Here is a 71,873-nt window from a genome sequence, read left to right on the forward strand (position 1 = left end):
CAGCACGGGGAACTGGGTCCGCCCACTTTACCCATCGTCCCTCATGCTTTTGAATGACAGCAACGAGCCTAGGGACATTGGGCCAGATGTACTGCGCATTTTAATGGTCGCAAACGCCACAATTCGGCTTTTGCGACTGTTAAAGCGCTTTTATTTATTTACTAATCCTTTTTATGAGTCGAAAACAGATTCTAAGCTCTAAAACGTAATTGTTAATGGCTACCAATTCATTATCGGAAAGGGTTTTTTGTAGGGGTCCCTTGTAAATACAGAATTGGTATTTAATGTATCAATGTTTCGTGACCGAAATATAGTCACAAAAATTGACATTTTATCAGCACCTCAGTGATGGTGTAAATGCACTCTTAAAAGATACGGAATTTCCTGGGAACTGCTTCCAAAAAAAAAAAATGTTTGTTGAAGAGTAGGCAGTTGTTCACGGGACCACTGCCAACTGTTATATAAACGAAAAAAAGCAATCTTTTCTTTTTAAACACTGTCTTATTTCCTTTAAGGAAAACGGGCTGCATTAAAAAAATAAAAGTTTACTTTCTTGAAAGGCAATAGCGGACATGATAGTCTACTGGCCACAGCAGGCCACCAACCCACTGTTCTCCCCAATCTGTAGTGAGTCACATTTTACTACCTACTTCATTAATAGTCATGAGGTATGTCAGATTGTGACCCACTACAATTTGGATTTTTCAATTAATACATAGGCTGATTATGAAAAATCTTTACTGGTTGCAAAAATACTGGTCGCAATTTGCAGCCTGTAGTTTGTGACCAGTTATTTGCTCATGTGGCCCATTGTACACTTCTACCTAAAAGTAGTTCCATTCTCTTCAGTGACAAAGGGGGCTGGTTCAAAGTAAACTTTTTCATTATGCTTATTTTTTATATACACTTAATGTACTGGGTATTGATTTTGTCTGCTTTTCGGGTGCCCAGTTGAATGATTAGTAATTTTCTGTCCATGTTTTAAAGTACAGTTATCAAGTGTTTAAGTGACATTGTAACATAGTAGCTGACTGTAGTTTGAGAGCGTAGATAAGTGGTGTTTTTTTCCTTATTACTAATAATAATGCATGGCACAACAGAAAAGATCATTATTTTTAAAAAATATGGCCACATCAGTGAATGTTTTTTACTTTTAAAACTAAATATTGCAAGGATATGGCAGCCACGTTTAGGTGGCAACATGTTTTATTTTCCTATTTTAATTTAATTTTTGAGGCATGTATTGCTTTAATGTTTTTTAAACATCATCACACCAGCTTGCAATTGACTGACCTAATGGCTTAGCCAGTGCTTGTTTCTAAGAAATGTGGCCTCCCTCTCTACAGCGCCTAAACATAATTTGGTTATGCAGTGCACGCTATTCACATAATATGAATAAGGCATTGTTGAAACTGACACTTTCCAGTTGGCTGAAGGGATGCCCCCAGCCAGGCAGAACCTACCGCTCACGTCAAAGACGGGTGATTACACTCGCTATATAACCTGTGCTCACCCATGGGTAGATTGGCTCTGAGCAATCAGGCTTAACTTAGAGGCAATGTGTAAAGCAAAGGCACAGCAGTCGCCCACGATAAATACACTGAGTGTCACAAAAGACACTTCACACAGGATTATGTCAATAACGTTTGTACTTTTGGGCATAACACACAAATGGAACTTGCAGTACTAGGCAATGTCAATAACGTTTGTACTTTTGGGCATAACACACATTTGGAACTTGCAGTACTAGGCCCACTCGTATTGTTATGAATTCCTAATGTATCCCGTCCCAGAGAGAGCACCCTTATGCGGTGCAACACATTGTACACCCCAGGCCCACACTAGCAATCCTGATAATACAATCCTACACAGTTATAGGGTACATCCCAGATCACAGCCGTGGGCCGGAGCTACGCGGGTAAACCCAATGTCAAATGTATTGTGCTTTTGGCATGAAATCAACGTAAAAAGCGGCACCGCTGGCCAGTGTCGTGAATAAAAGGTGGTCTGCAGACTATCACTCCCACTCACTCCACACCGCTACACGGTGCAACAAGTATCAGCCCGGTCTGTACGGAACGCTCTTGCACACATACGGATTCAGCATCCTAATCTGGTGCCACTGGTACCCAGCAGGCCAATGGATAACACCCTGCAGACTCCGTGGCCCCAACCTCCCTCCACCATCAAGTACACTCGGATGGTCCTATACACCCGGATGGAAGACAACCAGCGCCTTCTCCCGGATATTAGGCATCACGCGGCCAAAGTCACACTTAGTCTGGGTCCTCAGGAAGCAGGTGGGGATATGTAGGAAGTTTTATTTAGAAGGTAGACGTAAACAAATGGAGTTTAGCAGCCACACTGACAGTTCACGCACAGGTCCCAAAACACAACGGAGTCATGCAGTCTCTTGACCGGCTTCAGAACTGTCTCGAAAGCGTTCCTTCAACCCAGTCAATCTCTCTCGCTACTACCCAGTCCCAAGATGTCTTCTGGAGGGGCCAGGTGTGGAGGGGGCTGTTTGTTCACCACGATGAGGGTCAAAAGAGAACAACCAACGAATGGTGGAATAACACAAAGGAGCCTCTCAGTAGGAGGAGGCACTCTGAGCAATACACATTGATCAGGGTCGAGCCCATGCAATCCAGGCACATCGTCTGGTACGCATCGCATCTGACACTTCAGGCCTCAAACACGAAGGGGCTTATTTATGAAGCGCTGTATCACATTAACGCCATCGTTGTCACTTTTTGGACGCTACGGCGGCATAAATAATGCGCCACGTTGCGCCATATTTACGAAGTAAAGCATCTAGGCAGATGTGTCCCTTTGTAACTCCCTGCGCTACATTATACCTCCGTCACGTATAATGTATGCAGGATGGGTGTTCCCCTGCATCAAAGCCTCATAGAAGTGGTGCATTGAAATCTATAGGATTTCAGTGTGCCACTTCTAGGATGCCATTGCGTCAAAACCTTACGCAGGCCTAATGGCAGGAGTAAGGGTGACACAGGCTCTTTCACATGGGGCTTTCTCCATGTGAAAGGACACATTCCTGGAGTTGTGTCTGTTTTCGGACACACCCCAGCAATGCGTCACTTTTGTGCCTACTGATATGCCAGTAATACTGACTTATCTGTGACTCCTTGCAACATGATACGGCGTACTGCAAATAAGGCGCATCCATGGTGTCGCAAGGAGAGCGCACTGAGAAGTGTTGCATCGCTGCTTTGTCGCATCGATGCAACACCTCTCGTTAATAATGCCCGAAGAGTTGCAAATTCCAGACCTCCCTGTAAATGAGTCACAATGACTGGTGCACCTCGATATGCGTTGCACCAGGCAATTCCGGTCACAAACACCGTAGAGTCACAAATTCTGTACTTTCCTGGAAATGAGGCACAACGTCCGGTGCACGATGATACAGGTTGCACACACAGGCACAAGTTCAGCAGAGCCACACCCCCACCTCCAAGGGTTGCACCCTGTGAATCAGACACTGCAGGCAACGAGCATGCCGTCGGCGGGGCCCACAAGAGAGATGTGGCATGATCGATGAAACACGCCATGCGGGGTACCGCAACTGGTGAATCCACTCATCACCAACAAGACGCTTATGAATGTCAGGGTCCCTGAAGTAAAGGAACCACACGCCTTACATGCAGGCAAGATTTCTGGGGTTCCACATTAGACAATCTCTGTCCAGGCACAAGTCTTATTCCATGCTCACACCGCGCTACCCGATGGGGTTCAGTAGCCGATGACGGCACTTGAGAGGACACCGCTCTCCAGATGTCCCAGGTAAATGGTGTAGGTGACTCGTGTTGTTAAGAGAGACAGTATGAGATAGGTGCGAGGAACAGAGAAACTGATGGGACACCTTAGAGAGAAGGAGACGGGTGAGAGAGCGAGAGCTGATAAAGAGATAGCCGCTTAGAAACAAATTGCTGAGAGAGGTAGGAAGGATGGAAATGTGACATGTAGATGATAGACAGCTGCAAGAGAGGAGAGAGCAGAAATGGAAGAAGCTGAGAGAGAGCTGAGGGCAAGATGTGGGCGCTTTGATAAAAAGGCAGATGGATGAGAAAGAAACAGCTGGATGGGGGAGAAGGAGGTAAAAGGGAGATTATAAAGGCAGTACCTACCCTCTTTATCAGCCTTACACTCATTGCATGAGGTGGGTGGAAATTGCGTAATCGCGTTACGCAAATCTCTGCGAAACGGTAAAAAATCTCCGCAAACACGCAGAAATTCCGTGAACACGCGGAATTGCTTGTTCGCAATGCTTTTTTACTGTTCGCAATCGCTCTGTGCGTGCTCGGGGGGAAATATCTCGCAAACACGCATTTAAGAACGCGAACAAGCAAATAATTCCGCGAAGTTGCGGAACGCAGAATTTTGGGCAATCTCGCGTTTTTCTGCGGAACACGAAATTACCGCGAATGGAACGAAATTTCCCGACCAGGCCTAATGATTTGTAACTGCAGTAACGTCCCGTCATATGATGTCATCAGAGTAATATGTCATGTGACCTCACTTCCTATGATGATATTAGGTGAACGTTTGCAAGATGCCTCTTCCGGTGATGTAACTGGGGTGGTCAAAGGGCAAGTCTTATCACATCCGCTCCCCCTGGGATTTTGGTGAATTGAGGTCCATGGGTGCTGTTCCATTTTTAAACTGCAGTGGTTCTGGTGAAAAATACAGACACTGCCCTAACCCTGTACAGTGCACATCCTGTCCTATTCCAGGTACGCTAGCCTAGTGAGAAAACACTAAACTTCTCCATTGGGTATGAGTGTAACTCTGCTTCTACACTCTCAATGGTGGGCAGACGCAATCTGCTTCATTGTAGACATACAGCTAGATTCATGAACAAAAAATCGCCTCGCAAAGGGCCAGATTCTCAGAATCTGGCCCTTTGCGAGCGCAATTTTTGCATTTGGGATTCATCATCCCAAATGCAAAAATCGCATATTTGCGAGGAATTGCATTTAAAGAATCTCTATTTGAGATTCCTTAAATGCAATTCATTAACCAATTTTAATTTGCGAATTCGCAATATTTGGCCGCTATTTACCACGAAGTCTGACTTCGTGGTAAACAGCGAAAAAATAGAAAAAAGCGTTTAAGTGCATTTTTCTCAGTTGCATGTAGGCCCATAGGAATGAATGGGAAGTTATTCCTTTTTTGCGATTAGCAATTTGCTAATCGCAAATAAGGAAGATGTAGGAATCGCAATATTTTTTGCAATTCCTACATGAATCCCGTTTTGCAAGTCCTTAATAGCGATTCCTTATGAATCGCTATTACAGACTCGCAAAACGGGACTTTGATGAATCTAGGTGATAGACTTCATATTTTTTTAAGAAAACAGTAATTTTGTTAAAATAAAAATGTCAACTCTAAGGATTCTCAGGACCTCTCAAGTTAACAAGAAGTGCCAGTAAGCCAACTGGAAGTCCCAGTAAGCCAACAAGAAGTGCCAGTAAGCCAACAGGAAGTGCCAGTAAGCCAACTGGAAGTCCCAGTAAGCCAACAGGAAGTGCCAGTAAGCCAACAGGAAGTGCTAGAAAGCCAACAGGAAGCGCCAGTAAGCCAACAGGAAGTGCCAGTAAGCCAACTGGAAGTCCCAGTAAGCCAACAAGAAGTGCCAGTAAGCCAACAGCAAGTGCCAGTAAGCCAACAGGAAGTGCCAGTAAGCCAACAGGAGGTCCCAGCAAGCCAACAGGAAGTCCCAGTAAGCCAGTAAGCCAACAGGAAGTCCCAGTAAACTAACAGATAGTCCCAGTAAGCCATCAGGAAGTGCCAGTAAGCCAACTGGAAGTCCCAATAAGCCAGGTGTGGCTTTTTGATTTTTCCAGCAGATTTTACTAGTAACTTTTTAGAGGTCTTCTTATTTTCATTTCAAAATTGCTTTTTTCAAACAGGGCCGGGCTGGGAACCAAAAGCGGCCCTGGCAAAGTGCTCGGCCGGCCCCCCAGGGGGAGGTTGGGGGTGCGACCGAGCTCTCTGCCGGGGCCGGTTTTCGGCCGATTTTGGTACAGGGCCGATTTTGCAGCTATGCTGCAAAAACGGCCCTGTAACAAAACCGGCCCCCACCCTTGCGGCGCACCGGGGGATTTCCCGGTACCCGCAACGGCCAGTCCGGCCCTGTTTTCAAATTATGCAATGGTATACTGGCGAATCATTTTGTGTGTTTTTTTTATGCATAGACACATACATTGGTATGATATGTTGTGCATGGTTTAAATTATATAAACAATAAAGACTTTGCCCCAGGCCTGGCAGTACCTGCCACTTCAGAGATCACTTGGCCTTGAGGCTTCAAGCATAAATTCTATGGACCTAGTCCAAAAATGAATGTTTGAACTGGAAATACTAAGATCCACAGACCTGAAATGGCACACCAATAGACCTCCAAGAGGCCATTGAAATAGACTCAAGAGTGAGGCTGTGCTCTAGGGTATGAGGCTCAGACCCAGCAGTGCCCAAAGTAGGTCCAGGAGAGACATAAAGTTAATGTAATGATTTACTTTACAGAGTTTGTCCCACGACACCAGTGTTGGCCATTGTGGCTCACACCTGATGATGATGTCTCGATCCAAGGTCTAAGGTTTGCCCCCTTTCAGTGGGGCTGTATTCAGACGTGTGAGACTAGAACCCAGTGTAGGAGACGGTGCCCTAAAGTAGCAAGCGTGTGAGATTGTGCCTAAAAGTGTGAGACTAGAGGCTAAGGAGACTCACTCATCAATCAATCAATACATTTGTAGAGCGCGCTATGAAGGCGCTGAAGGGAGGGGGGGGGTGTCACTACTGCTCGAATAGCCAGGTCTTGAGTTGTTTCCTGAAGGTGAGATGGTCCTGGGTCAGTCGTAGGTGTGCGGGGAGGGAGTTCCATGTCTTGGCCGCCAGGTAGGAGAACGATCTTCCTCAGGTGGTGGTTCTGCGAATCCGTGGGACGGTGGCGAGGGCGAGGCTGGTGGATCGGAGCTGGCGGGTGGGAGTGTAGAACGACAGGCGGTTGTTGAGGTATTCGGGGCCCGAGTCGTGGAGCGCTTTGTGTGCGTGGGTGAGCAGCCTGAAAATGATCCTCTTGCTGACGGGGAGCCAGTGCAGGTTTCTCAGGTGGGCGGATATGTGGTTGCGGCGGGGGATGTCGAGGATGAGTCGTGCGGAGGCGTTCTGTATGCGCTGAAGCCGTTTCTGAAGTTTGGCTGTGGTTCCTGTGTAGAGGGCATTCCCGTAGTCCAGTCGGCTTGTGACGAGGGCCTGGGTGACGTCTTTCTGGTTTCGGTGGGGCATCCACTGGAAGATCTTACGGAGCATGCGCAAGGTGTTGAAGCATGAGGACGAGACTGCGTTGACTTGCTTGGTCATTGGGAGGGAGGAGTCCAGGATGAATCCCAGGTTGCGAACGTGGTTCGTGGGCATCGGTGCGGTGCCTAGCGTCGTGGCCCACCAGGAGTCGTCCCAGGCGGATGGGGATTGTCTGAGGATGAGGACCTCCGTCTTGTCCGAGTTGAGCTTCAGACGGCTGTGCTTCATCCATTCTGCGACATCTTTCATTCCATCCTGGAAGTTGGCTTTGGCGGTGAGGAGGTCTTTGGTGAGGGAGAGTATCAGTTGGGTGTCGTAGGCGTAGGAGATGATGTTGATGCTGTGTTTGCGTGCGATGGTGGCGAGGGGGCTCATGTAGATGTTGAAGAGGGTGGGGCTGAGTGAGGAGCCCTGGGGTACGCCGCAGATGATATTGGTGGCCTCAGAGCGGAAGGGAGGGAGGCGGACTCTCTGGGTTCTGTCGGAGAGGAACGATGTGATCCAGTCCAGGGCCTTTCCTTGGATCCCAGAGTTGTGGAGGCGGGTTATTAGGGTGCGGTGGCAGACGGTATCAAAGGCTGCAGAGAGGTCCAGGAGGATGAGGGTGGCTGTCTCTCCGTTGTCCATCAAGGTCCTGATGTCATCGGTGGCTGCGATGAGGGTGGTCTCAGTGCTGTGGTTGGCTCGGAATCCGGACTGGGATGGGTCGAGCGAGTTGTTTTCTTCGAGGAATGTAGTCAGCTGTTTATTGACGGTCTTCTCGATGACTTTAGCCGGGAAGGGAAGAAGAGAGATGGAGCGGAAGTTCTTGAGGTCTTTGGGGTCCACTGTTGGGTTCTTCAGAAGGGCGTTGATTTCTGCGTGTTTCCAGCTTCCAGGGAAGGTGGCTGACGTGAAGGAGCTGTTAATGATGTTCCGGAGGTGGGGTGGGATGGTGGTGTTGGCTTTGTTGAAGATATAATGAGGGCATGGGTCGGAGGGGGAGCCGGAGTAGATGGTGTTCATGAAGAGGGTGGTGTCTCCAGTGCTGATGGGCGTCCATGCGCTGAGGCTGGTGGTGGGGGTCGTTGGTTTGGTGGCTGGAGGCGGAGTCTGGGGTCCGAAGCTCTCGTGTATATCAGCGATCTTGCGGTGGAAGAATGCGGCGAGGGAATCGCAGAGGTCTTGCGAAGGTGTGATGTCGTTGTTGCTGGCGCTGGGGTTGGAGAGTTCTTTGACGATGCTGAAGAGTTCCTTGCTGTTGTGGGAGTTGTGGTCCAGACGCTCTTTGAATGATGTCCTTTTGGTGGTGCGGATCATCTGGTGGTATTCGCGGGTGGCGCTCTTGAGGGCTGTCATGTTTTCTGAAGTCCGCTCGTGGCGTCAAGCTTTTTCGAGGGTTTGGCAAGCTTTCTTAGCGATTTTGCGGGCGTCTGTGAACCATGAGGTTTTTCTGTTGCTAGTCTTGCCTGGGGGTTTCTTCAGTGGAGCGAGGTCGTCGCCGCAGTTGGTGATCCACTGTGCGAGATTGTCTGCTGTGACGTTGGTGTCAGGGGTGTCGGCAGGTGGGTTCTGGCTCAGCGATGTGGTCAGCTGGTCTGTGGGGACTTTGCTCCAGCATCTGCGGGGGATCTGTAGCGTGTGGTGGTGGGATGTGGTCTTCTTGAAGGTGAAATGGATGCAGCTGTGGTCGGTCCAGTGTAGTCCGGTGGAGTGGCTGAAGGCAATGTGGCTGCTGGCAGAGAAGATGGGGTCGAGCGTGTGGCCGGCATAGTGGGTGGGGGTGTTCACCAGTTGCTTGAGTCCGAGGTTGTCGAGGTTGTCGAGCAGGGTGGTGGAGTTGTTGTCGTTGTTTTTCTCCAGGTGGAAGTTCAGGTCCCCTAGGAGGATGTACTCTGGTGAGGCTAGGGCATGCGGGATGATGAAGTCGGCGATGGTTTCGCTGAATTGTGTCCGTGGGCCCGGGGGTCTGTAGATGAGCGTTCCTCTGAGGGTGGTCTGGGGGTCGGTGTGGATTTGGAAGTGTAGGTGTTTGGCGGCGGTGAGTGTGTCTTCGGCGTTGGTCGTGATGCTGATGGTGTTCCTGTAGATGATGGCGATTCCTCCTCCAGTTTTGTTGACGCGGTCCTTCCAGGTGATTTTGTAGCCGTCCGGGATGGCTATGGCGGTGTCGGGGGCAGAGGAGGCATTCATCCAGGTTTCTGTGAGGAAGGAGACGTCTGGTGCTGTTGTATCAAGGAGTTCCCAGAGTTCGACGGCGTGTTTGTGGACGGAGTGGGTGTTGAGCAGGATGCACTTGAGGTGGTTGTTGTTGTCGTTGCTGTGTTCGGTGGGCGGGGTGCAGGTTCGGAGGCAGGAGAATTTGCATGCTTGGCAGGTGAAGGGTCCGTGGGTGCGTTTCGGGGTGGCTTGGTGGCAGGGGCAGGTCATCCTGTGTTGAGTACGGTGAGGGTGGCGGTGTCGTACCTCAGTCGGGTGCCCTGGCAATGGCTGGGGCAGGTGTTCTGGCGCTGGGCGCGGTCCAGGCACGGACGGGCGCAGACGGGCCTGCTGTGCGCGTCCGCTGCGCTTCCGCGTGGCGCCCTCCATAAGAGGTGAAGTGGGAGGGAGGAGCAGCTGGGAGGCGGGAGCGGGGTGGCCACTGGGCGACTGGCACGGGGCACAGAAGGCAAAAGGGGGCGGGCCGCAGGGGAGCAGCAGCGGGAAGTGGGGAGCGGGGGGGGCACAGAGGGCGAGGGCGCAGAATGGGCGGCAAACAGAGAGGCAACCAACAAGTAAAACAGGGCAACAATCAGCAATAAAAAGAAACAAGCAGCAGAGACAGGTACCAGGGCACACCAGCGGCGAACCCTTGGCAGCAGCAGCAGGGGCAGACACGGGCAGTCACGGGCAACCAGGGGGAGCCGTGCGGCGTGGGGAGTGTCCAGAAGCACAGTAAAAGACTGTGAGACATATAGAGTGGGACTGTACTTACACCTAATTAGTAACACTGTTGTCTTCTGAGATGCAAGACACACATTCTTGAGTGAGTGTGGGAAGAAGCAAGGGTGACAATATGTGATTCTCACACTTAATGAGTGAGACTTATTTGCATGTATAGCCAATAAGGTACCTTATGCTCCAGCCTTTAGTCACATTAAGAACCCAAGGAACCAGAGGCCATATTATGCATTTAGGCGCACATTCTCTCTTTGTGCCTGCCGCACCTTAAAGCAGCTGTGCCAGGCGCAAACAGGGAACGTGCACCCTATTACATAGAATGTGCTGCCCCAGGGGAGCCGCCAACCCGCGCTACCCTGGGGCAGCGCATCGAAGAGAAGTACGGAGCGACTTTGAAGTTTCACTGGGCATGTGGCAATCCCCACTTTGATGGGGGAATAGGGATCCCTTCGCAGGCGGGTGCAATCAGTGACTGCTCCTGTCTGCAAGGGGATGTCTGGGGGATCCATAGGACCCTCTTTCCCCCCTGCAGAGGGCTGCTCGCGGGGGCGCACTGTCCGTGCGCCTCCTGACAGCTTATTTGCCTCTGTGATCTCGTCTGTAATATGGTGCGGGCGCAGAGGCAAAAGGACCCCTCACTTGCATGGGGCACGCCCACATGCAAATGAGGGAACGCCCCCTGCAGACGGCACTGGCAGTTTAAGTGCGCCGGCGCTATCAGTATCACGGACGGGCCCGCACAATCATCTGCTGCCCCTTCTGTAATACCAAAGTGTCCTGGGGGCGCGCAGAGCGGGCGCAAACGCCTGTTGCGCCCCCGGGGCACGCTCTGTTACACTGCCCCAGATGTAAAAAGATACTGGTTCACGATGTGGTTGCCGTCAGCGGCCAAACATATGTGATCAAAATCTACTCCTGCCAACCACCCTATGTCACAATGACCCGCCTACTTAATATTCATAAGGCAGGTTGCAAATTGCAGCTCCTTCCGACTGTGCACTTTCACGTGGACAGGGCTCAACGGGGACCGCAGACCAACATTCATGAGGGTGTTTCTTAAAATTGTTCTGTAATGGAAACTGGGCTGCTTTAAAATGACATTCTTTGTGTTTTGAAATACTTCAGTGAGAGTTAGGGAATTCTGCCATAGAGTTACCGCCCCAACTTGGGAGTGGGTCATTTTTCAATGGTTTGCAACCAGAATTATCTTTGAAAACCGTTGATACATAGGGTTTTGGAGCCAGATGTACTAATATCTGGTTGCAAAAATCCAGGCGCAATTTGCACCCGGCAAAAATGTATACGAATTGACATATATATATATATATATATATATATATATATATATATATATATATATATATATATATATATATATATATATATATATACTACATATGGTCAGTTTGTAAAATTCTGGATTGAGACAGGTCGTAATACGACCTACCTCAGGAATATCAATGAGGTAGGTGGTGAATTGTGACTCATTCTGATTGGTGGCCTTCACAGGAATGGGGGCCTGCTAGCGTCAGCAGACCACCGTGCCTGCAGCAGCCGGTAAAGGCAGGTCACTTTTCTTAAAGGGAAAGAGCTGCGTTAAAAAAAAAGTTGTTTACTTTTTAGTGATAGTTTGTTTGAGATCCACTGCTTACTCGGCAACAAACTTTTCAAAAAAAAGTTCACAAAGGGAAAAGGGTTTCTTTAAGTGCTTCCCTTGGGAGTCTGTAATTTTAAAATAATTACAGTTTAAATTGCAAAACATTGATACACTGCATACCTAATCAGTATTTGGAAGGGACGCCTATAAGAGACCTCCTTTAAATACTATGGTAATATTTACAAGCCACTTGCACCACTTTTGCGTCACTTTTAACATAGGAAAAGTGACTCAAAAGTGGCGCAAGGGGCATGTAAACCTGCCTCTCACTTGGTAAGGGGTCGGAATTTCATTTTAGGAGTCAGTAAAAGTTTGCCAACAGCTACATCTGTGACTGGGGCCTGGGCGAGTGTTTGAAATTTTTCAACACCCCATCCATCATTTTGTTTTGTGACGGACTATAGCTTACTCTTGATGGCCCAGTTCTAGGGGTACGTTATTGGACCCGGCGAGCCCTTGATGGATAATCTGATCTGGGGGTACAAGGGGTGGGCGTTTTTGGATCACGGCGGGAGACTATAGGTTATCCTTGATGGCCCAGTTCTGGGGGTACATATCATTGGAGGCTTGGGACCAGTGGAGGTGCCTTTGATGGCCCAGTTTTCGGGGTGCATGGAGTTGAGACTTTGGGGCTAGGGCGGCAGTTCGGGGGGGGGGTCCCTGGGAGCGGGGAGGGGGTTAATTGGTTCCTAATGGAGGCTCTGTGCGGAGGGCGCCGGGGCCGCTGTGGACGGGGGGCCGGGCCTGCGCCTTTGTGCGCCCTGGGAGCGCCGCGGGCCTGGCCGGGCCCCGCCGTCGCCCTGGAGACCGCTGCGGGCGGACCTTGAATGGCAGCCGGGCCCGGGGAGGGAGCCATGGGGACCGGAGGGGGCCGGGGGTTCAGATGTCACCCCCATCTGCAGGACAAAGGGGCGGCCCCGCGCGGGCCGGGCGCATGGACCACCGGGCCTTTGTGCGCCGAGGCCGGGCTGTGCCGGGGCCCAGGGCGGGCTGCAGGCGGGCGGGGCCCGGGGAGGGCTGCAGGCGGGTGGGGGGGGGGCTGCAGGCGGGCGGGGCCCCCATTCACCCCACCGGCCCGGCTGGGGGCCTCCGCAGCTCTCCGCTCATTAAACGCGCTCCATCCAGGGCTTAACTTCCTCCCGCTTCGCCCCTCTGCCCCCCGCAGCGCCCCTTTCTCCACTTCATCGCCCCCTTTATCTTCCCTCCTCCTCCTCGCTGCCTTCACTCGCCTCACTCTGCCTCTCCCAGGAGTTCATTCATCAGCCTCCAGCTCCTGCTCGACTGCATCTCCCGCCTTACTCCCTCATTCCTCCATCTCCCACTTTACACCTTCATTCCTCCAGCTCCCACTTTACCCCTTCATTCCCCCAGCTCCCACTTTACTCCTTCATTCCTCCAGCTCCCGCGTTACTCCTTCATTCCTCCAGCTCCCGCTTTACTCCTTCATTCCTCCAGCTCCCGCGTTACTCCTTCATTCCTCCAGCTCCCGCTTTACTCCTTCATTCCTCCAGCTCCCGCGTTACTCCTTCATTCCTCCAGCTCCCGCGTTCCTCCTTCATTCCTCCAGCTCCCGCATTACTCCTTCATTCCTCCAGCTCCCACTTTACTCCTTCATTCCTCCAGCTCCCGCTTTACTCCTTCATTCCTCCAGCTCCCACTTTACACCTTCATTCCTCCAGCTCCCACTTTACCCCTTCATTCCTCCAGCTCCCACTTTACACCTTCATTCCTCCAGCTCCCACTTTACCCCTTCATTCCTCCAGCTCCCACTTTACCCCGTCATTCGTCCACCTCCCACTTTACACCGTCATTCCTCCAGCTCCCACTTTACACCGTCATTCCTCCAGCTCCCACTTTACACCTTCAATTCCTCCAGCTCCCACTTTACACCGTCATTCCTCCAGCTCCCACTTTACACCTTCATTCCTCCAGCTCCCACTTTACACCGTCATTCCTCCAGCTCCCACTTTACACCTTCATTCCTCCAGCTCCCACTTTACCCTTCATTCCTCCAGCTCCCACTTTACTCCTTCATTCCTCCAGCTCCCACTTTACACCTTCACTCCTCCAGCTCCCACTTTACACCTTCATTCCTCCAGCTCCCACTTTACACCTTCATTCCTCCAGCTCCCGCGTTCCTCCTTCATTCCTCCAGCTCCCACTTTACACCGTCATTCCTCCAGCTCCCACTTTACACCTTCATTCCTCCAGCTCCCACTTTACACCTTCATTCCTCCAGCTCCCGCATTACTCCTTCATTCCTCCAGCTCCCGCCTTACTCCTTCATTCCTCCAGCTCCCACTTTACACCGTCATTCCTCCAGCTCCCACTTTACACCTTCATTCCTCCAGCTCCCACTTTACACCTTCATTCCTCCAGCTCCCGCGTTCCTCCTTCATTCCTCCAGCTCCCGCATTACTCCTTCATTCCTCCAGCTCCCACTTTACACCTTCATTCCTCCAGCTCCCACTTTACCCCTTCATTCCTCCAGCTCCCACTTTACTCCTTCATTCCTCCAGCTCCCACTTTACACCTTCATTCCTCCAGCTCCCACTTTACACCTTCATTCCTCCAGCTCCCACTTTACTCCTTCATTCCTCCAGCTCCCGCGTTACTCCTTCATTCCTCCAGCTCCCACTTTACACCTTCACCTTCATTCCTCCAGCTCCCACTTTACCCCTTCATTCCTCCAGCTCCCACTTTACACCTTCATTCCTCCAGCTCCCACTTTACACCGTCATTCCTCCAGCTCCCACTTTACTCCTTCATTCCTCCAGCTCCCGCGTTACTCCTTCATTCCTCCAGCTCCCACTTTACACCTTCATTCCTCCAGCTCCCACTTTACCCCTTCATTCCTCCAGCTCCCACTTTACTCCTTCATTCCTCCAGCTCCCGCGTTACTCCTTCATTCCTCCAGCTCCCACTTTACACCTTCACCTTCATTCCTCCAGCTCCCACTTTACCCCTTCATTCCTCCAGCTCCCACTTTACACCTTCATTCCTCCAGCTCCCACTTTACACCTTCATTCCTCCACCTCCCACTTTACACCGTCATTCCTCCAGCTCCCACTTTACACCGTCATTCCTCCAGCTCCCACTTTACCCCTTGATTCCTCCAGCTCCCACTTTACACCGTCATTCCTCCAGCTCCCACTTTACTCCTTCATTCCGCCAGCTCCCACTTTACCCCTTCATTCCTCCAGCTCCCACTTTACTCCTTCATTCCTCCAGCTCCCACTTTACCCTTTGATTCCTCCAGCTCCCACTTTACCCCTTGATTCCTCCAGCTTCCTCCAGCTCCCACTTTACCCCTTGATTCCTCCAGCTCCCACTTTACTCCTTCATTCCTCCAGCTCCCACTTTACACCGTCATTCCTCCAGCTCCCACTTTACACCGTCATTCCTCCAGCTCCCACTTTACACCTTCATTCGTCCACCTCCCACTTTACACTGTCATTCCTCCAGCTCCCACTTTACACCTTCACTCCTCCAGCTCCCACTTTACACTGTCATTCCTCCAGCTCCCACTTTACACCTTCACTCCTCCAGCTCCCACTTTACACCGTCATTCGTCCATCTCCCACTTTACACCGTCATTCCTCCAGCTCCCACTTTACACCTTCATTCCTCCAGCTCCCACTTTACCCTTTGATTCCTCCAGCTCCCACTTTACACCGTCATTCCTCCAGCTCCCACTTTACACCTTCATTCCTCCATCTCCCACTTTACACCGTCATTCGTCCACCTCCCACTTTACACCGTCATTCCTCCAGCTCCCACTTTACACCGTCATTCCTCCAGCTCCCACTTTACACCTTCATTCCTCCAGCTCCCACTTTACACCTTCATTCCTCCAGCTCCCACTTTACACCGTCATTCCTCCAGCTCCCACTTTACACCTTCATTCCTCCAGCTCCCACTTTACCCCTTCATTCCTCCAGCTCCCACTTTACTCCTTCATTCCTCCAGCTCCCACTTTACCCCTTCATTCCTCCATCTCCCACTTTACACCGTCATTCGTCCACCTCCCACTTTACACCGTCATTCCTCCAGCTCCCACTTTACACCGTCATTCCTCCAGCTCCCACTTTACACCTTCACCTTCATTCCTCCAGCTCCCACTTTACCCCTTCATTCCTCCAGCTCCCACTTTACACCTTCATTCCTCCAGCTCCCACTTTACACCTTCATTCCTCCAGCTCCCACTTTACACCGTCATTCCTCCAGCTCCCACTTTACACCTTCATTCCTCCATCTCCCACTTTACACCGTCATTCGTCCACCTCCCACTTTACACCGTCATTCCTCCAGCTCCCACTTTACACCTTCATTCCTCCAGCTCCCACTTTACACCTTCAATTCCTCCAGCTCCCACTTTACACCTTCATTCCTCCAGCTCCCACTTTACACCTTCAATTCCTCCAGCTCCCACTTTACACCGTCATTCCTCCAGCTCCCACTTTACACCTTCATTCCTCCAGCTCCCACTTTACACCGTCATTCGTCCAGCTCCCACTTTACACCTTCATTCCTCCATCTCCCACTTTACACCGTCATTCGTCCACCTCCCACTTTACACCGTCATTCCTCCAGCTCCCACTTTACACCTTCATTCCTCCAGCTCCCACTTTACACCTTCATTCCTCCAGCTCCCACTTTACACCGTCATTCCTCCAGCTCCCACTTTACACCTTCATTCCTCCATCTCCCACTTTACACCGTCATTCGTCCACCTTCCACTTTACACCGTCATTCCTCCAGCTCCCACTTTACACCGTCATTCCTCCAGCTCCCACTTTACACCGTCATTCCTCCAGCTCCCACTTTACACCGTCATTCGTCCACCTCCCACTTTACACCGTCATTCCTCCAGCTCCCACTTTACACCGTCATTCGTCCACCTCCCACTTTACACCGTCATTCCTCCAGCTCCCACTTTACACCGTCATTCGTCCACCTCCCACTTTACACCGTCATTCCTCCAGCTCCCACTTTACACCGTCATTCGTCCACCTCCCACTTTACACCGTCATTCCTCCAGCTCCCACTTTACACCGTCATTCGTCCACCTCCCACTTTACACCGTCATTCCTCCAGCTCCCACTTTACACCGTCATTCGTCCACCTCCCACTTTACACCGTCATTCCTCCTGCTCCCTTTGTACCCCTTCATGCGTCCATCACGCACTTGACTCCTGTATTCGCCTGCCTACCACTTTACTCCTTCATTCGTCCTTTACCCACGTTACTCCTGTATTCGTCCACCTTCCATTTTACCCCTTCCTTCCCGCCTACTCCAGTTTCGCTTCACTCTTAGCTCCCGGTTTACCTTTCAACCCCCCCCCCCCTTGTGTTTTACAAGCAGCTGTGTGTTCCAGACGTCCGAAATTGACGTACAGGTTATGACGTACTACTACGTGTGCCTTCGCGCCCATGTGTCTATATCGCTTTGTTTTGCAGACGCGGCTCCTTTTCCTCGCTCTGTCACAGGCGAAAAGCGCCTCCTAACGCTGGAGTTCCAAGCGCTGCAGCAGCTGTGACTCGTGCACCCTCACATCTGTCTGCTTTACATCACCTCGTTGAGCTGGCGCTGCGACCCCTGTAGTAAGTGGGTAATCGAGGGGAACCCACAAGTGCCAGGGCTCTCGCCAGGAGGCATCTTACACCAGCCCCTTTCAATTGTTCGTGCTGCCTAAAACAGAATCAACGATTAACCATAAAAGTGGGTAGAGGATGTAGCGTAAAGGCCAGAGCTGCCGAGCTGGGGAACCAGGTTCGGGTCTTGGCTTCGGCTCAACATCCTGTGATTCTGGGCAAATCACTTTATCTTCCCGCGCCTCCCACAAATGAATGTTTCCTCAACTGGTGCTCATGAAAAGCGCAGGAGTTGATTAAGTGCCCGGCTCAAATTAAGGGCTACCTGTAGGTACACTTCCAGTGGTAATGTAACTCCATGGCTATAGTCCCCCTCCCTCAGGGCTGGGCCCACGCCGTTTCCATGGTGCGAGTCTCTCCTTAAACGAGCTTCCGGGACTCCCCTGGGACTAACAGTCTCACGTTCTCGCGGAAGTCTCCCTCTCTCAGGGCTGGTGGGGGGGGGGGGGGGGGGGGGGTCTCTCGCTCGGGGCTGCGTTCACCATCTCCAGATGGGGGTCTCACAATCCCTAGGTGGCCAGTTTTGTTCTAGTGCTTGCTTTTCACCCTCCCATTGCTAAGGTCGCAGCCTTGCTTGGCAAGGGTCTCACACTCTCTCGGGGACGTGGGTGTCACTTGTTCGGGCTGCGACCACGCTCTCAGGATGGGGATTCAGAAAAGGGGGTGGTGATGAACAGAGTGTCTGAATTAAGCAGACCACTCTTACCCAGTCCAAAGATCAGGGCTTGATCCATCACCGTTATTTATCTCACTGCCCCATCCCAGCTCAGAACCTGGCTATATGCAAATTAGTCTGTCCCTGGCCCAGTGCATCATGGGAACAGGGCAGACCAAACTACCAAGCCAATTCTTCACCAGAAAGGAGACAAGCTACCGGGGACCGGTTTCTGGCATTTCAGCCTCTTCGGCCCGGCTTGCTTGAATCCTGATGGAGCAGTGAGAAAGGGACTCATGTCTGAGTATACCCTGCCACACCTATAGTGGCCAAAAACGATTCAGAAAAGGGGGTGGTGATGAACAGAGTGTCTGAATTAAGCAGACCACTCTTACCCAGTCCAAAGATCAGGGCTTGATCCATCACCGTTATTTATCTCACTGCCCCATCCCAGCTCAGAACCTGGCTATATGCAAATTAGTCTGTCCCTGGCCCAGTGCATCATGGGAACAGGGCAGACCAAACTACCAAGCCAATTCTTCACCAGAAAGGAGACAAGCTACCGGGGACCGGTTTCTGGCATTTCAGCCTCTTCGGCCCGGCTTGCTTGAATCCTGATGGAGCAGTGAGAAAGGGACTCATGTCTGAGTATACCCTGCCACACCTATAGTGGCCAAAAACGATTCAGAAAAGGGGGTGGTGATGAACAGAGTGTCTGAATTAAGCAGACCACTCTTACCCAGTCCAAAGATCAGGGCTTGATCCATCACCGTTATTTATCTCACTGCCCCATCCCAGCTCAGAACCTGGCTATATGCAAATTAGTCTGTCCCTGGCCCAGTGCATCATGGGAACAGGGCAGACCAAACTACCAAGCCAATTCTTCACCAGAAAGGAGACAAGCTACCGGGGACCGGTTTCTGGCATTTCAGCCTCTTCGGCCCGGCTTGCTTGAATCCTGATGGAGCAGTGAGAAAGGGACTCATGTCTGAGTATACCCTGCCACACCTATAGTGGCCAAAAACGATTCAGAAAAGGGGGTGGTGATGAACAGAGTGTCTGAATTAAGCAGACCACTCTTACCCAGTCCAAAGATCAGGGCTTGATCCATCACCGTTATTTATCTCACTGCCCCATCCCAGCTCAGAACCTGGCTATATGCAAATTAGTCTGTCCCTGGCCCAGTGCATCATGGGAACAGGGCAGACCAAACTACCAAGCCAATTCTTCACCAGAAAGGAGACAAGCTACCGGGGACCGGTTTCTGGCATTTCAGCCTCTTCGGCCCGGCTTGCTTGAATCCTGATGGAGCAGTGAGAAAGGGACTCATGTCTGAGTATACCCTGCCACACCTATAGTGGCCAAAAACGATTCAGAAAAGGGGGTGGTGATGAACAGAGTGTCTGAATTAAGCAGACCACTCTTACCCAGTCCAAAGATCAGGGCTTGATCCATCACCGTTATTTATCTCACTGCCCCATCCCAGCTCAGAACCTGGCTTTATGCAAATTAGTCTGTCCCTGGCCCAGTGCATCATGGGAACAGGGCAGACCAAACTACCAAGCCAATTCTTCACCAGAAAGGAGACAAGCTACCGGGGACCGGTTTCTGGCATTTCAGCCTCTTCGGCCCGGCTTGCTTGAATCCTGATGGAGCAGTGAGAAAGGGACTCATGTCTGAGTATACCCTGCCACACCTATAGTGGCCAAAAACGATTCAGAAAAGGGGGTGGTGATGAACAGAGTGTCTGAATTAAGCAGACCACTCTTACCCAGTCCAAAGATCAGGGCTTGATCCATCACCGTTATTTATCTCACTGCCCCATCCCAGCTCAGAACCTGGCTATATGCAAATTAGTCTGTCCCTGGCCCAGTGCATCATGGGAACAGGGCAGACCAAACTACCAAGCCAATTCTTCACCAGAAAGGAGACAAGCTACCGGGGACCGGTTTCTGGCATTTCAGCCTCTTCGGCCCGGCTTGCTTGAATCCTGATGGAGCAGTGAGAAAGGGACTCATGTCTGAGTATACCCTGCCACACCTATAGTGGCCAAAAACGATTCAGAAAAGGGGGTGGTGATGAACAGAGTGTCTGAATTAAGCAGACCACTCTTACCCAGTCCAAAGATCAGGGCTTGATCCATCACCGTTATTTATCTCACTGCCCCATCCCAGCTCAGAACCTGGCTATATGCAAATTAGTCTGTCCCTGGCCCAGTGCATCATGGGAACAGGGCAGACCAAACTACCAAGCCAATTCTTCACCAGAAAGGAGACAAGCTACCGGGGACCGGTTTCTGGCATTTCAGCCTCTTCGGCCCGGCTTGCTTGAATCCTGATGGAGCAGTGAGAAAGGGACTCATGTCTGAGTATACCCTGCCACACCTATAGTGGCCAAAAACGATTCAGAAAAGGGGGTGGTGATGAACAGAGTGTCTGAATTAAGCAGACCACTCTTACCCAGTCCAAAGATCAGGGCTTGATCCATCACCGTTATTTATCTCACTGCCCCATCCCAGCTCAGAACCTGGCTATATGCAAATTAGTCTGTCCCTGGCCCAGTGCATCATGGGAACAGGGCAGACCAAACTACCAAGCCAATTCTTCACCAGAAAGGAGACAAGCTACCGGGGACCGGTTTCTGGCATTTCAGCCTCTTCGGCCCGGCTTGCTTGAATCCTGATGGAGCAGTGAGAAAGGGACTCATGTCTGAGTATACCCTGCCACACCTATAGTGGCCAAAAACGATTCAGAAAAGGGGGTGGTGATGAACAGAGTGTCTGAATTAAGCAGACCACTCTTACCCAGTCCAAAGATCAGGGCTTGATCCATCACCGTTATTTATCTCACTGCCCCATCCCAGCTCAGAACCTGGCTATATGCAAATTAGTCTGTCCCTGGCCCAGTGCATCATGGGAACAGGGCAGACCAAACTACCAAGCCAATTCTTCACCAGAAAGGAGACAAGCTACCGGGGACCGGTTTCTGGCATTTCAGCCTCTTCGGCCCGGCTTGCTTGAATCCTGATGGAGCAGTGAGAAAGGGACTCATGTCTGAGTATACCCTGCCACACCTATAGTGGCCAAAAACGATTCAGAAAAGGGGGTGGTCACTTGTTCGGGCTGCGACCACGCTCTCAGGATGGGGGTCTCACTCTCTCTAGGTGGCCAGTTCTGTTCTAGCGCTCGCATCTCACCCTCCCAGTGCTAAGGTCGCAGTCTTGCTTGGCAAGGGTCTCACATTCTCTCTGGGACGTGGGTGTCACTTGTTCGGGCTGCGACCACGCTCTCAGGATGGGGGTCTCACTCTCTCTAGGTGGCCAGTTCTGTTCTAGCGCTCGCATCTCACCCTTCCAGTGCTAAGGTCGCAGCCTTGCTTGGCAAGGGTCTCACACTCTCTCGGGGACGTGGGTGTCACTTGTTCGGGCTGCGACCACGCTCTCAGGATGGGGGTCTCACTCTCTCTAGGTGGCCAGTTCTGTTCTAGCGCTCGCATCTCACCCTCCCAGTGCTAAGGTCGCAGCCTTGCTTGGCAAGGGTCTCACACTCTCTCGGGGACGTGGGTGTCACTTGTTCGGGCTGCGACCACGCTCTCAGGATGGGGGTCTCACTCTCTCTAGGTGGCCAGTTCTGTTCTAGCGCTCGCATCTCACCCTCCCAGTGCTAAGGTCGCAGCTTTGCTTGACTAGGGTCTCACACTGTCTCGGGACGTGGGTGACACTTGTTTGGGGGCTCAGTCCACACTTTCCCAGAGATGTCGTCTCACGCTCCCTGAGCTGTTTGGACGCTTTTCTAGAGCAGGGTCGGGGGTTTCACTCTCCGAAGCCTTTTACCACAACAGGTGTGAACTGTTCATTCGCACTGCATTCTGGTAATTGTAGTGCCGCGTGTATAACGTACAGAGACATAGAGGAAATACCTGGGCAGGGCGAGTCATTCACACCTGCTCCGACAATTCGCGTCCTCCAATGCGTAAATACAACATTATTATTAAGCGCCTCGGCCGGGCCGGCCCCTCCCACAGCCAGGGCTGGTGGTGCGGGAGGGCTGGACAGGGCGGGGTGACCCAGGCCTCCTGGGCTGGGCTAGAGCCCCAGGAGGCGGTCGGACCCTCCCCGCGGGGCCCTCTGATTGGAGCAGGACGGAAGGAAGACTTTAAAACTTGGCTGGCGGCGTGGCGCGCCACCTGTTTGGAAGCTTTCCTGGGGAGAGGTGTTTCGGCGAGCATCTGAGTGAGGCCTCACGGGAGTGAAAGAGGGGTATTGGTGCTCGTGGCGTGACCCCATCCATCGGCCACCGACTTTGAGGGTGGCCTACTGTGGTGAAGATTGCCAAGTTGGCTACAGAAGGTGGCGCAGTGCGCTGAAGGCTGCCCCTGTGGCTAAAGAGTGTGGACCAGCTGCCTGAACCGGGTGGCACAGTGCGCTGAAGCTTGCCAAGTTGACTAAAGCAGGTGGCCGATTTGACTAAAGCAGGTGGCCGATTTGGCTAAAGAAGGTGGCCCGTTTGGCTGAAGAAGGTGGCCCGTTTGGCTGAAGAAGGTGGCCCGTTTGGCTGAAGAAGGTGGCCCGTTTGGCTAAAGAAGGTGGCCCGCCTGACCGAAGGAGGCCCCTTTGCTGGTTGGCTGACGCGCGCCATCTTCCAGGGTACCTGCGCTCCCGGCCACCGCCGGCATGTACATGATGGAGCAGCCGCTGAAGGGCCACATGGCTGGCCAGCTGCAGCAGGGGCTGGCCCCCGAGAAGCCGCGGCCCGCCGAGCCGGCCCCTGACCCCATGGACAAGGTCAAGCGTCCCATGAACGCCTTCATGGTGTGGTCGAGCAGCCAGCGGCGCAAGATGGCCCAGGAGAACCCCAAGATGCACAACTCTGAGATCAGCAAGCGCCTGGGCGCCGAGTGGAAGCTTCTAAGCGACGCGGAGAAGCGGCCCTTCATCGACGAGGCCAAGCGCCTGCGGGCCACGCACATGAAGGACTATCCGGACTACAAGTACAAGCCCCGGCGCAAGAGCAAGGCCGCGCTCAAGAAGGACTCGGCCAAGTACGCGCTGCCCCCCGGGGCCATGATGGGCCACGGGCCCGGGGGCAGCCCGCGCGTGGAGCCCTACGGCTGGGCGCACAGTGCCGCCTACGCCCCCATGCAGGGCGACCCGCTGGCCTACCAGCAGCAGTACCACCGCTACGAGCTGGCCAGCCTGCAGTACCCGCCGGGCATGGGTCCGGGGCAGAACTACATGAACGGAGGCGGAGCCTACAGGTGAGTGCGCCTGGGGGTCTGGGCACGGGGTGGACGTATGATGGAGAGCGATGTGTACAAGTGAGTGCGCCTTGCAGCCGGGGAGAAGGGGTGGCTACAGGTGAGTGCGCCTTGAAGCCTGGGCTCAGGTATGGCTTTGGAGGGACCTTACAGTGAGTTGCACCTTGCATCCGAGGTGAAGGGGTAGCTACAAGTGAGTGCGCCTTGAGGTTTGGGGTGGAAGTATGATGGAGACAGAGCGATGTTTACAAGTGAGTGCACCGGGGTGAAGGGGTGGCTTCACTGAGGTGCGGAGCCTACAGGTGAGTGCGCCTTGAAGCCTGGACGCGGGGTGCAGGTATGGCGTTGGAGGTGCTTTCAAGTGCGTGTACCATGCACCCGGGTAAAGGGGTGGCTACAGGTGAGTGCGCCTAGAAGCCTGGGCTTGAGGTGGAGGGATGACGTCCATGGAGGAGCCCTGCCTGCAGTTAAATGCTCCTCGAAGCCGGGGCGTAGGGTATGGAGGGGGGCTGTCCCAGGACGCCTCTTTGCTGTTCACCTTCATGACTCCCCCCTTAATCTATCCTTGACCACCCTGGCAACTCAGACGCAGTACCGGACGCACGTGCCATGGCTGACTAAATGGGCGAGCAGCTGTATTTCTTTTGCGCACCCTGCCCTGACCAGGCCTGAAGTACTATATGTGGGCTTCCAAGCGCTGTCTTTAGTTTTGGGGCCAGTGGTCCATGGATAGCGCTCGGCGCCAATCTCCCTGGGGGGCGCATCTGCCTCCACGCCTGAACCCCCGCCCCTCCCAAAACAGATCACATAAAACGGAAAGATGTATGCGGAAGTTCCCTTTTTGGAAATTAGTCCGACTATAATTTCGCCACGTGCCTAGAAGTTAACATATATAGCGCACTTTACTGGGGAACTTCCGGGCGTAAACTTGATTAGTTTTTGCTCTCCTCTCGCTTAAATAGTATATTAGATGTATAATTCTCTCAAGGGGGGGGGTGCCCCCTGCACGTCCTGGCAGCTTTGTGAGGTATCCGGAGTTTCCCAGGATATAGTGATGCGTTGGAGGCAGTGGCATGCCCACGGGGGCGATCTCTACGCACCAACGTGAGTAACTTGAGTTCAGAGTAGTGCTTCGAAGCTGTATAAACTTCACTTTAACACTTTGCTATATACAAGTTCTGAACGCGTGCGGACAGGGGTTCGCTGCGCTAAGCTTGATATCAACTTTCTAATGTTTTTTTCCTGAATGTGTGTGGACGCGTCACCCTGGTGCGTGGACGCGTCACCCTGGTGCGTGGACGCGTCACCCTGGTGTCCATACTCCGCATTAGGTGTCCGGCCCTCGGGGTGCGTGCGGTGCCCTGCTCGCGGAGAGTGGGTTGGAAGGGCTTGTAACCCCCCCCCCTCTTCCTTACCCCCCGCAGGGCTGCGTCGACAGACTGCTGGCTGCTCGCGCCGAGAACTCCCTGCCTCGGGGCGCTACCGTTCTGCAGACGCTTCCCTGTCTAGGAATGGGGCCTGCTGCTGCTCGTTGCCTCTCCCCGTGGGGTGAACCCTCGGCGGGTCGATAGTGAGGTGAGGGTTCTGCCCCCTCCCCTCCCCCCCCCCCAGCAGGTGCCCCCAAGGCGCCAGAGCGCCCCACTCTCCCTGCTCCTCTCAGCAGGGGGGGGGGGGGCTGCTCTCGCTCTTCACTGCACCCTTACTTTCCAGATCTCCCTGGTTTGAAACCTTGACTTGTCTAGTGTTTTGGCAGTAGCCAATAGGATGCGGTCGCCTGCTGGCGGGGAGGGGCCCTTTTCTCCTGGAGCGAGTATGTGCTTCCATGGAGCAGGTTTTTATGGGGGGGGGGTGCATTTGTTAGCTCTGTTGTAGAGCCCAGTGGGGGCTCGATTGCATAATCGCCCATCTAAGCATGCTATTCAGTTTAAGCCCCCCCCCCCCCCCCCACGGTCCTGTAGTATGGGGGTTGGGGGAGGTGCACACTGATCTTAGATAAGACGAAGATTATTGTAAGAGCGCCCCAATGTCTTATTGGCCTTGAATTAGTCCTATCCCAACTTTGTGGTACTCCCTGGGTTGCATTTTATCGCGCCTGGTCGGCATTTTAAACGCTGTCCCATGGGGGGGGGGGGGGCTGGAATTTGCTCAAGACTACTTGAGACTCTTGGAAAACTGGGAGCCCAGCCTTTGGCCTGCGGATCAAACTGCTCTCAAACATGCACACTGGGCCAGCATTTCACCCTTTTGTGTGAGGGTTAAACAGTTGTGCAACATGCACACTAGGCCAACATTTCACCTTTTGGTGTAAGGATTAAACATATTTGTTCAACATGCACACTAGGCCAGCATTTCACCCTTTGGTGTATTAAATATTTTGGGCAACATGCACACTAGGCCAGCATTTCACCCTTTGGAGTGAGGGTTAAACCGATCCGGGCAACATGCACTCTGGGATAGTATTTCAACCTGTGGCTCACAGGTTAGACCGAACTCCACAACATGCACCCTAGACCAGCATTTCACCCTTTGGTGTGAGGGTTAAACGGATCTGGGCAACATGCACATTAGGCCAGCATTTCATCCTTTGGTGTAAGGGCTAAACAGATTTGTGCAACATGCACACTGGGCCAGCAGTTCACCCTTTTGTGTGAGGGTTAAACGGTTCTGGGCAACATGCACCATGGGACAGTATTTCATCCTGTGCCTCGCAGGTCACCCCGCTCCCCACACCGTGCTCTCCAGGCCACCATGTATCCTGCTTAGTCTGCAGTTTACAGATCTCTGCACAAGGCACACGCTGGCCAGTATTTCAACCTTCCGCTTGCCGGTCGACAAATTGTGCGCTACTTGCACACTGGGGAACCTTGCAACCGGCATGAGTTTAAAGTTGAAGAATGATTCTGTAAAACTACGTTATTAAAGTCTTAGCAGAGCCCAACTTTTGATAGTGAATCACTTACAGGAAAAACACATTAACTAAATAAATCCTTTCTAGGTAGCTTTCCACTCTTTCCGGCCCTCACAAAATGCAAACGTTGCACTGCAGGTAAAATGTACATTTTGTCCGCTCCTCTTCCCATATCTTTTCGGGGGGCACACAGCTTTGCTCTCTGGTGTAGCCGAGGGCCGCACTGATGCCTGCAGGGGGGTAGGCTGGGGCAAAGGGGCTGTAAGGGAAGCGAAGCATGTACATCTCATGGCTGAATTGCCCAATATGGAACCAGAAAACCTGGGGTCCATTCCTGCTCCCCCCCCCCCCAGTTGACCACACTGTGTGATCCTGGGCTAATGACTCTCATAGCGCGGCCCGAGGGTCGCCTGTGGCCCTCCTAACCTTTACACGCCGGACCCTGGTCTGCAGCTGCACCGGGCTGCTTTTTATTCAATTCAACTCCAACATGACAAAGGTGTTAAGTAGGTAAGCATTTATTCAGAGGTTAATTGAACTTTAAGAAAGGAATTGGCACAGCTTAACTTTAGGAACATCCTCATTTTTAAACCCATCTTGTAGCAAATGTGCAAAATTGGTCACTTCAAAATTAAAGTGCATTTCATTAACCGTTTCACTTTAGTACGTCAGATTATGTCCGTGCACTGAGAAGTCTTGTTTTTTTAAAGTGGTCATTTTCTATCGTGAAAACTCCCGCTTCAACCCACCCTGACAGCAACGCCAGTAGTCCATACGGCACGTCAGTTATGTGCAATCTATAGGTTGACAGGGTTCCTATATTACACGAACTATGTTACTAAACCAATCACAGCAGAATGGTGCACAACCTGGAGTCCTGTATTTCGAGCGCCTCCTATATGCAATAATGAAGCAAAAGGAGAGAATGTGAAATGCAACAATTGTCTAGGATCACACACTTTGTTAAGCTGTTTAATCTCAGGTTTTCCGGTTTCACGTGGTGAATGCGATTCAGCCACTGTATGTACATACCTTGCTTTTCATAAACCTACCATACCCCCCCCCCCCCCCCCCCCAAGGCCTCAGTCTTTTTGACCCTTGGAAAATATTTGAGTACCCATGTTCTAGGTAATAGTTTAATTTCACTTTGCCTCCATTTTCTTCACTACTCAAATTAATTTAATATTTTACCCTACTTATTCACCACTGATCCTTTATGGGTCCCTGAGTAGCGTGCTACTTGCCAGAAACGCGCCTCAACGCTTCATCAGGGGTAGCAAGTGCTATATAAATGCAAACCTTTTCCCCCTTCTATCCCTCCACTATCCTTCTGAGGCCAAATAACTGATTAACATATCCGCCACTCAAATTACTTTTGTTTTTCACTGTAGTAATTCACCACTAATCCTTCTTGGGTTCCGGAGTGGCGTGCTATTCGCTGAAAGAGCTTTGACTCCTTGTCAGGGGAAGGAAGCGCTATATAAATGCAATTACAATACATATACACGGACCTCCAAATACGTGACTTTAGAATGTGCGCTCTACGAAACCTTCTCCTGTGTTTGATTTAATAAACTATAATGTGGTTCATGTATTAAAGCACCCCTGGTGCCCAAAGAGTGCACGTAACGGACGTGACTCTTAACTATTGGCGCTATCAGGGTGGGAGGAGAAACAGGTTTTTAAATTCAGGTTTGAAATCTATCGCTTAAAAAAAAAAAACTCAATGCAGTGATGTAATCTGTTTTACTGAGGTGACACACCTCTATGTTGATGAAACACACACTGGACTATCATATATTTACAAGTCTTCTGCAAGATGGCTTCCAAATGGTGTTCCTAAAGTAAGACCTGCAGGACATCCTGTTTACTTTCTTTAACTGCAATTACCCTTTAAATAAATGCTTGCCCTTTAATTTAACATAGTTTTAATGTTAGTGCTGAGTCAAGTAAACAGCGGGCCAGAGCTGCTGTTGACCAGGTGGCCGCATGTCAAGGTCAGGAGGGCCGCACTTTGAGTGACAGCCGTAGACTCTTATAGGTGGGGCTGCTATTGATCAGTTACCAGAGACTTTCATGGACTGTGGGGGCGGGTTGGTCTTGCCATCCAACTACCATAGACAGTTCATATGCTGTGGGGTGGGGCGAGATGAATATTTCTATCGGTCACTATTGAGACTCATAGCTTGTTGCGGGACTGAGGGCTGGTCTTGCCATCAGTTACCATAGAGACTTTCATAGGTTGTGGGGGCAGAGCGTCTTGCCACCAGTTACCATAGAGACTTCCATAGCTTGTTGCGGGACTAAGGGCTGGTCTTGCCATCAGTTACCATAGAGACTTTCATAGGTTGTGGGGGCAGAGCGTCTTGCCATCAGTTACCATAGAGACTTCCATAGCCTGTTGTGGGGCTGAGGGCTGGTCTTGCCATCAGTCCACCATAGTGACTTTCATGGCCTGTTGTGGGGCTGAGGGCTGGTCTTTGCCATCAGTCCACCATGGAGACTCTCATAGCCTGTTGTGGGACTGAAGGCTGAACTTGCCATCAGTTACCAGACAGGCATTCATAGGTTGTGGGGGCAGGGGAGGGTCTTGCCATCAGATGCCATGCGGAGTGCGCTGCGGAAGGGGTGTGCCATGGGGCGGGTGTCTGGGCCCCTGGATGTTGGCCTGGTCTTTCCTCTCCTCATTACCCTTCACTGGTTCTCTGATGCCTCCCGGCTGTTCTGCCACAGGGCTGGTGCCATGTGGGTGTCGGCTCCTGCCGCTGTGCTCTTGTGGCAGATGACAGGTGTACATGGGTTGGAGGTATGGTGGCTGCTGGTGCTGTGCTGTCTGGGGCAGTAGTGTTTTTATTGTATTGTAATTGCATTTATATAGAACTCACTACCCCTGACGAGGCACCAAAGTGCTTTTTTGGCAAGAAGCACGCTACTCCAGAGCCCATAAAGGATCAGTGGGGAATTAGTTTAGTAAAATATGAGTCATTTGAGTGGCGGACATGTTAGTCAGTTCTTTTGGCTCAGAAGGATAATGGAGGAATAGAAGAGGGAAACGGTTTGCATTTATATAGCGCTTGCTACCCCTGATGAGGAACTGAAGCGCTTTTTGGTGAGTAGCACGCTACTCCGGAACCCATAAACGATTAGTCATGAATTAGTAGAGTGAAATATGGAATTAATTCGAGTGGTGGACGTGAGTCTGTATTGAAAAGGATAGAGGGACGGGTTTAAATTTTTTTTTTAAAGCTCAATTTATGGTGCACTGATCTGTGTGCGATCATGAGCTGCGTGGGGACAGTGCCAGTGCTTAATTTGAACTGGTGGTTTCAGGTGTGCAGCACCGGCACTTAACTGTCAACACCGGCACTTAAGACAGGTAGCTACATGTGGTGCGGTTTGTGCAATTTAGAGATGAGCAGAAGTTTCTTAATTTAATATCAATTGAAAAAGCCTCCTAAGCCATTCTTAATTTTGGGGGCTTGAACCCGTCTGAATTTTTGCACTTTTAGGAGTGTGGCGGTTAGTAGTTGAGTAGGTGCGGTCAGTGCTAGCAGGGGCTGTGGTGGCCCCTAACCAGGGCCATGGCACTTATTTCTTTACAAATCAGGCTCTGGCCGCACTGTTTCCTGGACCCGTGTCTAAAACAAATATTCTTCCGTCATGGACGACGAGAAAAAAGTTGCTCAATTTACTTGGCTGAGGAGGGATTGGGAAGGGCGTGGCTTCTGATTTCGGGATTCCAGTAACTGCTGGAACACGTGAGAGGAATGTTTACCTGCCTTCTATGCACTTACATAAAGGAATGCCTTTCGGAGGCCTTTTCCCACCATGCACCTGTACCCTGAGCTAGGAAGCACCTTCATTGATAAGTTCATCCGTCTGACAGCACTGTTATCGACCTCGGAAGGATGGGAGGCCGAGCTGTCAGCAGTGAGTGCTTAACTCGCTGAGTCATCTCCCAATGTCAATGTGTCTGGCGAATAGCTCCCCTCGTGGCGGGCAAGGGCCTGTTGGGGCAATATTTCACTCTGTTTCCGGGATCTTGACCGAGCCAGGCTGGTCCCCGACTTCTCCCTTCTGGGGCCAGATTTGATTTTGGCACCCTTCACCCCTCCCTCCCTTCCAGACATGATCCACCCCCTTTCGGCAGGCCCCGGCAGGAGGGCCGAGGTGCGGGGCAGGTGTCTGTTGGAGAGTTACACCCCGAACCAGAAAAACTGGTCCCCTGAGAATGCGAAGTGAGTCACGGCTCTGTGGGGCGGGGAGGTTCACCGGCGGGTGGGGCAGGGGCCAGGCGGTGTCCCACCCAAAAGGAATTCCACCTTAATGTGGGCTCGGGCATCGAAAGAACACTCCTTTCTTCGGGATGGCCAAATGCCCGCCTCTTATTAGCTGGGGAGCAAATAATTGAAAACAAGAGTAAATTCTATCTTTGTGTGTTTTGTGCACTGAGGGATGAAGTTCTGGTGTCACTACACCTACTGGCCTTTTCAAAATGAGCTTAAATCGCCACAATTTGCATTGTTTTCATTGAATTCCAGAGTTTGCAAACCCGTATTTTTATCTAGATCCCGTAAGCCGTGCGTTTTTCAGGATCGTCCCAACCTAAAATGTGGGCGTCCCATTGGCCACCTGATTTTTGTCCCATTATTGCCTGACATCCGCTGTGGCAGAGCGTGAGATGGGATAGCTTGTTTTATTCCTCTCCCCCCAGTTCCTCTGTCTGTGCGTGATGGGCTAGCCTCCTGTGTTTATGGGGGATTGACAGGGGTTTACAGCTTTTAAGGTCCCTGGGGGTGCCTACAATACTAAAACACTTCATCCGAGGAGCCCAAAGTATTGCTTTAAATATCCGACCCCGAGTTCCCTCCCACTGAACTAGTTAAAACTTGTAGGTAACTAGGTAACTTGTTAACGTGTTCAGTCTTTCTTTTGTACCTTTGTAACTGTATTTATGCAACTTGTTAGCGTGTTTAGTGTATTTTATGTACCTTATGTAACTTACCGCGTTCTTTTGTAAAGCGCTCCCGACACCTTTGGGTAAAGTTCGCGCTATAGAAAACTGCATTTAATAAATAAATAAAATGCACATGTTGCTTAATTTCTGTCATTTGGGGTGAAATTTGCGCAAATCCTCGCCTGGCTTTCTGCCTCAGGTTTAATAATATACTTGTAGTCTCTGTACATCAAATTCTCATGGTATTGGGGGGGGGGGGGCAGGGGGTTAACCCATCCAGGTTTTCAAAGCGGACCTCAAATCTCTTCTCTTGCAAAGACACTTGCAGAACTAATACCCTCATTCTCAGCCCCCTCTAGGTAGCTGGTTCATCATTGTAAATTTGTAATATTTTCTTGTTCATTTCCCATGGTGAACAGCGTTTACAACGCAACTTTTACCACACAGTACCTTTACCACGGACTTGCGCTGGGGGATAGGGAATAGTTTAATTTACTATCCAAAACCTTCCCTACTATCCACGGGGACTGGAGTTGGAATAGTAAATTAAACTATTCACTATCCAGCGCCCCCAACGCAAGTCGTTGTAACGACTTGCGTTGTAAAACCTGCGTGGTAAAGGCATGCGTTGTAAATGCATGCGTAGTAACGACATACATCCATTTCCCACCCTTGATTGCTGTTTGATAGTGTTATTGCCTCTATGGTTTTACCCTACCTCTTCTAGTCTCCTGTTTATTATTGTAACGTTCTATTTTGTACCATTTCTCCCATGTAACGTAATTGGTTCTACTGTACAGCGCTCTGACACATGTGGGTAAAGTCCACACAATATAAAAATGCATTAAAAACGCAGGCATGGCGATGCCATGTCAAGGTGCATGTCAAGTTTGAACTGATTGTTGACCAGACACGTCCATTTTGTTTTTCTCCACAGCCTGCAGTACGGCGCCCCGGCCCAGCAGACGTCCCCTGCCATGAGTGTCAAGCAGGAGCCCGGCTCTCACTCCCCGGGCCCCGTGGGGCCCCACCACCGCAGCGGACTGCAGGCCAGCGACTTCCGCGACATGATGAGCATGTACGGCCTGAGCAGCGGCGACATGTCCGAGTCCGCGGGCCAGCGGGCCTACCACCACGCGTCCCAGCCGCACTACCAGAACTTGGTTCTGAACGGGACCTCCCCGCTGACGCACCTGTGAGCGTGCACCAAAGGGACGCGGGGACCAGACCAGAGGCGGGGGCCATGGCGGTGACTTGGGTCCACCCGCTCTATGAATGGGCCGTCTGGAGGGAACATGGTCCTGTCCAGGAACAACAAAGGGTTTTGTCACAGAATAAATAGTGGCCCTACCTTGCCAACACTTGGGACCCTGAGAAGTACCTTCAGTGGTGACCTGGCTCTTCCGGCTTCCTCCCGCCTGGGCATGGACGTTTCTTTTAATGTCCAGGACAGCTGTTTTTTATATAGTTCTGTGTGTAGTCTCTCCACTGAAGCTCAACCAATCAGGAGCGCTGCCCATCCGGCCCAGTGCTGTTCTGGAAGGCTCCATCCTGGACGTGGGGGAGCATAGAGCTAGATTTGTGGCAGGAATGTCTCCACTAGGGAATTTCTTCCAACTCCTCCATTTCAATTTGCACATGAATGCTTTCTGTGAACTGATGTGCGCCTGGGGCTACTATGGACTGGCGCCTTTGGGGTGTATGGGGACTGTTGCCACACGCCAAATGTTTTTTGTTTTTTTGTGGCCGACCATCTTGGGAGGTTTTGTGGATGGTGGTGTCCATCAGAAGATGGCTGAAGGGGTCATGGGTGGTGTCTGGAAGACAGCCGAAAGGTCAATGTTGGGGTCTAGCAGAAGATGGTAGAAAGGTCAAGGGTGGTGTCCAACAGAATAACTGAAGGGCCAAGGATGGTGTCTGGAAGATGGCTGCAAGGTACTTGGAAGTGGCCAGCAGATGTTGGCTCATGGTTGTCTAGTGACCAAAGGGACTAGGCGTCCACTGACTGAGAGGCTTGGTCTTCAGACCAACTTGTAGAATGTTTGGGTGGGGTGGATTTCTGCCTACCTCAGTCTAAATTTAGGGTCCTTGGCACAATGGGACCTTCGGATTTGGGGGAGTGGTATAGGTGTCCATGTCAAGAGGCGCTCACTGCTCCTTGGGATACCCCATGAGGGGGGAGGGGCTTATGAAGAAGGCTGAGGCTCTGATTGGATGTAGGGTTGCCCTAGTCCTCTCCTTCTGGCAGGCGGAAGGATGCCCTGGCAAGAAGGGTTTGCTTACAGCTTCAGGATGTCTTGGTGGTAATGAAGCCTGTTGGAGCGTAGTGTTGACTGCACTAGTCTGGTTCTGTTGAGTGGGGGAGAGGCTGTGGCATTTCTGACTTCTAGGGCCGCCTTGTGTATATATGTGTGATTTGTATATATGTGTATATACGTGTGTGTATCCGGGATTTCCAGGTACCGAACATCATTCCCCAGCACCTGGCCCTCTGGGCTATCCCCATGAATTGTCAGGCTGCCCGCCTGAGACCTGCTCTGTGATTGGCCAACGGGTGCTGCTGCCTGTCCGATGGGTCCCAACTTGTTGCGCGCTACCGCTGTGAGCTCCGCACGCCCCTTTGTTCTCCATTTGATTGTACTGTTCTGAGAAGCCCTGGTTTGATTCCATTCGCCCTCTGCTCAGAAGTGGGTTCCTAGAAGCCGAGCAGGTTTTTAAAGGTCGCCCAATGCCTCAGCGGGGTAGAATGACGCACTCGGCCGGCTACCACTCCCTGACTGGGTGTGGCCATGACTGGTCTGTCGTGCTCCGTTTGAGGGCCCGCCCCTTTGAGAACCGTGGAGACAGTGGCTTCTCTAACTGTCTTTTTGGAGGGGGTGGGCACATTCATTTTCTGTTAATTACCCCTCTAACATTTTCAGATTCCATTGTCCCTTTTAGGCCGAATCACTGGTTTCCCAGCTCTTGACGTGGGGGGTGTTTGTTCATATGCAGATCTGTTGGACGCCCCCTGTGCATGTGGGACCCCCCCTCCCCTATGCTTCACCTTCAGTCTTTCTCTGCTTTCTATCCAAGGTGGAACTTCTAAAGTGCTCTATATGTGGCCTCTCTGTTTCTCTCATGCGCACGAGGCTGGTGGAAACCAAGGGCACTTCACCCTTCCTCCAGGAGCTTCTGAACTTTCCTCCCCCCTGCATTGGTCCTTGCAGGGGTGGTTTCCAGCTGTAATGTTTGCACTTGGTGATGGGATGGCTTGTGTGGGCCTGCAGCAATGCTGGTACCTGTGGTGGGCGGGTACGACCGTACCGTCAACTGGTACTCATACGCGCCCCATGACCGTTCCATCAACTGGTACTCATACGCGCCCCATGACCGTTCCATCAACTGGTACTCATACGCGCCCCATGACCGTTCCATCAACTGGTACTCATACGCGCCCCATGACCGTTCCATCAACTGGTACTCATACGCACCCCATGACCGTACCTTCAACCGGTACTCCTTGCCCTTGAGCTCTTTGGGCCGAACCAATGACTGGCCTTTACTCCGTATGGTGCTGGGGGGGAACCTGTCCTGAGCAGAGTGTCCACCAGGAGGGAGGGTCTGAGGTTGTTCAGCTGCTCGAATGGCAGGGGATGCACCATGTCTGTGTTGATCTTTGTACAGTAGTGACCCAGTCTTATCTTGTTAATGTTGTACATACAATAAAACCTTCCCTTACCTATGTGTGCTTCCTCGTCTCCTTTGTTCCACCAGTTATGGTTGCTCTGCTGCTGGTTCCAGGCTCTGGGGGTTCAGTGTGAATGATAAATGCTCAGAACTGGTCTAGGGGGCACTGTACTTGCATGAGACCTCCCGGTCTTTTGACGACCTAAGGACAAGAGCAGTGCTCGTTCAGTTTCTCCACCCTTCCAGCAGGACATCGGGCTTGTGAATTGAAGGCGGCTCCCCCTTATGGCAAGGCTTTGTGTTCAGAGTGGTTAATGGACCCAGTTGTCTGTTACGAGATTTGTAGAGTGTGCTATCATCCAGGAGGGTGTCCTGGCACGGAGCGGGTGAGTCTGGCCACACCTAGAGCCTAGCAGGAATAATCAAAAAGATCGTTCTTCAGCTTCTTGCAGAATTCAAGAAGTGAGGAGGAAGCTCTTATGTGTAACGGCAAGTCGTTCCACGCGAGGTGATGTAGAAGACTTGATGCGTTTTTTTTGTGTGAGATGTGTGTACAAGCAATGAGAACAGTCCTGGGCACACATGGGGATATAACAATGGTATAAATGTCTCGTATTGTGCCAATTCCTGTGGTTAACACCAGTATATTTGTTTGAAAGTATTTAATATTGCAACAACAAAGAAACAACCAGCCGACACGTGTTTCGTCACAGAAGGGAATTATCCTGTGACTTCTTCAGGGCCTTAGGGAAAGTGTTGCTTATGATGTCCAGGTGATGTAGGAGGCAATAAGGCGGGTGAGCCGTACTGCTGGAAAGTATGAGACTCCTTGGGTGGACAGTAAAGGAATGTCCAGTGTCAGGAGTGAGTGATGGGCGGGTGCGTCAAACTAGAGTTGGTAGGAGAGGACGAACAGACACTGGGTCCTTCTCGATTTCCAGAAGTAGTGGTCCGGACAAGCAGAGGGGTCTGAATGGTTTGTGAAATCACGTGTTTGAGGTATGCTGGGCCAGTGTTCTGTAGTGCCTTGCAAGTGTGGGTGAGAAGTTTGGATTGCGCTGGTTTTGTCAAGGGGTACCAGTGGACCTCCAGGGGTGGTGTGAGGAGTGCGGCATGGGAGGTCGAGTTGTTCCTTCTGCAGTGATTTGAATGGTCTGCAGCCTTCTGGTGATTTTTTTTTTTTATTGTTGATCCAGAGTAGATGGTGTTCCCATCATCCAGCTTGCTTGTGACAAGGACGTGCATGGTGGGATTCTGGGTGTAGATTGAGCCTATTTGAAATTCTTCCTTGGCATTTTCAGGATTTGGAAGCTTGTGACGGCGGTGACTTGGGTGGTCGTATCAAGTTTGCAGTCAATGGCGATCCTCCGGTTCTTGGTATGGGTAGTAGGGTGTGGGTCTGTCCTAGCGCGGTTGGCCACTAGGTGGGGTCCAGTGTTAAGTGCTCTTCCCCAAGATCACTAATTTGGTCTTGTCAGTGTTAAGCTTTAGATGGTTTATCCTAATCCAGTGGGTGGTTTTCAGTCATGAAGGCATTGCACTTTATCAGGGTTCTGGGTGTCTTGTCTGTGAGGAAGAGAATGAGTTTCATATTGGTGTAGGAGACGATGTGAGAGCGGAGGAGGATGGCTAGAGGGCTCAAATACGTCTAGGTCAGGAAGGGTCATTTCAGAATTCGGCAGGTGCGGTCTCGGGAGTCCAGGGGGTACGGTGCCAGGCTATTGGACTGGGTCTTTCCAATCAGGAAGGGGCAGATCTATTGGAGTGTCCTTCAATTCTGATGTCCTGTTGGTATAGGACAGGGTGGGAGACTGTCAGATGCTGCGGAGAGGTCAAGGAGGGGGAGGGCTATCGTGAGTCCTCAGTCTAGAGTCATGCGGATATCATCCATGGCCACAATGAGGGCCGTTTGTGTGCTTTGTTCTGAAAGCCGATTGAGTGGTGTCCGAGTTGGTGGTCATTGAGATATTGGCTGTGCCGTCTGATGAATTTAAGACCATGGCTGGGGACAGTAGCAAGATCCTTCTGTAGTTGGCGAGTGTTGAAGGGTCCGTGACTTGTTTCTGCAGCAATGGGAGGACAGTTGCGAGTATCCAAGCATCGGGGAAGGTTGTAGAAGTGGCAGAAGCATTCAGGATGGGTGTGCGCATGGCTCGGATGGTTGCAGTCCTCTTGCCTAGGTGTGGGGGTGCAGGGGTTCAATGGGGCCCCTGAGAGGACGGCCTTCATGGTGGTGGCAGTTTCTTCTGTGGTGATGGGCCAAGCGGTTAGCATTGGTTCTTTGGATAAGGTCAGTAGGTGTTTGAGGTCTCTCTGGTCCGGTTGCATGTGGAAGTTCCTGTATATGGTGATTTTGTTTTGCTGAAGAACTGAGGGAGATTGGTTGAGGTCCTGTGGAGGGGGGGGGGGGTAATCATGCTGGAGGTGGCCGATGCTGAGGGGAAATTCTTCACAATGACAAAGATTTGCTCTTGTTGGTGCTGGAATCCAGGCAGACTATCAGAGTGGCATATCTGCCACTCTGTTGGGATCGCCTAACTTGCACCACCACTCCTGGAGGCTGAAACCAGCCTCCAAGTGTCAAAATCTGCCTCCTGGGGCTTAGATCTTGTCCTGTTTCCCCCTCGTTGCCCTTGCTGCTCGGTCAATCTAAGTGCCAGGATACCCTTTGGGTGACAGTTTAGCGCTATACAAAATTCCCTTGCATTACAATCCTCCCAGGGGGCCACTCAGACCATGAGGATATGGCCTTTCAGTAGAAAGCTGCCAGTTGCCAAGCTGCCCCGTCTTCGTTAGCCACGCTCCAAACAGCACTCCTAAAAGTTAAAAGCCCACTCCCCTGCCAGTGGAACACATAATTTAATAAGTGTCCAGGAGGAGCCCCCCCCAACACCCACACCGGTCACCGACTCGCAACCTTTATTGATTATTGCACCCATCCTGGTGACAGTACAATGGTCCACGGATTGTCCACATTGGGAATGGATCTGGTGCAGTCTGAGGTTCCTGTGCCCCCAAACTCGGTGTTTTGGGTGCCTTACAGTCGAAGCCAGGTCGTCCATCTGTAAGGCTGATGGACTCACTAGCCAGGCAGCCTGCCTCTTGATGCACTTGCCTTGGTAGGTTCATGCCAGCTCACCCAGAAGTGAGGGGCAGCAGGTGCTGCGTGTAGCATCACTTTCTTCCTTGCCCTCGGGCTGACGTCACTGCTCTACATCTTCGCCCCCACACCGCGCTCACTTGCAATTTTCCATAGTCCAGAGCGAGAATGGGGTGAGTGGGGACTGGCGCGCAACGCCCATTGGACTCCAGGGCTTCAGCTCGCCCCCCACCCCCCTGTCGTGTCATCCCGGGCTGAGACAGCTTCCCGGGCACACACACAGCCACACCAGAGTACTTCACAGGTCTTTAAAAGACCATTTACTTGCTAACAAGGATTTGTTGTGTTCCACCCTTCTTAGAGCCCCTGCATCTCCACCCTGCATATTGCTGGAAGAACCAAGCCCCACCCCCGACATTTTTAGTAGCCCCCCACCCCCGAAATTTGGCTCTAGTTGCGCCTCTGCGTGGGGATACCCCCCCCCCCCATACTCAAGAAGTTTCATGTAGAAGATTGTACATAGAGAAACAAAGGTTCAAGGCGCTTCCGCATCCGGTTATTCTCATTGAATATCCGGCCTGGTGGGAGTGCCACATCCATACATTGCACCTATGTACATGGTCCTGGGATGCGACGCCTGGCTGCCTTCAAGAGCCCGGGGGGCTGTGAATCCCCGAAGCTGCTGCACACTCCAGTCCTGTTGGGCTGCTCCATGTCTGGGCACAGCCACCGGACCTGGAAGGAATACAGACGCCGGTCTGAGCAAACACGCCGCACCTGGCATATGCCAGCTGCCTTCGGTGGCACAGAACCAGCATGAAGACGTCTCCTCTTTTTTTTTTTGTTCCATATTTATGTAACTCAACCCGAAGGTATCGGAGCGCTTTACATGAGCACCGGTTACGTTACACAAGGACACATTCATTTCTTGGTAGGCGCGAGGAGATTAAGTGATTTACCCAGAATCACAGGATGCTGAGCCGACGCCCAAACCCGGTTCCCTAGCTCCAAAGTCGGCAGCTCTCTCCGTTAGGCCACATCCCGCCCAAGCGGAGGTCAGGTTCTAGAGGGTGTCGTCTGTTGGTAGAAGCCGCGATTGGGTTACCGGCACATTGGAGGGTAGGTTGGCATCACTAGGGGTTGGGTAGCAGGGCAGTGGACGGTATTCTGGATGCTGCCAGATGAAGTATTGCATAATGGAGATGGCAGGTGGTGTGTGTGTGTAACACCAGAGCTGTTGGCAGGTGCACGTGTGAACTGCATAAGGGGAGTAAGTGGGTTAAGGTTTGCAGGGGGGTAATGACATGTGGTTTGCAGCAGTTGAGACGTTGGACGGTATAGTACTGGTAGTGTTGGCTGGTAGCAGGGTTCGCAGTGTTGAGGGGTGTTGGCTGGTAGGGTTCGAGCTGTTGGCTGGTAGCAGGGTTCACGGTGTTGGCAGGCAGCACGGCTTGCGGTGCTGGGGGTGTTGGCTGGTAACCGGGTCCGCGGTATTGGCTGGAAGCAGGGTCTGCGGTATTGGCTGGAAGCAGGGCTCGCGGCGTTGGCTGGTAGCAGGGCTCGCGGCGTTGGCTGGTAGCAGGGCTCGCGGCGTTGGCTGGTAGCAGGGCTCGCGGCGTTGGCTGGTAGCGGGGCTCGCGGCGTTGGCTGGTAGCGGGGCTCGCGGCGTTGGCTGGTAGCGGGGCTCGCGGCGTTGGCTGGTAGCAGGGCTCGCGGCGTTGGCTGGTAGCGGGGCTCGCGGCGTTGGCTGGTAGCGGGGCTCGCGGCGTTGGCTGGTAGCGGGGCTCGCGGCATTGGCTGGTAGCGGGGCTCGCGGCGTTGGCTGGTAGCGGGGCTCGCGGCGTTGGCTGGTAGCGGGGCTCGCGGCGTTGGCTGGTAGCGGGGCTCGCGGCGTTGGCTGGTAGCGGGGCTCGCGGCGTTGGCTGGTAGCGGGGCTCGCGGCGTTGGCGGGTAGCGGGGCTCGCGGCGTTGGCGGGTAGCGGGGCTCGCGGCGTTGGCGGGTAGCGGGGCTCGCGGCGTTGGCTGGTAGCGGGGCTCGCGGCGTTGGCGGGTAGCGGGGCTCGCGCTGTTGGCGGGTAGCAGGGCTCGCGGTGTTGGCGGGTAGCAGGGCTCGCGGTGTTGGCGGGTAGCAGGGTACGCTATGCTGGGAGGTGTTGGCAAGCACCAGTGTTTACAGTGTTGGCGGGTAGCGGGGCTCGCGCTGTTGGCGGGTAGCGGGGCTCGCGCTGTTGGCGGGTAGCGGGGCTCGCGCTGTTGGCGGGTAGCGGGGCTCGCGGTGTTGGCGGGTAGCAGGGTTTGCGGTGTTGGCGGGTAGCAGGGTTTGCAGTGTTGGCGGGTAGCAGGGCTCGCGGTGTTGGCGGGTAGCAGGGTACGCTATGCTGGGAGGTGTTGGCGGGCACCAGTGTTTACAGTGTTGGCTGGTAGCAGGGTACGCTGTGTTGGTGGGTAGCAGGGTTTTGGGTGTTGGCGGGTAGCAGGTTAGTTGCATTGGAGTTGTAGGTGGGGACATGGGAGGTTGGCAGAGGGAGGACTGCACAAGTGGAGTGCCATTCCAGTGTGTTCACAGGATGTTGTGTGTTTAGTGGATTGATGGAAGCAGCCAGGGTTGTGGTGCTGGTGTATTTGGGCATCTGTAATATTTCCTGTGGGTGTGATTGTTTAAGGCACACTTTTGTCACTTAGCCAGCGAGGCAGTGGTCTGTGGCTGTGACTTTCATGTTCTTGGGGAGCCAGGTGAGTGAAGTGGGGGTGAATGGGCGAGCGGCAGGGTTTGCAGTGCTGGGTGTGATTGCGGGCAGCAGGGGTGCAGTGCTACTAGCCAACACCCCAAACAGTGAACCCTGCTGCCAGCCAACGCCCCCAGCACCACGGGTGAGGGCTGTCATGCATTGGATGGTGCTGCACAGGGACAACCAGGTGTTTGCATAAGTGGTAGAGGGGCCACGGCCACACATTACCGTACATTGTGAACAAGGAACCAATGGCGTGGAGTCTGACTCTCATAAGAGGTGTTGACAGTACCGCACCCGTCATACGCTGCTCAGATGTCACGTGTCACTATCACGAATGATGGAGCACTGGCCTGATCTTGCCATATGTTCTGTGATGAATCTTTAGTTGTCAGTTAATTCAAGGACTCATTATAAAGATACAGAATCATCAAAGAGAAACTGAAACGTTGAATGAAGTTAAGTCTTCGTAGCATAAGACATACAAGAAATTTAGTTACAGCAATACAAAAGGTAAGAAATAGGATTTGATGATCAGTGGACAGGTTTCGAGCTGCCTGCCTGTCCATGAACAGATCTAAAGTCTCCTAAACGAGTCTTCATCAAAGTGGGGCAGTAGAGTTAAATCAGGGATAGCAGGAAGGTGTTAGCACAGTGGAGATTGGAGTGAAAGTTCTCCAGGTCAAGGCCATGTAAAGTATAAAGCCACACTAAGAATAAAAGCAGAGGTTTGTACCCCTCAATGTCCAAGAAAATCTGCCCTAAACATTAACCGTGTGAACACAAACTAAACCCACTGAGCATTCGAGAATCTCACGTCATCCGCTCCAGTACCTTTACGCTATCTCACGGTGTAAATTGTCAACATCACTCAATTTTTCCATCCTAAAGTTTGAACATCAGGACAACCGTGGATGTCTCCCAGATCCCGATACGACATGAGTCTTCTCTTAGACCATTAGCACCTCTCATTCTTGCCATAAGCTCTCCTCCTGGGCCTCTATCTCTAATGCCTCTATCTCTATGCCTTTCATGGACTGAAATCATGTAACCGGACCTGCAAAAGAAAGAACATTGCAGAGCTAGCAAAACTTTCACATTGAAAGGTAAACAGTAAATACAAATGCTTTATGCCTATGGTTAAGCTAATTTGGAAAGACAGTTTACACTTTGAATACATGATTGTGTGAACCTAGGATTACAGAATAAATGTAAAATATTAATAGATGCGTACATAAGAAATGCAATTTCAGTAAAAGCTGTATAACTCTAAAAACACAAGTATATGTGAACACAAACTATTTGTAACATGATAAAGATATGAGCACACACTTACAAATTCCTAATTTCTACAGTGAATGCACTCCAAAGGTACGTTGGGTAGTTCACTTTACAATACTAGGGTTAAAGCACGAAGTAAATATATTGTGCTAATGCACGTAAGTGTGACATATAGGGGTGGAGCTTAAATTGTGCATCTCCAAGAATGAGTGCCCTGATCTGTAATTGTCTCATCCCAAGTGGCTTCCAAAAGACACTGGGCTGCCCTGAGATCTCGCAGTGCCTGTCCGCCTCCACCTATCCCGGGCAGCCTGTCCGCCTCCGCCTATCCCGGGCAGCCTGTCCGCCTCCGCCTATCCCGGGCAGCCTGTCCGCCTCCGCCTATCCCGGGCAGCCTGTCCGCCTCCGCCTATCCCGGGCAGCCTGTCCGCCTCCGCCTATCCCGGGCAGCCTGTCCGCCTCCGCCTATCCCGGGCAGCCTGTCCGCCTCCGCCTATCCCGGGCAGCCTGTCCGCCTCCGCCTATCCCGGGCAGCCTGTCCGCCTCCGCCTATCCCGGGCAGCCTGTCCGCCTCCGCCTATCCCGGGCAGCCTGTCCGCCTCCGCCTATCCCGGGCAGCCTGTCCGCCTCCGCCTATCCCGGGCAGCCTGTCCGCCTCCGCCTATCCCGGGCAGCCTGTCCGCCTCCGCCTATCCCGGGCAGCCCGTCCGCCTCCGCCTATCCCGGGCAGCCCGTCCGCCTCCGCCTATCCCGGGCAGCCCGTCCGCCTCCGCCTATCCCGGGCAGCCCGTCCGCCTCCGCCTATCCCGGGCAGCCCGTCCGCCTCCGCCTATCCCGGGCAGCCTGTCCGCCTCCGCCTATCCCTGGCAGCCTGTCCGCCTCCGCCTATCCCTGGCAGCCTGTCCGCCTCCGCCTATCCCTGGCAGCCTGTCCGCCTCCGCCTATCCCTGGCAGCCTGTCCGCCTCCGCCTATCCCTGGCAGCCTGTCCGCCTCCACCTATCCCTGGCAGCCTGTCCGCCTCCACCTATCCCTGGCAGCCTGTCCGCCTCCACCTATCCCTGGCAGCCTGTCCGCCTCCACCTATCCCTGGCAGCCTGTCCGCCTCCACCTATCCCTGGCAGCCTGTCCGCCTCCACCTATCCCTGGCAGCCTGTCCGCCTCCACCTATCCCTGGCAGCCTGTCCGCCTCCACCTATCCCTGGCAGCCTGTCCGCCTCCACCTATCCCTGGCAGCCTGTCCGCCTCCACCTATCCCTGGCAGCCTGTCCGCCTCCACCTATCCCTGGCAGCCTGTCCGCCTCCACCTATCCCTGGCAGCCTGTCCGCCTCCACCTATCCCTGGCAGCCTGTCCGCCTCCACCTATCCCTGGCAGCCTGTCTGCCTCCACCTATCCCTGGCAGCCTGTCTGCCTCCACCTATCCCTGGCAGCCTGTCTGCCTCCACCTATCCCTGGCAGCCTGTCTGCCTCCACCTATCCCTGGCAGCCTGTCTGCCTCCACCTATCCCTGGCAGCCTGTCTGCCTCCACCTATCCCTGGCAGCCTGTCTGCCTCCACCTATCCCTGGCAGCCTGTCTGCCTCCACCTATCCCTGGCAGCCTGTCCGCCTCCATCTATTCCCTTCCCTTGCAGGCGTTGGGCGCTGGTATTGGAGTGCCTTGAAAACAAAGCGGCCTCTTTCTGTGTTTTGGAAGTCCTGATCTTGCAGTTCCTTTATTAGCAAGGGTCCTGGTGAGCCAGGCTCACACTGGCATGCTCTGGGCGTCTGGGACAAGTGCCCGCCTTGTTCCCAGTGGCACTTGCAGATAGCAGTGCAAATGTTCTTGTGGTTCTCGTCGTCCCCTCTGTCCTGAAAGTGATGTACTTGGTTTAAAGACCCCTGCACTGTGGTTAAATTAGGTACAGAATCGGTGGGACAGAATCCGCATTGGTGACTGTTCTCGATGACCTGCGAACCGACCACGGTCGAGCTGCCTTTTTAGTGCTGCTCGATATGTCGGCCGCGTTCGACACGGTCAGCCATGCAATTCTGATCAGGAGATTGGCGGAGGGTGGAGTATCTGGCTTGGCCCTTGAGTGGCTGGTGTCGTATCTCGATCATAGACACCAGGTAGTGGCCTTGCCACCCTTTAAATCTAACATCAGGAGGGTGGGTCAGGGTGTACCCCAGGGGTCAGCCATCAGCCCTGTTCTTTTCAATCTTTACCTCCGCCCCCTGATCGCGTTGATTAAATCCTTTGGCATAACAGTCACCAATTACGCCGATGACACCCAACTCACCTTCTCTTTTGAGGGTATGGATGGGGTGTCTCAGGAGGTCTTTCATCGCTGCATGAGCACCACGGCTGAATGGCTGGGTAACAACTCCCTGCAGTTTAACAGCTCGAAAACCGAGGTGTTACATTGCTCCTTGGACTGTATCCCCAGACCGCTTCCGCAGGATTTCTGGCCTCCTGACTTTCAGGGCGCTAGCCTGTCTGCCGAATCGGTTCGCAATCTGGGGGTGATGTTCAGTGCCAGCCTGCAGCTTGATGTGTCAGTGAATAGAACGGTGGCCACTTGCATGGCGCTGCTCTGTTCGCTGCATAAGATCTTACCCGTGCTTCCTGCACAGGCTAGACCAGAGGTAGTGCGGAGCACAATTTTAAGTCGAATTGACTATTGTAACGCACTACTTCTGGGGGCTCCTGCTACTCTAGTTGGAAAACTACAGCGGGTACAGAATTTTGCCGCCAAATTGGCCCTCTCACGTCGACGCCTGGATTCTTCTGCCAAGGCACTTAAGGACCTCCACTGGCTGCCAGTCTCCCAACGGATTGATTTTAAAGCACTGTGCCTGGTATTTAGGGCTCTACACGGACAGGGTCCGTCCCCTTTGCAGGATCTCTTTTACTGGTACACCCCTTCTAGATCTTTACGGTCAGCCTCAGCTCACTTGGTGGTAGTACCCAAAATCTTGAGGTCTCGGACGGGCGGCCGGTCCTTTAGGTTTACCGCAGCAAGATTGTGGAATTCTCTTCCTTTGGGTCTGAGGGGTTTGGAAAATTTTTACTCTTTTTTTTAAAAAAGCCCTGAAAACCCACTCGTTCCCTAGAGTAATGTAAATGTATCGGTTGCTGGAAACATCATGTATGTGTCATTACAGTCTAGGCGCCAGGATGCCCGTCGGGTGACAGTAATTGCGCTATATAAATATGCCTATACATACCCCCCCCCCCCTACAGACCTGCTGAATGGAGGGTTGAGGGAGGTGGGCATTTAGCCCTGCACCCCTGGGTTTGTCGGGCGGGTGGTGTAGTCTAAAAGGGAGCCAAGTATTGGTGGGTTCACTTAGGACGGGGCTGGGAAGGAAAAAAAGTAAATAGTTGGGTGCGACCACCAGTGTTAGAACACATCGGTGAGCAGCGAGGACGTTTTTTCCACCCTTCCTTTTGACAATTTTGGACTACATTTGCTTGGGGCAGTGGGCTGGTACTTTAGCCAGAAACTGGTCCCGGGATGCTTGTTTCCGGTCCAGGGGAGACATGGCTTGGCAGTTTGGGCTGGACTGTTCCCATGAGGCACAGGGACAGACTGATTTGCATATGGCCATGTCTGAACTGGGGTGGGGGAGTGAGCTAAAGAATGATGGATTAAACCCAGATGTTCAACACTCCGTCCATCATCCCCTTTGGTTTTGCTTTGTTCGCCCTAAGTTGGCAGGGTATGCTCAGACATGAGTCCCTTGCTCACTTTGCCACTGGAGTCAAGCTAGCCTGGCTGATGACGGCTGATTAGCCAGAAACCAGTCCCAGGATGCTTTTTTTTCCGGTCCAGGGAAGACATGGCTTGGCAGTTCGGGCTGGACTGTTCCCATGAGGCACAGGGCCAAGACTGATTTGCAAATGGCCATGTCTGAACTGGGGTGGCGGAGTGAGCTAAAGAACGGTGATGGATTAAACCCAGATCAGTTGACTGGGGGTGAGTGCTTGCAATGTTCAACACTCCGTCCATCATTCCCTTTGGTTATAGCTTGCAGGCTAGACGCCAAGGTTTTGCATAAGTTAAATCTTGACCTGCTTCATTAAAGCAGCCTTTTCCACACTCCTCATGGCTCACAGGGAGCATTTTCACTCTGCAGAGGACAAACATCTTTACAGAAGTGCACTATTCCTCAGTACAGCTGCAGGTACTTCTGCTCTGGGGAAGAGGAGGGAGGGGGTTCCAGAGCAAGGACTGCAGGGTTTGGTTCTTTGTAATCCTGTGGAGTCCTCTATTGTGTCACACTGGGACAGAAAATAGACTCGGGTACCAAAATCAAAGTGGACCCTAAGAGTGTGAATTAGATAACTTAAAAAAAGGTTCATGTTTGCAAATCTGAGCAGCTTTAAACTTGTAAAGACACACTGCATAATAATACTTAGCAAAGTATGGAAGGCTCAGTGGATCTGAGCTTGCTGCAGGCAGCATTTGTTTTTTTGTTGTTGTTTTTTGTTGTTGGTTTTGTTGTTGTTGTTGTTGTTGTTTTTTGTTTGTTTTGTTTTTTATTTCTGTAATTTTTTATTGAAGATTATATTTACATGGAGCATAACATATACATAATATCTGGGAAGTCCACAGTGAAAGCTGGCCCAGCAGACCATAAAACAGACTCTCAAACAGCCCAAAAACTGGTCCACACACTGACCTGTCATAGCAGCCCCTTGGACACTGCCCGATCGTCTTATATGCCTGCACAGTGCTTGTCTCCTCTCCTGGAGAAACCGAAGCTTCACAGCAGCTCCCTTGTATCTGTGGATGACCAGCTTGGAAAACTTTGTAATAGTCGGGAACTCATGGGAAAGAAGAGCTTCAAAGTCTGCAGGCTTAGACCAAGCGCTTTCCTGGATGCTCGGATGCCTGTCTGTGGTCCCTTTATTAGTCGGATGCCAACAAGCTGTGTTCAGAACACTATACACTGGAGATGCATTTTTTGGTTTGCTAATATTTGAGTGCTTTTTTGGTGAGTCTCCATGATGTGGCACTTTCTTTGTGGAGAAGTGTGGCTCACTGGTTAGAGGAGGCAGACCCTGAAGCAGAGGTCAGACCCGGGACCAGGGTTCAATTCCCGACGCGGCAGGGTCTTGAGCCCAAATGTCCACGGACTCGATAATTCTCGCTTCGGTGCCTACTCGAATCACGGGTTCACACTCTGCAACTCTGGGCAATAGCTTGCTTAATCTCCACTACGGCCCCCCGCGGCGGGATGCCTGGCTTTCACCTTCGGGATGCCCAGTACGGGTTATCTCACATGGAAAAAGCCAGGACGGGTTCCGAAAGCAAGCCCCTTGAGACCTTGCGGTGATAAGGCGCTATATAAGAACCTTTGACATTTGGTCATTCAGCTAAGTTTTGACATGCCAAGTATTTTGCTGGTGGGTGGGGCTAGGGATGGGATAAAACAAGACTTTGCTACCTCACAGAGGAATTTATGCTCATTGGTGCAGCAAAGACGACAAAAGGAATGACCCCAAACTAGAACATTAAATCTGCAATCGAAGCATGCTTTTTTTTGTGGGTTCTTAACCTGCTGAATATTTTTTAGGCCTGGCTCGACTGCACAGCTGTGCCCAGATGTAACGTGATCAACTGAAAAATTAGCTTTCTGGAGTACTGCAGAGTGGCTTTCCACCCACACGTTGATAGTGAGAGTATTTTGATTGGGCCTAAGTTGCATGCTTCCACAGAAAACCTGCTTTTCCTCTGCAAAGCTGCTGCAATAGCTTTATTTATCCAGCTGCCTGAGCCAGCAGCTGATTGGCTGCCTGTGCTTGAGTTTTCAGGGGCACGTTTGCTTTGCTCTGCCAGAAGCACAGATGAAAGCAGGGCAGTCATGGGGAGTGTATTGCAGTCCCAGCCCCCTGCTCTTCCATTGTTAACTTCAGACTCCTAGTGCAGGTTTGTGTTAGAGAGCAGTATGGGATGTCTAGGGCAGCACTATTCTACATGCATTTTTTGATCTGGCTTGGAAGTGCAACTATCGTCAACCTTATCTGATCAACAAAAAAGAGCTTTCAGAGTACTATTGAAAGGGGCTTAGGCTCCATGCACAGGTTTTAATTTTTTGTATTTATTTTGAAAAGAAAAAATACAGGTACAAGCAATGTATCATATCCAATGTACAGGTGCAGTCAAGATAAAGGCAATGAGGCAGATTTTAAGGACACATTGGAAAACAGGGAGTCACAGCACTATATAATATCAGAGGCAATACAATGATTGTAGCAATAAATCACGTACACTGGAAGTCTTAGTTACATCAGGTGTTTCAACGGATTGCAAACAGTCATATGGAAAGAGTGGATGGGCAAGCACAATTTAGGCGGTCACCACATTGTCAGTCTGTGTATTGTCGACATCATCGAGTGGATGAGCGAATAAGTAGGTTATGTTATGTTAAAAACACTTATACCACGCTCGATCACCAGACGGTTTCATGGCGCTCAAAACAAATGCGGGAGGGCGGTGCACCAAAGTTACTCATAGGCTAATTGAAAGAAGTGAGTTTTGAGCGATTTACGAAAGCAAGCATAGTATGTTGTGAGGGGTCCCAGTTGTCGCGGGTACGGGAGGTAGGGGGAAGCAGTTTGGCAAATGCATACATTTGTTCCCGCCAGAATACCATATCTCGGATCCATTCCTTAAATTTAGGTGCCCTGCCCCGCCCCCATCTGCACGCTATCCGCCGTTTAGCTAAGAGGAGGCTGAAGGAGATGAATTTCTGGTGTGACACAGCTGGTTTCTCAGTGTAACCTAGTAAGGCGAGAAGGGGTGAATGCTGGAGGTGCAGTGATGTCATTTGTTCTAGGGCCGTACGTACCTGGCGCCAGTACTCCTGTACAGCACCGCAGTCCCAGGCCAAATATAGGAACTCGGCTCCTATGGCACCACAGCGATCACATCTGTCATGACCACGCAATTTATAGCAGCGAAGCTTGGCTGGTGTATACTATGTGCGATGCAGGAACTTGTAATGCAGGATGCGAAGGCGGCTACGGGACGTGCTGTGTTCTGTCTGCTTGCAGCAGGAAGTCCACTGCTCGTCTGTGGACAAAACCCATCTCCACGGACCATTTGTCTCGAGCAGCACTCAGTGTGGGGCCCTGAGTAGTGTAAAGAGTAAGATAAAGTGAAGAAACTAAGTGTGATGCTGCTTCACTACGCAGTATTAGGCGCAATGGGGCAATTTCTGGAGCCTCCTGAGGATAAGTAGGTGTATGCTCCTTGAAGCCCTGTCGCAAACTGACCTAGAGAAAAATGTCCATAAGAGAGGGCGGTTGTTTAGAGAAGAGTTGCTGCGATGTGCGAAATTTACCGTGAAGGTAAAGATCCCCCCCCCCCAAGTCATGATTCCATATTTAGTTTGGGTTTTCCTGAAAACTCCCTCCTGGAGGACAGGCCTCTTCGGATGATACACTAGGGGAAGCTGGGGCAAGTACAGCATGGGAGCCTGGGATCGCGTGACAATGGTTTGCCATGCCTTCACGGTACTGGTGATTGGTCTTCGGTGCGTGGTGCGGTGGCGGTAAATATGGCGCTCTTGAGTGGTAAGGGATCAGATAACCCGTGTTTGGTAGCTACTTGCAGCATGTACCTGGGAGGGTGGAACCAGGAGGGAGCGTAGTGATCCTGTGCACATATATAATAAAGTTCAAAATGTTGTACATCGAGCCCCCCATGCGAATATGGCCTAATGAGAATGTCCCATTGTATTCTAGCTGGTTTGCCACCCCATGTAACGCTTATCGGCTCTGAACGAAGCAAGGAGAAAAAGTGTCTGCCTGGATCATATAGTATGTTCAGAAATAAATAAATGAGTTTAGGGAGGATAACCATTTTTATGAGGGAGATGCGACCTGAAGAGGAGTGCGGCAGGGCAATCCATCATGTGACATTATCTCTGATACTCTCTAGGGCGCGACCATAATTAAGTCGCATCAATTCGTAGCGGTCTGCAGAGATATGTATCCCAAGATACTTTACTTCCTCAGTGCACCACTCGTTAGGGAAGTCTGGGACGAATCTCTTGACTGATGTGGTAAGAGGGAAAATTTGGGATTTGTTCCAGTTTATATGAATACCGGAAAGCCCTCCAAATCGGACAAATTCTCGGGGCAGCGGATTGCGGTTAAGTTGTGGCTCCCTAACGTAGAGCGTGCTGTCATCCGCGTATAGGGAGATCAGAATGTGTCGAGGTGGGCACCGAAGGGCTTTATCTTGATGGTATTGTCATATCTTAGCTGCAAGTGGTTCAACCGCAAGCGCGAAGAGCAGAGGAGAGAGCAGGCAGCCTTGTCGGGTGCCCCGGGTGGTGGGGAAGGAAGGATATGAATGGCCATTGATGAGGACCTTGGCTTTGGGATTGGTGTATTATAGGCGGACCATTGAGAGGAATCCCCTAGGCATGGACATGTTTTGGATAATTACGAAGAGGTAGTCCCATTTGACTGAGTTGAATACCTTCGTGCCATCAAGGAATACGGCTGCTAGGGGCAACTTCGGGTCTACCGACCAGAAAAGAGCCTGCGGAGGTTGTGCGATGTTGCCCAGCCAGAGATAAAACCGGCCTGATCAGGGAGAACTAATTTCTCCATCAGCAGGCTGAGACTATTAGCCAGAATTTATGCAAGGATTTTGGTATTGATATTGATTAAGGAGAGGGGCCGATAGGAATCGCAGCAGTCTGCTGGTTTACCAGGTTTCAGGGGAGAAGAGATCAGGGCCAGTCTCATGGACGGGGGGAGGCAGCCCAGCTCTTGCGCCTCGTTGAAAACGTGCTTGAGAAGGGGGAGCAGCTGATCAATGCAAGTTTTATGAAAGTCGATGGGGAGGCCTTACGATCCAGGGACCTTAATCCCGGACTTCATTTGCATTATAGCCTCGTGTATCTCATTGTTTTCAAAGAGTGCCTCAAGGAACACCCTCTGTGAATCACCAAGCCAGCCAAGGGTTATATCTTGCAGGTATGGGGCAAAGTCTGGAGGTTCAACTCTGCAGGTGCCATACAGATCAGTATAGAATTCGGTAAAGGTGTGGAGGATATCCAGACTGTCTCTGACACATACCAGAAGGGTCCCTATTTTCAAGGACATAGTTGGAGAACCAGGCTAGTCGGATGTCTTGTGCCAACGCCCTTACTGGGCATCCACCCTCGCCGTACCTGCGCACAGTGTGATATTTCCCTCAAAATCGCGCCTCCGAATCGGCCGTGTGTTTGTAATCGGAGAGTTTTTCTCTCAATGTCGCTAGCCGCTGCCCAAAGTTATCACCCCAGAGGTCGCTCTCCAGCTGCTTAAGCTCACTTTCAGGCATGTGCAGTGTGCGTCGAAGGTCTCGTAGCACCCCAAAGCTTTTGGCCATGCAGGAGCCTCGGATGGTGACCTTAAAGGCCTCCCAAACCGTGCCGAACGATGAAACCGAGCCTAAATAAATGTTCTGAAAAAATTGAGTGATTTCTGTGCCGATTTCAGCCTTGAAGACGGTATTGGGTAATGCTTCCGGCATTAGTCTACAGAATCTAGGGAAAGAGATCGGATTGGGTGGGGCTATTGTTATGAGTACCGGGGAATGATTGGAATAAGTTCTAGCGAGGTGAGTTGCTTGCGTGATCCACAGACCACCCCACGGGAGACCACCCAATAGTCCAGGCAAGCCCAGGAAGCGTGCGATGCGGTGTAATGAGTACCTTCCCTTCCATCCGGGTGAACATGTCGCCATGCATCTGTGAGTCTATGAGCTGTGAATATGCCCGCCAGTGCCTCCTGTGTCTTAGATCCAATCCAACAACCCAGCATTATGCTGTGTTCAGTGGGATTGAAAGCGTTGTTGAAGTCGCCCCCAAATAATGTCAGTGGAGCCTATTTGGAGTATACGCCCCCATAATGTGATGTAGAAATCGGAATCGTCAATATTGGGCCCATACCAGCATACTAGTGTGACTGACTGAGTACCTAGTGTGCCCCATATCATACAACTTAGCCCAAGAGAATCCTGCTGTGTGCCTCCCAGAACAAAGGGAATATTCCATTTTACGAGGTTCACAGTACCTCTGGAGTAGGTAGAGTGAGAGGAGATTACTCAAACTGCAGCCCATTTTCTGGCAAATTTAGGGGTGCGAGCTGGGACTAGGTGCATCTCTTGTAATACCGCAATGTGGATGTGATGTCTATCCAGGTATGTAAGGACATCTCTGCATTTCCTGGGATTTCGAGGACCCCTAACGTTCCACGTGATTAGATTTAGTTGTAGTGCCTCAGTGTGAGTTGACATGATATTTTAACATAATTATATCACTGTATGCTCTGCGAAAGTATATGCGCCTTGGAATATGGAGCCTGGTTCTACCTGTTGGAAAGAAATACAGCAAGCAACAGTGGAATGAAGTCCCTCCCCACCACCCCAACCACAACAGCACCCCAATCGTGCCGGCATTGGTATTATTATTATTAGGAACCTTATAAAGCGCTATGGTTACTCCAACCGGAGTGTCCCCGCGCTAGGACATAAATGAACCCCAGGGACCTTCCCAAGCTGCCCACCATCGAGCGCGGACATCCACACAAGATGGCACCCTACTACGTTCACCCTCCCGGAGGGTGATTGTAGTACGTAAGAGCCAGGTTTTCAGTTTTTTACGGAACAGAGACTCCGACTCAGATGTCCTCCGATCCACTGGGAGCTCAATCCATGCCTTGGCTGCCAGGAAACTGAAGGATCTCCAGCCGACCCGCACCCTGGGCACAGTCAATCTTGCGCTGCCCAATGATCTCAGATTACGAGCAGGCTTGTAGACTGTCAGGAGAGAAACGTAGAAAACGTGGCCCCCTTTCCCTAAGGATCCTATGACTAACGCATAAGGCCTTAAAGCGCTTTTTAATCTATATGTGGCCCCAGTCGCCTCCATAGTGGAGAGCTACGGTCTGCGCATGGTGTCATACGCTGACGACACGCAGCTGGTCATCTCCCTATCGCGTGCACCCGGCCTTGCGGCTGACATCTTCAGAGCATGCATGCAAGATCTTGCTGCCTGGATGTCTGCCAACTGCCTTAAACTTAACGGCAACAAGACCGAGGTGCTGGTGGTAGGGGGAGACCGAGCGGCGTGGACGTCAGCGTGGTGGCCTCCTTGCTTGGGAATAGCACCCACCCCCTGCCTGGAGGCGAGGAATCTAGGTGTCTGGTTCGACTCCGATCTAACCTTTGGCACCCAGGTCAACCGGGTGGTCGGCACCTGTTTCGGGATCCTCAAGACCCTCAGGAAGGTTTTGGAGCTCCTTCCCACCAAAGCCCGCCGAACACTAGTGCATGCTCTAGTCACGTCCAAGATGGACTATGGCAACCTTCTCTACCTGGGAACCCCCGAGAAGAATCTGAGCCGCCTTCAGGTCTTGCAAAACGCCGCTGCTCGGCTAGTCCTCAGACTACCGAGAAGATCAGCCTCCAAAGCCGCGCTCCAAGCCTTGCACTGGCTTCCAGTCAGGAGCAGGGTAGAATTCAAGGCCCTCTGCACCTGCCATCGGATCATCAATGGCAGGGCACCCCTTCCACTTCAGGATCTCTTGACACAATACGAGCCATCCCGTGCGCTAAGATCCTCTGGCTCAGGGCGCCTGACTATTCCAAAGGTGTCCAGAGCGAGGATGGGTGGCAGATCCTTCAGGTACCTCGCCGCATCCTGCTGGAATAAACTCCCGGTAGCGATGCGCCTGGAACCATCAGAGTCTATCTTCAGGGCTAAGCTGAAAACATTTCTCTTTGCCAGATAGCGGGCCTTCCCCTCAGAACTTCCTCTGAACACGCTCGCATCTCAGCGCGGGGACACGCCGTTGTGCGTCACCATTGCGCTCTACAAGAATGCCTATTATTATTATTATTAAAGGTGACTCTGGCCCGGATAGGGAGCCAATGCAGTTCCTTCAAAGCTCCTCCCACCGAAGCCCTCCTTGGGACAATCCGGATAAGCCGGGCTGCCGCATTTTGGACCTTCTGCAAGATGTTAAGATTTTTTGCAGTCCCCCCTAGATACAGAACATTGCAATAGTGAAGGCAAGACGCGACCAAAGCCTGTACAATAGTTCTTTTAGCATCCAGGGGGTGGAGGTCCAGAATCTTATGTAACATCTTTAAAATGCCAAAACATGTCCCAGCCACAGCAGACATTTGCTCAGAAAAGGGAAGACTTTCGTCGAACCACGCTCCCAACTTTCGCACTGGACTAGTTCCTAGTGCTTCTGGCCGCCAATGTGGCGACCAGAGAGAGGGCTGTTTTCCAACCACTATCGCCTCTGTCTTCCCTGCATTTAACTGGAGGCAACTCAGTTTCATCCAGTCCATAAGTTCCCCCAGGCAAGTTCTGAAATCGGCAGGCCTTCCAGATTCCTTCTGTGCCAGGGTCACAACTAGCTGAGTGTCATCAGCATATGACACCAGCTGAATTCAATGTCTCAGAACAATATCTGCAAGCGGGCGCATATAAATATTAAACAGGGTGGGAATGAGAGCCCATCCCTGAGGCACCCCCTGGTTTAAAGGACAGACTCTGGAGCTGAACGGATGTTGCAGAACCGGGAAGGATCTATTTTCCAGAAAATTCTTAAACCAAATCCACATGCCACCTCCGACCCAGACTTCCCGTAACCTCTCAAGGAGGAGGCTGTGGGGCACCGTGTCGAACGCGGCACTTAGATCCAGCAGAATCGGGGCCGTGGTCCTACCTTCATCAGCCCTCAACACTTCGGCTGCCAGTAGGAGAGCGGACTCTGTACTATGCATAGGCCTAAAGCCGGACTGGGTATCATGAAGAACCCGCCTCTCTTGCAAAAACCTCGAGAGATGGCCATTCAGATGTTTCTCTGCAATTTTAGCTACATAGGGAAGTAGGGGTATGGGTCTTAAATTTTCCGGAAGAGCGGGGTCCAATGAGGGTTTCTTCAACAGAGGGACCACCATGGCATGTTTCCAATTGCTGGGGACCGGCCCTGTGCTAAAGGACAGGTTCAGTTGCGAGGTGAGAACAGAAGCAATACTTTTCTTTCCTAGTTGCAAACGTTTTGGAGGGGCCAGATCCAGAGGTGACCCAGATTTCACCCCCTCCATCAGCCTGAGGACCTTGTCTTCCACCTGAGGACAGAGGGCAAACTTATCCTCGGTCCACGGAGCCTCCATACTAGGCACGGGGGCATGCCTCTTATTACTTTCTAGAAAGGTGGCATATATCTTAGCAATCTTATTAGTAAAATAGTCAGGGACCTTATTACAATAATCCGTAGAAGGAAGGGTGCGCAGCTGTCACCCTTACCCAAAAAACAATTGCAACAGTGCAATAAAGAGAGTCATACATTGAATACAGGGGGAAGACCCGTGTGGGAAATGCTAGTGTGCAACGATAACCTCCCCCTCCTTGTAGGTGTAAAGTCCAGCTCCTGATGGTGGGGGGAGACAGGTGAAGGGGGGTGAGTTGCTTGGAATAGTTTGATTCATGAGTTAAAAAACACATAGAAAAAAGGTAAACAAGAAAAGCATAAAGCAGTGTCCGCCAACAAAAAATAGAAATGGCAAACATGAGTTCCCGGCACCTATCCGTTGATGGGTAGTAGTTCGTCAGGAGCCAATCTTCTACGATGTGATAAGATGAGGCGTTGAACAGATAACAAGATTGGCAGCGCTGCTGTCATGCAAAAGTCCGGGTCTCACCCAGATCCGGCGCCTTCGGAATGGCATGAAGACCATCGGCAATAACAATACCTCGAGACAGGAATGCTGAAGACGAGAGAGGTGGAGCAGGAGTCATCAGTCCGAGCCCAGTGATGGGGATCGAGATAGGTGGTCCTGGGAATCTCTGGAGGAATAATTTTTCCTGATGGTATGAAGGAAGTCGCCTACTTGTTGCCCATTTGTGAAAAAGTGTTGCTTGTCATGGTATGTGACCCGCAGCCGAGCAGGTTACAGTCGGGCGTATTCAATTTGCAGCTTTCAAAGCTTCTATTTGGCAGGCAAAAATTTGCGGCCCGCCTCATGGACTATGACCGTAGAGCCGGGGTATAAGGAGAAGTTGGTGCCTTCGAATTGTAGGTTTTTGTGATCCCTTGCCAGTTTGAGCGAGGTGTTGCGGACCCTGTAGTTGAGAAGCTGGGCAATGATCGGGTGTGGGTTCGCACCCGGGGATAGATGGGGGCCAAGGGAGCGCTGTGCATGCTCCATGATTAGCTGGGTGGAGAATGCTTCCACGCCAAAGGTGGTGCATAACAGGCACTCGAAAAAGTCTTCCATACTGCCAGCATTTGCGCTTTCAGGGATTCCAGCGACGCAAATATTATTGCGCTGGCTACACGCCTCTAAATCTTCATTTTTGGCCGCAATTATTTTAAGTAGTTTGGCCATTTGAGCCACCTGCTGTGTCTCTTGAGTTGTGGCATACTCCGTATTGGAGATCCATCTCTCCACTTCTTTAAGTTGTTCACCATGTTTCTCCACCTTCAGCACTATGTAGTCCATGCGGGTGCCCATGGAGTCCATTTTGTTCGAGAGATCCGTAAGGCTGTGCTGCATTGCATGGCCAAGAGGAGAGTCTTCACTTCATCCACCTGAGCTGGGGGAGGATTCGTCGATTGCGCATCAATAGACTGTTCTGGCTCTTCGGTATTAGATCGTGTGGCAGATTTTTTCTTTTCAAAAGGAAGCTTGGACTGTCGACCGTCTGGTTTCCCCATGGCGGGAGGCACACTTGGAGAGAGGATGAGAGGCTGGGGGTAATTCCTGTGCAGGGGATGTCGCCAAAACAGGTTCACTGAGTCAGATCTCCCATTCGTTGTAACTGGAGGAGGAACAGGCGCTTAATATTTCAGTTTAGACGTATTCTTGGGTATAGAATGCATGTGATTCCCACTTCGCAGGGCTGATTTGTCATCAAGGGGTGCAGGCGCCTCAGTGGCGAGCCGACCAGGAATGGCAAAATCACCAAGTGAGTAAGTAGGTGGGAAGGGAGACAGCAGACTGTAGGACATCAACGATGGACACCGTCAGGTTGCTCGGTGTGGGGGTGGGCAGGGCAGGGCAAGTGCGATGTTGTGTGTAGGTCGCAGACCGCGCTACTAGTGGGAGAGGTCGCGCGATCCAGCAGTGGTACCTACTCTGAGACCATGAAGACAATCTCTTATCACGTCTAATAGCAATCCACAAGCAGCAGTCAATCGTGGGACAGAAGGGGTCATTGTAACGACTGGACGGTGTGACAGGAGCTTGGCGCCACGCTCAGGACCAGGCTCTGCAGAGGTTGTGGTGCTGGGGAGTCCAATGGTAAGTGCTTCGCTAAGATGAGGATTGCCGTATCAAGGCAGTTTCAAGAGGGTACAGAGCTGACCAGCGGGTGGTTCCCGGGACCAGTCTGTGTCTACGTATTGGGGATTATTGTTTGCGGGCTAACCGTGCTCGGGAGGTGATCCAGATAGTGCTGGCTCGCCCATTCAAATGGCGAGGCGGTGACAATCAAAGTATGTGTTGTCCACCTCCCTGTGCGGGATACGTTCAGGCCCCGTATGTCTCCCAGGGGCACAGATTACAGGGTGCTATCTCGGTGTGAAAGGCGGACGAAGGAGCAGTGCTTCGGGCAGTTGTCTTGTTGTACGGAGCGGCCTAGCCGCCACGTGGAATCCTCGGCCCTCGCCTGCTCGCTCGAGCCGCCAGCAGGCTCCACAGGGTGTTGTCCTCACCTCAGGCAGATTGTCACAATGCCTTGTAACACCCAGTGGGACTAATTCATGCATCGGAGCATAGCTGCAGGCTTCGGGAATCACAGCGAGCACTTTTTCAGATGCAGCGTGCAGATAACTGCAAATATTACGGCCATGCATCGAGAACCTCACAGGTGCGCGGCCATCTTGGTTGTGCGCGGCCATCTTGGTTGTGCGCCACCTAGCACCCCAGGCTCCATGCACATGTTGAGTCACTGGAGTACAGGATTTGATTGAGCTGAATGTGTGATTCCACTAAAGACTGCCTGTATTGCTCCTTTTGGCTCGTGGCAAAGCTTATACTTGATACAGCTGGACTGAATTTGTTATGGCGATATGATGATGATCACGGTTAATGGCCTTATTTGCATATTTTGGCATTTTATGATAAAGGCATTAAGCCTGACTTACTTATTGTGAAGAACGTATGTAAGTCAATAGACATTTAGGTATGGATTTTTATTGCAACATAGTAAAGGCTTCTAATTATTATGTTACACAGAATCTCACAGGTTCCTTTGGTAGTCTAGTCTAGGGTGTTGGTTACTCACTCTGACAAATAGATGATTTGCACTGAGAATCCTTGTTAAGCCCTGTTGGAGATGGTAGTTTTGTCTGCTGTAATGTTTGTGCATTTGCAATTTGACTGTGCGGATGATCGCTTGTGGGAAAGTTTATGCTCCGTGCAGTAGGATGGAGTCGGTTATGGTAACAAACCATTGATAACCGCAGTAGGATTGGCTGGTGTGTCGGTAAATGTTCTCCTCAGTGCCTTAGGTCTGGCTTGTATATAATGAAAAGTCATTACGAAAGCGGTATGCCTGGCTTATGTATAGTGAAAAGCATATGGTAAAGCCAATAGGCCTAGAACAGCCTATGTCTTTGAGCAACAGGACGGAGATCCCCATTATGCAACTTTACTTCCATAGCCTTAAGTTTTCCCAAGCCATGAAACAACAAAGGGTACTAACTTACTAGTTCATGGTGAGCATTCATGTTGTAGTTCACTGAAATCAGTCCCATATCAGCAGCTGTGCTGAAGCTGAGCAGACGGGCACTTGGCACTGTCCCTTGAAGCACATGGAAGGGTGCTTGCATCTTCTTTTTCTTGTGTTTCATCATCGCTACAAATCAACCGTAAATTTTTAAGGGTGTCAATGCAACCCATGTATACACTTTGGTTTTCGATGGAATAAGTTGTGGTATGGGATGCAATTCATTTATTTCTCCTCAGGAATACTGTTTATCGACTCACCACTGTGAATGATTAAAGGTATCGAACAACCATTTAGTTTCATTGTATTTTTCATACAATGTTTGAATGGCTTTTTTATGTTGACTTTTCTTTGACTGACATTTTTCTTCATACGCGACCAGTCCAAGATGTGCACCCTTTTTGGCACAACCATCTTCACTTGCACTTGATGGGGATATGGATGAACGGTTTGACAATTATTGACTTTGTTCAGTGTTGATTTGTCATACCTGACGTCTCCGCTGTGCTTTGAGGGCGTGCGTCAAACATTGCTTCTGGAATATTTTGGTGCCCATTTTATCTTCACACCATGATGCACTCCACCCCCCCCCCCCCCCCCCATTGCTTTGCCCACCGTCAGGAAATGGTTCACCTTCCCACAACCCTTACATATCTGTCCAGAGGTGGGACATTTGTCATCCTATGCAAATGAAAATACGCATCTAGAACGTAACTTCTTTTAATGTGTAGACATTACCTTGTGTTCTTCAGTCTTGTGCTTTGGCTTACTTTTCACACTCGTGACCAATTCATTTTGGTCACCTCCGGCCAACGTGTCAGCAGCTTGTCTATCTGCACGCTCCTCAAATCTAGCAGCCATTAACACTCGTTTCACACTCCTTTCTCTCAGCATTCACTGACTAAATGAATCAGAGAAGCATTCTTCATTGACCCTGAGATGTCATTAAATTTATTGAACTTGGAGTGTTTGAAAACAAATAAATCAATGGTTTAGCCAACTTTCTGCCATTCTTGACTAAAAATATATATTTTGTAGTCAACAAAGGCATTGGATTGAACTTGAGATTCAAGGTTTCTTTAACCTGACGGTATGCAATTTCTCTTTCTGTTTGTGGCATTTTCTTCATGACTTCCTGTACGCCATCACCAGAAAGATTTTTGAGGTATTTCATATTTTTATCAGTCTATTCAAGTGCATCAATGAAATCTTTAAATGTCTCTATCCACGTACTCCATCTATCACCAATATTTTGCCTTTTGGCGGTATCGAATGATGATGGTTGTTGCAAGAAAGCAGCAGCATTGTAACCATTTATGGGAGTGGCTGACACGGAGGGTGGAGTTCTCTCCGACACTGTCTGCCGTCTGATAGGACCCGGGCCATCCACACCATCTCTGAGACCCTGTGATGTGCCGGCCCCTGGATCATCACGGACAGTCTGTGGAACGGTGACCTCTCCTGGTCTTCGTTGGAGCCCTTCACTTTCTCAGAGACCTTTGGCGTTGGTCTGAGCCGCCACCCAGCAGCTCTGATGGTGTGCCACTACAGGTATTGGACAGCTCAGTAAGTACAACCCCTGTGCTGCTGCTTGGGCTGCTCTGGAATGAAGACTCTCTTTAATAACTTCTGGTAAGCAGACAACCATTTCTTGCATCTAGATCACTTTACTTCTGGCATCTCTACGCACTTGCTTACACCTAGTTGACCTCTGCCTCGCAGCACTTATAATCACAGTGTTATCGGACGCTTGGCTGGCGCTTTGTACTTTTTGACACTGGGTTGATCTCTGACTGGCAGCACTTGTAATTTCAGTATTATCTCTCCGTATGACTCGATGTTGTGTAGTAATGTGGTACATTAATGTATGACCGGACCAACCGGTTCTCGACCAACGACGTATAGGGTCTCTGTAAATGCCTTCATTTTCAACTGCTTTACAGCGGTTGGAATTGTGCATTGACTCCACATGCATTCAACATTTATTCTGTACTTTGGCGCACGTGACGTGCACGAGCAGTTTGCCTGGACCATGGTAAACTCTCTGAGAATGCACGATCAATCTTCTGGTTACTTATTCTCTATCTCATCTAAGTTTGTAATGTCTTCCCTCCCCTGGCTGGGTAGTACATGACTACGCTGCACACGGAGCTTGGTATCACATGTCTGTATTCTTCTGTGTGTTATTGCCAACTCAACATTGTAAAGCAACCTTCACTGCAATACACTCTATTATATATGTTCTAGCTCTACCGAGTTCTTCAGAAGCCAAAAGGGTTCTGTCATTCTTAACTTGCAAACTAATTAGGTAAAACAACAATAGCAAACATGTATTTTCAATTAAGAGTACACATATATTCTAGGTGCAATTCTGGATTGTCCACAACATAGTATGGAAAAATATATTAATTTTATTTTGTTTTTTATATTGATTCATGATAAAGCTCCTACTGTTTTCTTCAACTGTGTTAATTCAATTAATATAAAGGTATACATGTATATTCACATTTTATATTCACAGATTATATACATATCTCCAGCTCAAATCAGAAAAACGTGATGAATAATAAGGAATAATTTTATGAAAACAACGGATAATTTGATGATGGCAAGCGGCAGAATAGGAACTACGTGCGTTTCGGCAATGCTGCCTTCATCAGAAAACCATCTATTTGCACAACCAAATATATGGGGCTTTAAGAACTTGTAAATTGCTTTGTTAGTATTCCATCTGACTAGACGAAGGTTATTTTTAAATAGATATGCTGCACATAGTGTTGTGAATACTTCTGGATTCTTTATAGTACACCGAGTATAATTATACGATAGGTGAGTTTGTTTCCATGTTAAAACAGTAACTTAAAGATTGTATCTATATATTATATAGATATGTACGTGTGTGTTTGTATATGTGTGTGTATATATGTGTGCACATAAGTTGAAAAACCTTTCATGTATATACATAGGCACATATGTACATGGCTATGCAAAAACTGGGACAGGCCTGAAATAGAAGTAAGACTAAAGGCTTTAGTCCTACTTTTGTTTCTGGTGGGTCCCCGTTTTTGGTCGTCAAAATCTGGTCATCCTAAATATGCAGGACGACACGTGACCTGGGACCAGGGAAAGTGACATCAGGTCGGGACTGACAAAGGAAGGACCTTGGAGTAGAAACCAAGGGAGACTGGACTAGATAGGTAATATGGCGCCCTAACACAAGTAGTGGGTCGTGGTGTACCCCATATCCCCACCATGTCGTGTTCCCAGCACTTTGCCTCAGAAAGCTACAGTGCGACACAAGTTTTATAATGCTTTGTTGAGGAAACTACAATCTTTGAGCACAGTCTGTTCGAGAACCTAAACCACCAAGCAGGGCCGGCTTTAGGGCGGTGCGACTGATTTTGGTGTGCGGCTCTGTGTCTAAAAATTACTTATGCTTAAAAAGCATGTGAACTTCCTTGTGCATCCAGCAGCTTTCAGGCAACAATAAAAATGTCAAGAAAACCGGTGATTTAAGGTCCTACTGATGAGAGATCAGATTTTTGTCTTGTGGCAATTTTGACTCATCAGAAAGAAGTGCAGAGGGTTAATGTGCCTGCTGCAAAGAACATTTGCCATGTAGATCACAGAACTGAGTGTGAGTCATCAATGAGTAACACTATAAAAAATGTATGTTTCTCAGAGCGAGGCCATGGAGAGCTGAGGTGCACTGTAGGAGAGTGGCAGTGAGGCAATTGATAAATGGGTTCATGGGAGTGGGGGGCGCCAAAAAAGATTGTCGCACTGGGTGCCACCAATGCTAAAGCCGGCCTGCCACCAAGAGGCCAGGAACCACCAATGGTGCTGCACAAAAAAACAGACACATGGGAACAAAGGCACCAAGATCTGGGACACTGGAGGGAGCTTTAGAGTGATATTAAATCTTGTTTTATGGAAACTGAGCTGAATGTTCGGTGCAGCCTGACCGTGGAGTTAGAGGAACGAAGAGTAATGCATGGTGTTTTTAAAAGTAATTGTATAAAGTGACGCGAGAATAATAGTACTTAAAATCCAAATGTAAACATTCAGGCAATGCTTGGTCTGTGCATCATGAACAGGCAGGACATTTTGGAAGAAATGTCTGTAAAAAGGCGCACATTCTCGCCTCAAAGCCTTGTAACATCAGGGACATCACCATCAAGGCACCTGAAGATACTGACACGCACACCAACCTCCAACTGACAAACCAAGCCACTGAACCCTGATGGAGCAAGGTAGAAACAAACATTTTTGTATACCCCTTGTGAGATTAACTTTCCATAACAGTAATAAGGACTAAATGTGTGGTTTTGAAATTAACCAACATAGAATAGAATGCACACACACAAATACACGTGGGGTACTAATTTGCATGGATTTGCAAAGCATAATTTACTAATTTGTCGTATATTGTGTCATAGAAAGTACGCATTTGTTATAATCTAATTGATAATGGCATTAATGTGCTTTTGTCTGTTTACTTGTGGCATGAACCATGAAGATTGGTAAGTCAAACCACGCATATGTGTTGCTTAAAGCTAGGTAAATACTAACCGGGATATCATTAGAAAGGGGGAGGTAAACAGAAAGGGCTTTACTTCGTAAATTTACATTTATTTGTGTTTGTTTCTGTAATAGTTCCTAAATTGAGGCCTATGTGAGCCAATAAAGATGGACGCTGACTGAGATTCCGAGATGGCGATAGAAGTGCGCAGGCGCCAGATCGGAGATGCGAGCTGCTTGTGACTGAGCAGTATGGGTTAAGGACAGCGTGGCCATTTCATGGGGACTAAAACAAGACTGGTGAAGTCAGCATGTTTGGTTTGTGGGAAAAGTTCAGCAAATAACAATTTAAAGGACACTTCGAAGGAAGTAAAAATTAAGACAATGACACCCCAGTTTGCCTTGAGATGAGGATGACTCTGCACAAAATCGAAATGTAAAATGATGAGGTGATGCTCATCCGATCCTAAATTGACTAATCACGGACATTCTAGGACTTAAGAGTTTCGAATTTAGATAGATAAGTTAGTGAAAAAGGGTATAAAAGAGGATATTTGGGACATTGAATGGAACTCGCTTTTTGACCTAATCTTTGCACCCAGAAATGCTATCGGTCTGTGCAATTTTTCCTATGGCGCAGTGACTTTGACATGTTCCTGGACTTTACTTTTGAATGGGTGCGAAGTCAATGGAGAGGGAGAGAGAGACGGAGAGGTTTTCATTTGTAACTATTACATTCTTTGCTGATGTCTTCGCCTCTATATCTGGGTAATATAACTCTGACTTATTTTTTTCAAGCTGTCATGCTAATAAATGTATGTTTTTGAAATTTAACTTTTCTTTCAGGATTTATTGCATAACTGAATATTATCGTTTTAGTAAATGTAGAGATCATGCTAGGTGATTAAATCTATAAATAAAATTTAAATAAATGGAGAATTAAGCAGGTCTTGTTGTCCTTTAGTTAACTTTTACTAGCAGATCCGAAGAATAAATAAATAGTGGGTTGTTTCTAAAATTCTTTCTTTCAGAAAACCATGGTATTAGAAATAAAACTGCAGTTGTTAATAATGTATAAAGTTTAGTTCAGGCACTCTGCTATAGCACCGCGACTCCTCTTTTGGTTTGGATCCTTACGGAATCCTCGGAGCAGAGTAAATGTGTGTACGAATGCAGATAGGAATGATGGGCCCAGTTGTGAGAAAATAGTAAGTCGCTCCGTGGGTTACGGTGATGGTTTTATGAAGAATTTTTGGAGCCGCGCTGCACCAACCCACATCCCTGCTCTGCACCCTCCCGCGGGCTGGTGGCGAGGCTCAAGACCAGCTTCTCTGGAGTCTGGTGACAGCCCATTCCCAGAAACTTGGGCATAGCTTTGGGGGGGAAGGGTTTAGGGTGTGACAAAAACCAAATAAATGCATTCTTGACTTAGTAGTTGGGTGTAGAGGCCATGAATCAGGTCTGCTATATCTATGCTGGTTTTTCTCGTCATCCATCTTAATTTCATTAAGACGTTTTAATTTGTTCATTTTTTAGATCATCAACTTAAATATATTTAGTAACTGGTTTACCGAAAAAGGAGTAATTAAGCACCCATTGAAGTAGTCTTTGACTGGATGTACTTTTACTAGTTTTTGGATTTCACAAACATTGGCAGTACTAGGCTGGGGAAGCTGCATCTGGTTTCCAGGTGTACTACTGTCACTCAAACACCCACCCGGTGATGGGACGTGTGGTGGCTGGTAGTCTTACCACTGGCAATCACTTGGGGTTAGCCTTCCAACCCATTATTTTTTTATCCACCGCGCCACTCTAGACAGAGACGGTTTGATTGACTAAGTAAAGGCAGACAGGGTGTCTGAGGACTTTACGTCAGCCCCCTGCCTTTACTCTGCTGACCAAATTTAAAGATATCCACCAGCCCCGCGGACAGCTGTATACATGGCCAGGAACCGCCGTCGTGGCAGTTCCGTCAATGTAAGAAAAGTTCTGAAGGCTGCTCCGTCAAACATGAGGGACGGACTTCAATCTTTGGGAAAGTTTTCAGTTTTCATAAAAACTTAAGGCAGAAGTTTGTGTTTGAAAAATAAAAAACTAATGACCCACCCACACCGTTAGATGACTTACCCCGTCAGAGAAAGTTTTAAACTGATGAAGTAAATATTATGCTTTTGGAATAAAACTTGCAGTCCACCTGACTCAAAAAAGAGGGAGTGAACCGTGAGTTTTGCAGACAGGGTACTCAGTCGCAACAGAGAAGCCCCTCTGCTAACCTCTCAGTTGCCTACAGAGGGTCACTTAATGCAAATCAGTACTGACCATCCTCCTGAGAACAGTCAATTTCGAATATTGGTCATTTCACCCTGTGGCCAATTGCTTTTTTAATTCAGAAATTTGAGATTCACCCCCCCCTCCCCATTATGCCCGCCCCTCACCTTCCCCCCTTTGCACCCCCACCTCACTTACTAAGCTATGCCCCTGCACAGAAGCGAGCTGGGGGTGGCAGGAGGGATGGGGGGGGGCAGTTGATGCACGGAGATTGAAACTGCAAACACACAGCCCTAATGAACTTCAGCAGCTGCAACAAACACAGCTCAATGGAGACCATCATTAAACTAAAAACTTCCAAACAGTACGAAGGGAGTCATTGGACGTTGAGCAAAATAAAAACTCTGGGCCTATGTGCGGAATTTGCATTTGCAAAAACTGGTTGCAAACTGTGCACTGAATTTTTTCAAATGGAAAATAATTTTGTGAACCGACCCATGTACTAATGGGTCCATTCACACAATTTTGAATGCCTGGGTGTTGCAATCCGATGTGCCGCATCAGTATTCATGAGGTAGGTCGTGAATTGTGACTCACTACGATTGGATGACATCACAGGGATGGTGGCCTGCTGGGTCAGCACATCACCATGTCTTTGATCGCATTTTAATAAAGAAAACTTTAAATGTAGCCCGTTCTCCATAAAGAAATGGAATTGCATTGAAAAAGGAAAGTTTATTATTTTTTACAGGTTTGTTTGAGGGTTGACAATGGATCCCGGACCACTGTCTAATCCCCATCAAACTTTTTTTTGAAGCATTTACAAAGGAGAAAGGGCACCATGGGGACCTAATCACTTTAACAAATAAGTTGCTACCCCAACTCAGGAGTGAGTAACTTTTCAATGTTTTGCACTTGCATTAATATCATAAAAAATGGATGCATCCCTTAACCCCTTCGCTGCAAGGGTTATTTTCCCGCTGTGCTGGGGGGGAAGGGGGATGCGCACGGCACCCGCATGCTCATGACGAGCTGAGCTCGTCATGAGGCACGGCGCTCCTGTGCTCATGACGAGCTCAGCTCGTCACAGGTGCATTACCTGCCGTGGAACGCTCAGCACAGCAGGGGAATTATCCCCGCATGCGAGCGTTCCACGGCTCATGACGAGCCGAGCTCGTCATGAGCACCGGAACGCTGTGGCTCATGACGAGCTCAGCTCGTCATGAGCATGCAAGAGGTTAAAGAATCTTTTTGGAAGGGACGTCCTAAAGTCGCCCCTTTGAAAAAGCGATGCATTAACGGTTATTCAGTGATGATCGAAGAGTTTTCAGAGTGGGGGTGCTGCCATCAATGACACATCACTGAAGTCACAGGGATTGTGAAAAATCCAAGCATTACATGGAGAAAAAGTTTTAGAAAGGAGCCACGCCCATTCAACTGGAGAGTGGTAAGGGTGTGATTTGTAGAGAGTGGTGCAATTTGGAGCACATTGTCCCAAATGTATTACCAAAGCATAGTGCGGTGTCGCACTGTAATGTATACGCAGCACATTTGCTATTGAAATGGCGACTAAATTTGCACAGATTAACAGTTTTACTGATAAAAATGATAAAGCACACAAATGATGTGTGGAAATTAGCTTTTAGAGAATATTTATCATTTGTGCACCACCAAGTAAAGTGTTTACATTTGTTTTAATCCTACAAAAATCTTTGTTTCATCCCTTTTAAGAATTTTTTTTAAAGTGCTTTCGTCGTCTTTTCTTAACTTCTAATTTAGTTTGAGATATCTTTACAGTTCACATACAGGTGCTTACATTTTTTGTCAGCAAGATTGCTGCATAGTGAACTTTACACAATCCTTTCACTCTGCAGTCAGAAAAGTAAACACCCATCTAGGTGTCAAAATAATAAGCAGCCATTGGTCGGAAGACGTTGCCTCACATTTTACCTCAGTGTTTGAAGCACAACAAACGTGACAAGAAAAACACATAATGTAAAGGCGTCTTTACTGCTCATTCGCCTTTTGAACTCCAGCATGGTTATTCTGGGGGAAACATCCTTTACAACGCAACTTTTACAACGCACTACCATTACGACGCAACTTTTACAACGCAAGTTAATACAACGAATTGCGCTGGTGGGCGCTCTAGGATAGGGAATAGTTTAATTTACTATCCAACACCTTCCCTACTATCCACGGGGACTGGAGTTGGAATAGTAAATTAAACTATTCACTATCCAGCACCCCCCAACGCAAGTTGTTGTAACGACTTGCGTTGTAAAACCTGCGTCGTAATGGCATGTGTTGTAAAAGCATGTTTTGTAGTGACATACATCCTTATTCTGGTGGTGCTGCAGCACCCTTGTACTCTTACTTCCAGAACTTGTTATCAAATCGCAAAATGTGTTTAATAGATAACAAATAACTATTTTTATGGTAGTAAACCCTGTTATTTTTTTTATTAGTCTGCTTTACAATCATAAAATGGCTTTCTAACGTCAGACCCTCTGTCTCATAGCATCTTTAGCCTGTTACTGTCCTGCTACTGATGAGGCCTGCTCAAGAACTGGGCAACTCTCCACCATTGTGAGCTCCAGTGCTGGCAACGGATGAGGCCTTAATACTCCAGGGGCCAGATGTACGATCGTCAGGGTTTCCAACTCGCGAATGGTGATTTTTAGCGACTTGCAATTTGTAGGTCACAAAACCTGGCGTACAACAGTGTCTGAGATATTGTTTGCGATTCCCAAACGGGTTGCAAGGGACCTGTCTCATTAATATTCATGAGGCAGGTCGCAATTTGAGACCCACTGGGAATAGCTGGCACTCACAGGGATGGTGGCCTGCTGGGGGTCAGCAGACCTTTATGTCTGTGACTGCTTTTCTTTTTTTTAAAAATATTTTTCTTTATTTTTATACTTATAACATATAACAAATAACCTATAATCATCGTCACATTGTCCGTACATGGGTGATAGCTCCTGATAAAGCAGTTTATTTTTTTTAATGCAGTCCACTTTTCTAAAAGGAAAACAGGACGGTTTTCTAAAATAAAAATAAAAAGTTGACTTTTCACTTCCTCAGAGTGGGCAGTGGTCATTGGGACCACTGCCTGCTCTGAAAAAATGCGGGCACCCCTATTCACAAAGGAGAAGGAGTCCCTTGGAGACTCCTTACCGTTTGCGAATGGCTTATTACCGATTTTAAATCGGTGGTAAACTGTGAATGTTTTGTGACCTTATTCACGGTCGCAAAACATTCCTACATAACAGTGCGATTCGCTTTTAGGAAGGGAAGCCCTTGGCACGTCCCTTCCTAATAGTGACTTGCAACCCCTATTTTGCAAGCCAGTAATAGGTGATCGACTCTCAAAATGTGGTTGGTCCATTTCATACATTTTGCTGTTAAAATGCGTTGTACATCTAACCCCAGATGAGGTTTCCAGAATTGTACACAACAATCTGGATGGGGGACTCTATAACTTGACACACAATTCGAGGTGCAGTCTCCAGAACTGGGCACAGTATCCCCAAGGAGGCCTGAAGGTGCTCCTGATAAGCTCTCTAGAACTGGGCAAAATGCCCCAGATATTGGCTTCGAATCTGGACCTAACACTCCAGGGCCGGGCACCATAAGCCTTATGTGTCGTTTAGTTCAGGAGATCACCTGAAGCTGTCCACCCTTCATATGTGGTCACCGGGCCGGGGACATGGCTCCTAATGTGGTAAATGTAAAAATGTAAATGTCATGGTACTTATAGAGCGCACTGTCACCAGACGGTCACCTTGCGGTGTCGCCTATGCGGCTTCCTGGCGCTGATACTCATACCGCTGTGGAACCCCTCCTGGCTTTCCCTGTGAAGTGTCCACTCCTGGGCACCCCCAGGGTGATGCCAGGCATCTCAGCGCTGTTGGGGCCGGTGTGGAGGCTAAACAAGCTATTGCCCAGAGTTGCAGCGTGGGGCCCGTGATTAGAATAGGCACCGAGGCAAGAATTAACAGGTTCGAGGAAATTTAGCCCGAGACCCCGCCGAGGCGGGAATCGAACCCTGGTCCCTGGCCAGAACTCTGCATCAGGGTCTGCCGCTCTAACCATTGAGCCACACTCCTCCAGTGGTGTGCTGGACTGGAAGCTGTAGTTTAGGAGACGCCCCAACAACTGCACAACAGTCACAAGGGAAGGCCTCCAAAAGCAATCACCAGAGATTGGCACAACACTGCACAAAAGGCCACCAGCACTGGGCACAATATCCCACACGAGGAGTCCAGAATGGGGCACAAGCCTCCACCGCTGGCTCAGCGCAATAGCTGAACTACTTTTTTGGCGGGGCAGCCAGGTACAGGAATAATTGTCGGAAATGCCAAAATAAAACGACTATCGGAAGGGGAATGGCGTATAGGTTGGTCAAATCTGGGACTTAAAAGCTACTTCAACCAGGATTACAATTGCACCCTAAGGAAACACCATTATAGGATTTGTGGGTTATGTACTTAGTTTTTACAAGTGGGATGTCGGGTGCTTTTAACTACAGGAACTGGGGGTCTTTTTCATGAATATAAGTGCTATATTTTTACTTTTTGTATTTTGCAAAGGTTTTATCAAATCATGCAATAAAGTTTTCATATATATGATGTGTCTTTCATGATGGTGCATAGAACTCCAGAAAAGGCACCCAGAAAGACACAAAGTGCTCTAGATGACGCCTTTAGGATAAATGCATTCCAGTGGTGACCTGGGGGGGATACCACGCCTTAACCCTATGCAAAGCACAGTCCCGCGAGGCTCTCTGTGGTAAGGACCACCCAGCAGGGCCCTTCAAGCCTGCCTCATGGAACCCTGCTCAAGGAACCAATCAGATGTGCCGCTCAGCTGCACTTTATATTTAAAAGGTTTTGCCCACACAGATGTCACTGTCTAAAAAAAAAAAAATAGAATTTTTGCGTTTCTGCCCTCACCGGCCTGACCATTAACTTGTGCCTTGCTCTGGTGTTGGAATTAAAAAGCCCGAGTGCCCCCTTGACCTTACTTTCTGATTGTGTGCATCGCCAAATAAATTCCTGTCCGGCTGGAGAAAGGACATAAACACTATTCCAGTTTGTGTCTATTCTTACCCTGATCACCCAAACTACTAGGGTCCACTGTTTTTTGTAATAAGTTAAACGCCCAAGGCCCCTAGTGTACTACCTTCGGGTTCCCTTGTTTCCTATAACTACGTGTGTGCTGCAGCCTCCTGTTTACCCCCCGCCCCAGTGGCTCCACCTTAGGTTAAGGTTTTCCCTACGTGTCGCCCCTGGACTTTGAGGGGTCCCCGTCCCTCTGCCCAAAGACGGGATTCCCCAGTGGGCCCACAGTCAATCCCGCAGTAGATTTGTAGAGCGCTACTTGTCACCTGTGAGGGTATCTAGGCGCTACCTGGACCACCACTGCCCTACGCGGTGCTCACTTACCACTGCCCTACGCGGTGTTCACTTACCACTACCCTACGCGGTGCTTACTTACCACTGCCCTACGTGGTGCTCACTTACCACTACCCTACGCGGTGCTCACTTACCACTGCCCTACGCGGTGCTCACTTACCACTACCCTACGCGGTGTTCACTTACCACTACCCTACGCGGTGCTTACTTACCACTGCCCTACGCGGTGCTCACTTACCACTACCCTACGCGGTGCTTACTTACCACTGCCCTACGCGGTGCTCACTTACCACTACCCTACGCGGTGCTCACTTACCACTGCCCTACGCGGTGCTCACTTACCACTACCCTACGCGGTGCTCACTTACCACTGCCCTACACGGTGCTCACTTACCACTGCCCTACGCGGTGCTCACTTACCACTGCCTCACCAGGTGTTCACTTACCACTGCCCTACGCGGTGTTCACTTACCACTGCCCTACGCGGTGCTCACTTACCACTGCCCTACGCGGTGCTTACTTACCACTGCCCTACGCGGTGCTCACTTACCACTGCCCTACGCGGTGCTTACTTACCACTGCCCTAAGCGGTGCTCACTTACCACTGCCCTACGCGGTGCTTACTTACCACTGCCCTACACGGTGCTCACTTACCACTGCCCTACACGGTGCGCACTTACCACTGCCCTACGGTGATCACTTACCACTGCCCTACGTGGTGCTTACTTACCACTGCCCTACGCGGTGATCACTTACCTCTGCCTTACCAGGTGTTCACTTACCACTGCCTCACCAGGTGTTCACTTACCACTGCC

The 71,873-nt window shown here is 50.4% G+C and overlaps 1 protein-coding gene across 1 annotated transcript; it reads left to right on the forward strand.

Annotated features, from left to right (window-relative positions):
• The first annotated feature begins 22,880 nt into the window (after nucleotides 1-22,880).
• On the forward strand, nucleotides 22,881-33,328 carry LOC144799743 (transcription factor Sox-19b-like). Its single transcript, XM_078671268.1, has 2 exons — nucleotides 22,881-23,464; nucleotides 32,267-33,328. Exons 1-2 carry the CDS (start codon nucleotides 22,881-22,883, stop codon nucleotides 32,526-32,528), a joined length of 846 nt encoding a protein of 281 aa, XP_078527394.1. The 3' UTR covers nucleotides 32,529-33,328.
• Nucleotides 33,329-71,873: the final 38,545 nt, after the last annotated feature.

Source organism: Lissotriton helveticus, chromosome 12 (genome assembly GCF_964261635.1).
Source record: "Lissotriton helveticus chromosome 12, aLisHel1.1, whole genome shotgun sequence".
In the NCBI taxonomy this organism is placed as follows: domain Eukaryota; kingdom Metazoa; phylum Chordata; class Amphibia; order Caudata; family Salamandridae; genus Lissotriton; species Lissotriton helveticus.

Coding starts and splice junctions, on each gene's coding strand:
- LOC144799743 (XM_078671268.1), top strand. CDS start 22,881: ATGTACATGATGGAGCAGCCGCTGAAGGGCCACATGGCTGGCCAGCTG. Junction 23,465..32,266: donor AACGGAGGCGGAGCCTACAG/GTGAGTGCGCCT, acceptor TTTTCTCCACAG/CCTGCAGTACGGCGCCCCGG.